We start from the raw sequence: 72,089 nt of genomic DNA, 5'->3' as shown, positions 1-72,089 counted from the left end.
TTTTTTTCTTGAGACTTTTGTAACTTTCATTAACATATGCTTTTGTGCTATTTCAACTCACCATTCCCGTAGGTCAGAATGGAAGTGTTTTTCATATGTGGAAACACATGAAGCAGAAAATGACTGGTTGGCAACATGAACCAAAGGCAAATCCAAGTTCACATGCATTTGCCATACTGAGTGTGATTTGTACTTGCAACACTATTATCCTACCTATCTAAGTCCAATTTTACCTGCAGTTCTCAATAATTATAGTCATGAGCTGAAGCCCATGTTGAGAGGCACCTCTGCTCCTGATAACCTAATGCCAGATGAAGGCTTACTTGTCACTTGAGAAGGTCCAGCAGGTCTTCCTCAGAAAATCCAGAATGAGTCTCTTGTAAGATCCATGCCAACAATATATGAACCTGCCTCTGGTTACTGCCCTATTCATGCAAATTTCAGATCCCCTGTAGAGAACACTGCTGAAATGAATTTCTGATGTTGCTACAATGTCTTCATATTTAGTATTGCCTGGAAGATATAAGTTTGGATTGTGGAAAATTCATTGTTTAGAGAACAAATGTATTGTTCTTTTCAATGTATTCCAAGTATAAGTTATTGCTTAGTTAGAAAATTGTGAACATTCAAATTGGGAGTCATTGTGATGACAAGATAAACATAATAGGAAATGGTTCCATTCATTAACAGGGATATGCTGTATAGATATCTGAATATGACCTACATCATTCTTTATTATAGAACAAGTTAGTGATACTGAGAATGTGCTCCATCATTCCTGAGAGCTTTTAGGAACCATGCTCGCTTCTGGCATTTCACATTATTACACACAAATAACACCATTTCCATTTCCTATGGTGTGTTTTCCACTATCATGCTGATTGTTGGATGAATTCTGAATATTTTATTCCAGCAGAACATGTCTTCCAATTTTTAGGAAGAATTTGATTCCTGAGAGTGTTGGTTGAACAGTATAATTACTCCCTTTTGTCTTATGTTTTTATAAGTGTACATTTTCTGATCAACTGCACTCACTGTGCAATTACTGAACAAAGGCTGGAAAGTAACAAATTGTTGAAAGCATACTTTCACCTGATACTTTAATCTAGATTTTCTTATAAGGTGTATGTATAAACGGATTTTATAGTGTTCTGAATGGAAGGGTATGAATTTCGCCAAATTTCCAAGGACAGCTCATTGGCCTAGTCTGGAGACAGCTGCAGCCCCACAGTGGTGATTATTCCCAATGACATGACCGAGATTGAAGAAGTACTAATTCTCTGATTGACTGACCACCCCTTGAGGTGAGCCATTCTGCCTCAGAAGATGGAAAGCCTTTTCTTTTTAAATTTGTTCACAAGATGTGGGCATTGTTGGCTTTGTCATCACTTATTGCTTATTTCTGATTAACCCTGAGAAGATGGTGGTCAACTGTACTGCCTTGAACAGCTGCAGTCTTTCTATTGTAAAGACACCCCCAGTGCTGTTAGAGATGGAAACCCAGAAGTTTAGCCCTATGATATCAAACCATGAATTGCCTGAACTAACTCAAATTGTGTTCCAGGACCCACAGAGGAGTTTCTGCCCTCAACTTTCCAGCTGGTGAGGTTCTACTTGCATGTAAAATTCTGGCCATCTGTTCTAACATAAAATCCATGGTAATTACATTTGCACATTTAAGTGTAGGAGGTTGGTTCGCTCAGTTGGATGAATGGCTGGTTTGCAATGCAGGCTGATGACAAAGCAGCTCTACACTAATCTGGAACTGTAGTGAATTGACCTTCACCTTTTAAGTTGAGGTGTGTTGGCACAGTTCATTCACTGCTGACTGCAAAATATACCAATACAGTGTTGTCAATTGAGTATCAGAATCGAGGGGCGTTTTTGTACAATTATCATTTTGTAGCACAGCTAGTAGTCTTCCAAAACTTCCACAAATCTTTGCAATGCTGTTAGACTGAATCTGACTGTGTCCAACATTTCCTGACATTAACCAAAATCACATTGGTCAATTTGTTGAAATCTAACACTCACTTAAGCTAGCATGAATTGCTTATTACCAAACATGGCATAAAGAAATATCTTTGCATAAGTTTTAATATAATGGCAAAAGCTATTTCCACTACAGAAATATAACATTCACAAGTCTCTTATCAGGTTGTGTGCAATAATCATGTGATTATATTGGTTAACTTCATACTATCATTTGGACAAGCTTGAACTCAGATTAAAATATTTGGCTTCTCTTATTTTATCAGTCACATTACTGAACAATCAACATTTCCAACTGCAAACCTTCATCAGGAACCTTCATCAGCTTATTCCCGAAACGTCGATTCTCCCGCTCCAGGAATGCTGACTGACCTGCTGTGCTTTTCCAGCATTACACTCTCGACTCTGATCTTCAGCATCAGCAGTCCTCACTTTCTCCCACCCACAAACCTTGTTCATGTTGTAATGTAACAAATTAATAAATCAGTGCAAGTTCATGAAAAGAGTTAATATTTTCTAGCAATATAATGAATAAATTAATGTAACATACATTGTTAAAATACAGCTATAATAACATTTTGGAAGTTACCTGTTTCCATATTTACACAGGAATGAATGGCAGTTTGCAAAGATGTAAATGATCGCGACAAGTAGCTGAGAACAATTAAAATTACTGCCCCAACTCTGATCCACTAAATAGCATCAACATCCTGTTCTCATACTTTTTTTAGTTGCATCTGTGTCATTCACACTGAAAAGTGGGATTACAATCATTGAAGGAGGTTATGACAGAACTTTGAGAAATCCTGCAACTAGATCCAGAAAGCTCTCCCAGAATAGATGTGGTTCTGATAAAGGTATTCAAGCTAACTGATGTCTTGTAAATCATGACAGTTCCATCAAGTAGGTCACAAATGGACTTAGTCTAATGATTTCATCAATTTACCAATGAAAACAGGTAAAGGACATTACTGATGGAGGGCATGTGCCATATGGGCCTCGATTGTTGATATAATTAGCTTATTAAAGCAAAGGAAATTCACTCCATGAACATGCAACAGGGCTGTGGTAATATGAATATAATCATGCATGCTAATACTCCAGGATTTGTAGTACTATCACTCCATTTTACAGTTGTTGTCTATTTGTTTCGCCTAGTTTATGGGAGTTTACTAAGCCTCCAATTTATTTTACTCAATAATCAGTTTATTACATATTAAGCCACAATGTATAGCTTTAAAGAAGTATTTCTGATCCTGGTGAAGGTATGTTGGTTCTACCCTCAAGACTTTCTCTCACGTGATCTCTTTTATCATAGTGGGCAATGCTTTTCACATTGTCCCATATTATCCCTTCCGAAGCATTGTATTACAATGACAATCCATGTTGTTTCAAGCTGTTGGAAGATTAGTTGGATATTGCTGACAACTACTAAAGCCAAATAGAAACTGAGGGAAAAGACCTAAAGGAATTGTATTAGGTTTTATGATGGCTTCAAGGTGATAGTGTGGCATTTATTAAATAGACAAATTTGTGGACAATTAAAGTCAATATATAACTGAACCTCCAGCAGCAGGTAGTGATGCTAAGTGAGGATGTCAGGCATGTTAACTGGAACAGTTCCACTAGGACTTCCAGCAACAGGCGGTGACAGCATTGGAGGGTACAGAGTAAGTTAGCTGCACCAGTTAAATAGACCCTCTCTGCAGGAAAGTGTATTTTGAGGGAAAGAGGTCTCATGGGAGACAGACAAAGGATTTCCCCAGGCACATGCTTAATTCCATGTAAATAATGTATCTTTCATGTTTAATTTTTCTTCATGCTTGTAATCATCTAATGCTGGTGGAATAAAGGATCTTTGCTTCATGATCTTTGTGTCATCAATGTGTTCAAATTTCACATTAGAAATAGAGACCATTAAAGGCTTCAAAAATGACTTTTCCAAGTTAAATCCAGGATGGAAAGTACCAAGGTCAGATGTACCACCCCACCACCAAATGAAGCTCTTAAGTGGGGAATTTATAACCATGTAACAGCCTCCTCCCACTGCCCGATGAGGGCTGTCAACCTGCAGCATATACAACAGTTAAAACTGTCCAACCTACTTCTGCATTCCTGATGTTACACGAGGAATGAAAAAGCAGAGTATTACTTAAACAAAAACAACTGCAGAATTCATCAGTGCAGAAGGCTTTAAGTCTTCTACAACATTAGTCACAAAAGGTTGATGCAGGTTCAGCATATAATCAAGAAGGCAATTAGAATGCTATCCCTTATTACAATAGGGAGTGAAGACAAAGGAATGTTATACTACAGTAATATAGGGCACTGATGATAACACATCTCAAATATTATGTATAATTTTGGTCTTCTTATTTAAGCAAAGATCTAAATGATTTCAATATGGTTCAGAAGAGGTTTACTGGACTAATACTTGAATACCAGCTGGGGCTTGTTCCCACTGGAGTTTACAAGAGTGAGGGATGACTTGATTGAAATGTTTAAGATCTTGAATGGTCTCAGAATGTTGAGTGGCTTTGGAACTTGTTGCCTCAGAAGACAGTGGAGGTGAGGTCATTGAATATTTAAGATAAAGCAGATAAGTTCTTGTTAGGGAGGGGAATCCAGGGTTATCAGGGCATAAATGTAAATGTGGAATTCAAAACACAAACAGATCAACCATGGTCTTATCTTTTTGTGGAGCAGACTCAAATGGTGCATTTGAGCTCCTATTTTGTACGCTTTGTTTATATGTTCTCCACAGAAGCAGATATGGAATTCTTTACAAGGCTCAAATTGAAAAAAACATTCAGGTGCTTATCTTCTACACTGACTTCACAGCCCTGTCTCAATTGTCTGCTTCTCTCATCCTTTTTCATATGCTTCCATTTTAGCATCTTTGATGAAGGGTAGCTTTGTTTCAATCTCAGCTGGAATCCAATCACCAAGCCAAAGATTGGATATCACAAATAGTTTAGTTAAATGGTATGCATTCTATTAGCACTTTCCATGTGTAAATTAATAAATACTAGAAATTAAAAGTGTAAACATATTGAAGAATGTATTGAACTGCCCAAAATAACCAATGCACATAATAAGCAATAAGCAATAAGCAATGCGGCTATAATTAACTCTTTTGGTACAAATACTTCACTGCATTTAGTCAATATTCTTGACAAACCATTGTAAATGGTGACTATACTTGGGCAAAATTAAAAGATAATATAACCCAATAATGTAACAATGGTACCCCTTTTGATTTGAATGAGATACCATGAGCAGTATTTATGAAGGAGACTAGGGTCTTGCTCACATGCAGAAGAGCCAGTCAGAGCCATGTGTTGTCTCCTTAGGTGCAGTTATGAAGTGCCAATTATGGAGTGCCACTGGGAGACTAGTGGTTGCTGCCAGTATTACATGCACCAGAATTCCAGGGTCATCAAAAGACCTAAGCATAGAAGGAGGAATGGAGGCGATGGAGTGGGCTTAATGGGAGAAAGATATTGGAGGAAAAGGCAGGCAGGTGGCAGTCAGTTCAGTTATCTCTTGTGTATTCAGGCTCCCTTGAGCTGGCAATAGTCTAGCAATGCTGGACCACACCCCCAACCCTGAGAACACTTGAGTTCTCCACAATGATGGTTTCCCTTCCTGCTGTTGGTTGAATATAACTAGTGACATAAAAGACCCTCACTAACTGCCTACTTAAGGGGCTCAATTGATGGCAAGATGGAAGGCCATTCACAAGTTTCCCCCAATAGACCTGGTCAGGGCAGAGGCATGACAGTGGCAAGACCACATCCTGACACCCTCCCCTCTGATTAAATGCTCTGCCTATCTCCAAACTCACATCAGGGCAGAGGCAATAAATTCCACTCCACATCTTAAACAAGTTTCCTCAACAACATGGGTACATCTGCAATGTTTCCAAAGATAGATTGAAGACTTTAATGCAATGAGGCCAAATAAGAATGATCATTCTACTTAATTTTATAGACCATCAGTGAATGTACAACGCAAAAATTATATCCAAATCTCACTTAGACACAATTAACCACGGAATTCTCCTGAAGAACATAGAAACATTATTTAGAAATAATATCATTCTAATAGTTTGCAAATTTAATGTTTTCCTGGCCTGCTGTTAGAATTGGGCAGTTTTATGCTTGACTTCACTGCCTGAAGCCAGTGGAATTTTTAATAATCTGTTAACCTTTTCAGTGAAAGGTCACTCGACATGAAACTCTGTGTCTCACTCCAAAGATGCTCTGTTGAGTTTTTCTAACATAATAATAGTTGCTGCTGATTTTGAGCACCAGCTGCATTTTGATTTTGTGTACAAGGAAAACTGTGGGGATTGGGAATAGAGAGTGTCGGCAGGGGAATTTAATGTTCTCCCTGGTGATGAGTGTGGAGGCAGGCAAAAAAATGAATCAGAGCAGAGGGTAACTGATGGCAGATCTGCTGGCTTCATGTCCCTATCCCTAATGAAGTTAGTGATAAGAAGGTTTCAAGACAATCTTCCCACCTCACCATGAATTGAGGCCTTTAAGTGATCCGTTTGAGAACCCAAATAAAACCAAAATATTGCAGATGCTGCAAATCTAAAATAAACACAGAGAATGCTGGAGAAACTCAACAGATCTGTCAGTATCTGTGGACAGAGGCACCCAGTTAACATTTTGAGTTTGGTATACCCTTTGTCAAATCTTCGGACTTGAACCATTAATTCTGTTTTTCTCTCTCCATGCTCCACCACTCCACTAATTGTGACAAAATTAGACTTAGGGTATGAAGATGACCAATTTTTCTGACTGACTACTCTTTAATAAATAAAGTTTAAGCATTTACAGGAAATAATGTGATTCATTGTAACACACTTTAACAAATGGTAGACAAAGTAAAGGCTTTGTAATCTATGACTTCGCAATTTAAACTGTGCCCCCTTTAAAACCTCAAACATATGCTTCATGAGTAACGCAGACAAAAGAAACATGATTTGACATGCGTTATGAGGGGAGAAAACAAAATTCTGAAGATCAATAATCCTGATCATAAGGGTGGGTTAAATTGTCTCAGAGTTCCATTTGATTTTGGCATTGTTGACATGCTGTTGCCTATGAAGTGGAAAGTTTATCCAGTGGAATTAGGTTTGTGCTGTCAGATATTCTTTTCTTTTCAGCTTTCTTGGTTTTCTGGTCTTTTCATTTCCACAGGAAGAGGGACAAAGTTAGCCGCTTTCTCTTTGCTGGCTCTGAATGTCTCTCACTGCTTTGCTCTTGCAGCTTTGTAACAAACTGCAGCTTAACCAATCTGAGGGCTGTCATCAAGCAGACTTTCTTTAACTCAAGGATTCTTGGTGTCACTGTCTCAAGGTATTCTCATTATTTCAAAGAACAACATTGTCTTGCACATGTAAAAATATGCACCACTTGAGTTTTCCAAGTTGCAAAACTTACCTGGTATTTCAGCTGTATATCAGTCTAAAATCCATTTCGGTTTATAATCCAAAAAGAAAAACTATGGGATCTTTTATGCAATCATTTGGCACTCTCTCAGCAAAATCTGAATGTGAGAGGCCTTTGGTGCAACAGTATTTATGAAGCCCTACTTCATATCTAACCAGCACGAGTTTAACTACTTCCTGTTGATGTGAAACAGCAAACTATCACTGAATGCTCCACTAATAATATTTTGATGGTCACTATTGATCAAAATCTTGACTGTTCTACCAAATAACTACTTTGGCAGCAATTATAGGTATTCTTTAATCAGTGTCTTTCCTGATTCCTAAAAGCCTTTTCTTCATTTACAAGACACAAGTCAGTTGTGTGATTAAATATTATCCATTTTTCTGCATGAGAGCTATTCCAACAACATTCAAGAAACTCAACACAATCTAGAACAAAATATGATTTGGAGATGCCGGTGTTGGACTGGGGTGTACAAAGTTAAAAAAATCACACAACACCAGGTTATAGTCCAACAGGTTTAATTGGAAGCATACTAACTTTCGGAGCGACGCTCCTTCATCAGGTGATAGGGGAGGGCTCAATCCTAGGTGTTAGGATTGAGCCCTCCACTATCACCTGATGAAGGAGCATCGCTTCGAAAGCTAGTGCTTCCAATTAAACCTGTTGGACTATAACCTGGTGTTGTGTGATTTTTAACTTAGAACAAAATAGGCCACTTGATCAGCATTGGACCCACCAGATTAAATGTTGACTCCCCCCATCACTGTGGCAATACTGTGTGCAATGTACAAGATGCACAACAGTAACTCACCAAGGCTTCCTCAGTGGAATCCCCAAAGGTGTGACCTATATCATCTAACAATGGCAGCAGATACACGTCAACATCACCAATACAGATATACAATCAAACATATCTTCAAGTCACATTTCATAATGATTTACAAATATCTTCTTATTCCTTCATTATTGATGAATCCAAGACCTGGAATGTATCTTCTCCCCTTGCCAATAGCACCCCTCACACCCTCAACAGCACCTCCATAAACCAACCCCCCCCCTCCCCTGCCCCCCAAATGCACAGTAGGCACATTTTCATCACATGAACTGCAGTAAATAAAAGAAGGACCCTATCATTTTAGGAAGAGCAATTATAGGTGGGTAATAAATACTGCCTTCCAAGTGATATCCATATTGTATGAATGAATGCACAGAAAAAGATTATACATGACTGGGGACCCACTGGACCAAACTGGATGAACTCATACCTGTTTTACATAGTCTTTTTCAGTAAGCAGTTAGAAGATGGAACACTATCAAAATACTTGTTTATTAACAGTGTTGGGAAAGTAACAGTGTTACATGTACCTGCATCTGAACTCTTTGTGCTTCTTGTACAAGAATGCTGAACTCTATCTGGACACCAATAATTACAAATGTCATGTATTTTACAAAGAGTTCTGTTTTCAACTCTTACAATCAAAATGAGTTGCCTACACCTGCAACACTACACACCATCTGCCTCCTTAGTACTCACTCACTTCATCAATTATAGAGTTGGAATGGAGGGACAAAGTGATTGAACAATGCAAAATTGAAAATTAACAATTGGTCCACTATTGGTTCCAAACATATTTCATTCTTAATGTGCAGAAATATTTGCTAATTTACTCCCTGAAACATTTGATTTTCATTTACAAATTATGTGAACTAATCCTAGGCGCTTCAACCAGTATGAATTCACTCATTCCAGTTGAAAACAGGCCAGAATAGGGCTGAAAGGGGCAGGATGGACAGGCAGTGGGTGCCCAACATCCACGAGGAAAAGATACTGGCAGTGGCTGGGAGAGGACTGGAAATGTGATGAGGTGTCCTGAGTGAGTGAGGTGGCAAGCAGAGGGTATGAGGGGTTTGTAGGATGAGGGGGGTTGGAATGGGGAGGAAAGAATGAGGGAAGATGTTGAAGAGATGCCTAGACATCCCCGTCCCACCAACTGAGTAAGAAGCAATGGTCATTGTGGCATATTTTTAAAGTTAAGCCCACCATAAATGCTGTTTTCACCTGATACTCCTTTTAATGCTCAGCTTTCAGTCTCAGCCGTGTGACCACAGTCTCGGCAGAAAGGATGACGGTGCCACAACATGCCCCCACACCAGAACTCTCTGAGGATCGGAGTAAGTGTGCCTCAGAAATTCCAGCAAGGCTGCCTCCTGCACCTTCCACTAGCTCACATACTGACACCTCTGGGGGTACACTAGCAAGACTTTATTCTCGAGCATGCACCGGTGAGTGCATCACTCCCGCGTCCTCACTGGTGGCCGTGGAAGAAATGGCTCAGGCCACTGTCATTTGGTGGAAGACAGCAGAGGACCAGTGATTGGCTCAGAGAGGACCCCATGTTGACTGTGATGAGGAACTTGATTGACCTGCACAAACAGACACAGGCACAGCAGGCAACAATGGCTATCACAGTGCAGCGATGTAGGGAGGATCTTGTAGCTTCAGGCATGCAATCATCTGGCTGTTTCCATAGGCAGGCTGGCATAGCCATGGAGAGCCAGATCCAACAGGCTCAGAGGCTGATGATGTATAAATGCACCTGCATTCCTCTACCCCAGCCATTGGTGCTCAGCACCAACAGCAATGTGACAGGGCATGGGAGAGCTTGAGCTCACTCCAGGAACCTCTTCTTTACAATGAGACAGGGCAGTGCCAGCAGGCACCCTGAAAGAGAGGAGAAACCACACACATCTCCCTCAGAATTCCCCTTTCAGGACACTCCAGAGGTGGCTAAACGCTCCACCACCACCCGACCTGCTACTCTTAGCCCTACTCTTAGCCCTGCTACTCTTAGCCCTGCTACTCTTAGCCCAATGGGACTCCTGTTCAAGGAGGTTGCATCAGACTCTGGGCAGGACACACCGAGGATATCTATCGGTGCCCTCCAGCCACAAATGTCCCCAGGGTCACCTCAAGGACAATGAGCTCCAGCACAGGGCAGGATTCCTCCACCCCAGCTGTGAGGTAGGGGTGAGAAAGGAAGAAAGAAAACCTTTAGGAGGCATCTTAGTGGCATGGCTGACATTTCACCTTTCATAATTATTCACATTTGTAAATACATGTGCACTGTTCAAGTCTCTATGACTCTATAATCTGATAAAGGCTCTGTATAGCCTCAACTGCAGCTGTCAGATAATGAAACCACCATCTTTATTGCTATATAATGTTCTGCAGACCAAATAGGGTAATTTGTAATGGCTGCATTGTCAGTGACTGGGATTCTGGCATCAGATCTCCAAATGCACAGCCTTTGCATCACAGGCCTCAGCTGGATTTAATCCTGATCTTGCATAAAACAGTCTGCAATGATTGGGGCAGGGAGGTACATTACACAGTAAAGGTCACAGCATAACGGTTACCAGGGATCCGGTGCCTGTCGAGTGTAATAATGCTGCCCATTGAAGGCCCTCAAACCACTGGAACCCATGGCCCTATGTTCACGTAGTTCACCCACTCTGGGTGTGGTCGCAGCCACTTTCATTTCTTGCGTATAACGAGATGATGGAGGCAATAGTGGCTGCTGCTCCAGGCATATCAGGTGAGCATGTCTGGTGCGGTTGTACACTGTCTCCCCTGGAAAGCAGGTTGCTGTTCACTATTGATGAACATTGCCCCCTCTCCTTTCCCACCCACACTCTTGTGCCTCCCCTACCTCACGTATTCAGTTACCCCTTTTCACAATTTTCATGTCCCCTGCATGTCAGGCTTCAGCCACCACTATCCAACACTAAGATCTGCAGTCTCCCACTAGCAACACCGAGCCCCTGATAAGGCCGCTAACTTGTCTGTCAGTAAATGCACCCCCTGGACTGACTGTAGCTTACCCCATTGAGCAACTCAGCTGGACAGCTTCAAACCCCTAACTGATGCCTGGAAATGTCCGTGACTCTGTTCCCACTACTCCTGAGCTCAGTGCGCTGGATCCACTGGGCTGACTGTGAACCACTCCCCAGAGTGCAGGGGTGACAATCCTCTGACCACGAGCACCTTGACTGAATACTGAATAATCCCTGGACTGATCACACAGGCTGCCCAAGCTAGGTTGGGATCACCTGACTGACTCATCCCCTCCTGGGCTTCAATAGGGATCTCACCTTAGACTTTGATTTTGGGCTGTTTCTCACATAATCTACTGGCACCTGGTGCAGATGTAAGTTTGATATAGCACTGCACTGTAGAGCAAAGTGTCCACCTTCATGACCGACCAGCAAGATAAACTGCATGCCTCTGAGTGTTATGCAATGTGGCAAGTCAAGACAGAAGTACTGTGGGCCTTGCAGCTCAGCCTGAGGGACCAATCCACTCAAAGGCATGGCATGGCAAAGTAAGACAAGGTAAGGCAGGGATGCTGTGAGCATTCAGTTTGGTGCTTGGTGAGTGAGTGTTAAGAAAGGGAGCAGTTGGATCCATTCTGCAGACTAGATGTCTGCCCCTGCACACAGTGTCCCTGCAACAATAATTCAATGGTTGATATCAGCATGTTCCATAATTGAAGGGCAGCAGCTTTGTGCAAGTGGATCAGGTACAAACAGCCTGACACATGTCAAATGCCAGTGCCATGGACATGTGGTGCATGTGGCTGGTGACCTACAGCATGTCCTGAGACCTATTCTGAGGAAGGGTCACCAGAATCAAAATATCAACTTAGATTTCTCTCCACAGATGCTGCCAGAACTGTTGAGCTTTTCCAGCTACTTCTGTTTTTGATGCCCCTGAGACGTCAGTGCTGGGTCTCCAAGATAACAGTCCAGATGAGCATCCAGCAAGCTGGTGTCACCACGTACCCTCACTCAATTTTATGTTGGGAATTCTCACCGTGCAGTTTCTATCAATTCCATGGTACAATAGGATGCTGCACATTAATGAGGCAAGATTTTGTGATTAACAGATGAGATAACAAGCAGTCATTCCTCTAGCTGCCTAGCAACAATCGCATCTCACACTCAAAAGTCCATCTGGAGACTAAAACTAGCTACTCCTAATGTCAGGACAGTCATCGCTTCGCTCACAATTCTCCCAAGTTTCTCATCAATGCCCACATCACGCAGGATCTTATAAGATTCCATAAGACATTGGAAATAAGAGCAGAATTGGGCCTTTTGGCCCATTGAGTTTACTCTGTCACTTGATCATGGCTGGTTTATTCCTCAACCCCACTCTCCTTCCACCACTCTATAACCCTTGACCCCCCTACTAAAAACATATCTATCTCGGTCTTAAGTACACTCAGTGTCTTAGTGTGCACAGCCCTCTGTGACATTGAGTTCCACAGATTAACCACCATCCAGCTGAAAAAAATTGTCCTTATCTCATTTCTAAAGGGTCGTCCCTTCACTCTGAGGCTGTGCCCTGGGGTTGTAGTCTCTTCTATTAGTGGAAACATCCAGGTCAATCAGTACTCTATAAGTTTTAAAGAGATACATCCTTCTAAACTACATCGAGTCCTCAACCATTACTCATATGACAGTCTCTTCGTCCCTGGGATCATTCTTGTAAACCTCGTCTGGACCCCCTCCAATGCCAGCATATACTTCCTTAGATAAAGGGGCCAAAATTGCTAACATCATTCCAAATTCAATATTCCACCCATAGTGTGTTACCAATGTCTGTAATATTTCTGTAATAGACATTGTTAGAAAACCTTCCCTGTTTTCTAAATTATTTTTATTTTATTCTTGTATCAGTTTTGGTTTGGAGCTAGGAACTGTGAGCTCAGGATGACTTTTGGACTGTGGGTAACAGCTTGTGTTTAAAGAAAACATGTCAAACAAGCTAGTGTTCCTTCCTGAGGCTAGGTCTGGAAGTTAATTGCAAGTTGGTCCCTGATCAAAAAAGGTCTGCAGACTCTTTGTCACTGGGGAAGAGCAGTAGGTTTAAACAGATAGAAGAGGCTGGCTATTAACAAAGTCACTCCCTGAGAACTGGTTTCAGCATGTCTAGAAAAGACCTCATGCTCAAGTTTTGAATGGTAACTGGGACCTTGTTGAGGAGACAGGCAGTGGTCAGATTTTGAATTGGGTTTTAGACAGTATTTTCTGGGAGGAAACAGTCTGGGTATGAAGGTTTGAAAGTTCCCTGCCTAACCTCCCATGAGCAGCTCTTAGAGGCTCAGGGAATAGAAAACTAAGATTTAAGAATTACTGCCTTTATCTGTGTGAACTATGAAGGTGACCCTGATCGACATCTTCAAAACATCAACCAAGAGAACATCATCCTGTGGAACAATGCCATATGAAAAGCACATAAGTAATGTGGGCACTTTTGTTATTTTCTCTTATTAATGCCTTAACTGTATTTATTTGTTTGTTGGTACTTTGTGTGAGCGGGGATGAAAACAAAGACTATTGGATTGAAAGCATAGACTAATTCGATTACTTTCCTGTTTCATTTTTGCTCTGCTGAAGTTACTATTTTGTTAGTAAATTGTGAAGTCTTTTGTTTAATACACACACCAGTGTCGAGAATTGATTATTCGCAGAGCCTGGGATTGATTATTTCAAAGTCCGCTTTGGAAATATTAGGGTCAAAGTTGAGGATCTTTGAAGCTTTTAATTTTATTGCATGATGAATACCTATCACAGGTAAGAAGGCTGATTTGGTTTGACTGTCTGTCTGCATGTCGTAACAACATAATGTCCATTCCTTTATTTTCCAGTTCCAGAGAAAGTGGTACTATGAATTCCAGGACTCACTGCCCATGCACTGTCCTGGGACTCACTGTCCACGGTCTGTTCCGGGACTCATTGCCTGCGCACTGCTCTGAGATTCACTGTCCACTCGCTGTTCTAGGACTCACAGTCCACGCACTGTTCCGGGGGTCACTGCACACATGGTGTTCCAGGACTTTCTATCCACATGGTGTTCTGGGACTCACTGCCTGTGCACTGCTCTGCGACTCACTGTCCACACACTGTTCCGCAACTCATTGCCCATGCCCTGTTAAAGAACTCACTATCCACACACTGTTCTGGGAGCCACTTTCTACACACTGTTCCAGAATGTGGTGTTCTGGAACTCACTGACCTCGCACACCGTTCCAGGTCTCAGTAACCATGCGCTGTTCCAGGACTCACTGTCTGCATGCTATTTTGGGACAGATTTTCTATATGCCACTTCTGGACCTGTGGCCCACACAGTCTTCCAGGACCCACTGTCCAAGTGCAGATCCAGGACTCACTATCCATGCGGTGTTCCAGAACCCACGGTCCAAGCACTGTTCTGGGACTCACTGTCCGTGCACTGTTCCAGGACTCACTATCCACGCGCTGAACCAGGACTCACTGTCCATGCGCTGATGCGGCACTCATCATTCCGGGACTCACTGCACACATGCTGTTCCAGGACTCACTGACTGTGCACTGTTCTGGGACTCACTGACCACATGCTGTTCCAGGACGGACTGCCCATGTGCTGTTCTGGGACTCACTGTTCGCACACTGTTCCGGATCTCAGTACACAAGGGCTGTTCTGGGACTAACTGTCCACATGCCCTTCCGTGGCTTACTGGCCGCGCACTTTTCTGGGACTCACTGTCTATGCACTGATCCAGGACTCACAATTCACACACTGTTCCGGGACTCACTGTTCCCACACTGTTCCGGGACTCACTGTTCCGGGACTCACTTTTCACACACTGTTCCGGGTCTCAGTACCCAAGTGCTGTTCTGGGACTCACTATCCACATGCTCTTCCATGGCTTCCTGGCCGCACACTGTTCCGGTACTCACTGTTCAAACACTGTTCCAGGACTCACCCTTCACACACTGTTCCGGTACTCACTGTTCACACACTGTTCCGGGTCTCCCTTATCACACACTGTTCCAGGACTCACGGTTCACACACTGTTCCGGTACTCACTGTTCACACACTGTTCCGGTACTCACTGTTCAAACACTGTTCCAGGACTCACACTTCACACACTGTTCCAGGACTCACTTTTCACACACTGTTCCGGGAGTCACTGTTCACACACTGTTCCGGGTCTCAGTACCCAAGTGCTGTTCTGGGACTCACTATCCACATGCTCTTCAGTGGCTCCCTGGCCGCGCACTGTTCCGGTACTCACTGTTCACACACTGTTCCGGGACTCACTCTTCACACACTGTTCCAGGTCTCACTTTTCACACACTGTTCCAGGACTCACTGTTCACACACTGTTCTGGGACTCACTGTTCACACACTGTTCTGGGACTCACTGTTCACACACTGTTCCGGGACTCACTGTTCAAACACTGTTCTGGGACTCACCCTTCACACACTGTTCTGGGACTCACTGTTCACACACTGTTCCGGGACTCACTCTTCACACACTGTTCCAGGACTCACGGTTCACACACTGTTCTGGGACTCACTGTTCACACACTGTTCTGGGACTCACTGTTCACACACTGTTCCGGGACTCACTCTTCACACACTGTTCCAGGACTCACTGTTCACACACTGTTCTGGGACTCACTGTTCACACACTGTTCTGGGACTCACTGTTCACACACTGTTCCGGGACTCACTCTTCACACACTGTTCCAGGTCTCACTTTTCACACACTGTTCCAGGACTCACTGTTCACACACTGTTCCGGGACTCACTGTTCACACACTGTTCTGGGACTCTCTGTTCACACACTGTTCCGGGACTCTCTGTTCACACACTGTTCTGGGACTCACTGTTCAAACACTGTTCCGGTACTCACCCTTAACACACTGTTCCGGTACTCACTGTTCACACACTGTTCCGGGACTCACTGTTCACACACTGTTCCGGGACTCACTGTTCAAACATTGTTCCAGGACTCACCCTTCACACACTGTTCCAGGACTCACTTTTCACACACTGTTCCAGGACTCACTGTTCACACACTGTTCCGGGACTCACTGTTCACACACTGTTCCGGGACTCACTCTTCACACACTGTTCTGGTACTCACTGTTCCGGGGATCACTGTTCACACACTGTTCCGGTACTCACTGTTCACACACTGTTCCGGTACTCACTGTTCACACACGGTTCCGGTACTCACTGTTCAAACACTGTTCCAGGACTCACTGTTCACACATTGTTCCGTGACTCACTGTTCATACACTGTTCCAGGACGAACTCTTCGCACATTGTTCCGGTAGTTACTGTGTATGCGCTGTTCTGGGACTCACTGCACACATGCTGATCCAGGACTCATTGTCCATGCATTGTTCCGGGACTCACTGACCACACACTGTTGCAGGACTCACTGTTCACACACTGTTCCGGTAGTCACTGTGTACGTGCTGTTCCGGGACTCACTGTTCACACACTGTTCCGGGATTTACTGTGTACGCGCTGTTCTGGGGCTCACTACACACATGCTGTTCCAGGACTCACTGTCCGTGCATTGTTCCGGGACTCAATGACCATACACTGTTAAGGACGGACTGTACATATGCTGTTCGGGGACTCACTGTTCGCACACTGTCCCGGGTCTCAGTCCCCAAGTGCTGTTCTGGGACTCACTGACGACATGCTCTTCCGTGGTACCCTGGCCACGTACTGTTCCAGTACTGACTGTTCCCATACTGTTCCGGGACTCACTCTTCACACACTGTTCCGGGGCTCACTGTTCACACACTGTTCCGGTACTCACTGTTCATACACTGTTCCAGGACTCACTCTTCGCACACTGTTCCGGTTGTGACTGTTAACACACTGGTCTGGGACTCATTGTTCACTCACAGTTCCGGTACTAACGGTTCACACACTGTTCCGGGACTCATGTTCACACACTGTTCCAGGTCTCACTTTTCACAAACTGTTCCAGGACTCACTGTTCACACACTGTTCTGGGACTCACTGTTCACACACTTGTTCCGGGACTCACTGTTCACACACTGTTCTGGGACTCACTGTTCACACACTGTTCCGGGACTCACTGTTCAAACACTGTTCTGGGACTCACCCTTCACACACTGTTCTGGGACTCACTGTTCACACACTGTTCCGGGATTCACTCTTCACACACTGTTCCAGGACTCACTGTTCACACACTGTTCTGGGACTCACTGTTCACACACTGTTCCGGGACTCACTGTTCAAACACTGTTCTGGGACTCACCCTTCACACACTGTTCTGGGACTCACTGTTCACACACTGTTCCGGGATTCACTCTTCACACACTGTTCCAGGACTCACTGTTCACACACTGTTCTGGGACTCACTGTTCACACACTGTTCCGGGACTCACTGTTCAAACACTGTTCTGGGACTCACCCTTCACACACTGTTCTGGGACTCACTGTTCACACACTGTTCCGGGACTCACTCTTCACACACTGTTCCAGGACTCACTGTTCACACACTGTTCTGGGACTCACTGTTCACACACTGTTCTGGGACTCACTGTTCACACACTGTTCCGGGACTCACTGTTCAAACACTGTTCTGGGACTCACCCTTCATACACTGTTCCAGTACTCACTGTTCATACACTGTTCCAGGACTCACTCTTCGCACACTGTTCCGGTAGTCACTGTTAACACACTGGTCTGGGACTCACTGTTCACACACTGTTCTGGGACTCACTGTTCACACACTGTTCCGGGACTCACTCTTCACACACTGTTCCAGGTCTCACTTTTCACACACTGTTCCAGGACTCACTGTTCACACACTGTTCCGGGACTCACTGTTCACACACTGTTCTGGGACTCTCTGTTCACACACTGTTCCGGGACTCTCTGTTCACACACTGTTCCGGGACTCACTGTTCACACACTGTTCCGGGACTCACTGTTCAAACACTGTTCTGGGACTCACCCTTCACACACTGTTCTGGGACTCACTGTTCACACACTGTTCCGGGACTCACTCTTCACACACTGTTCCAGGACTCACTGTTCACACACTGTTCTGGGACTCACTGTTCACACACTGTTCTGGGACTCACTGTTCACACACTGTTCCGGGACTCACTGTTCAAACACTGTTCTGGGACTCACCCTTCATACACTGTTCCAGTACTCACTGTTCATACACTGTTCCAGGACTCACTCTTCGCACACTGTTCCGGTAGTCACTGTTAACACACTGGTCTGGGACTCACTGTTCACACACTGTTCTGGGACTCACTGTTCACACACTGTTCCGGGACTCACTCTTCACACACTGTTCCAGGTCTCACTTTTCACACACTGTTCCAGGACTCACTGTTCACACACTGTTCCGGGACTCACTCTTCACACACTGTTCTGGGACTCTCTGTTCACACACTGTTCCGGGACTCTCTGTTCACACACTGTTCCGGGACTCACTGTTCACACACTGTTCCGGGACTCACTGTTCACACACTGTTCCGGAACTCACTGTTCAAACATTGTTCCAGGACTCACCCTTCACACACTGTTCAGGGACTCACTTTTCACACACTGTTCCAGGACTCACTGTTCACACACTGTTCCGGGACTCACTGTTCACACACTGTTCCGGGACTCACTCTTCACACACTGTTCTGGTACTCACTGTTCCGGGGATCACTGTTCACACACTGTTCCGGTACTCACTGTTCACACACTGTTCCGGTACTCACTGTTCACACACGGTTCCGGTACTCACTGTTCAAACACTGTTCCAGGACTCACGCTTCACACACTATTCCAGGACTCACTGTTCACACATTGTTCCGTGACTCACTGTTCATACACTGTTCCAGGACTAACTCTTCGCACACTGTTCCGGTAGTCACTGTGTACGCGCTGTTCTGGGACTCACTGCACACATGCTGATCCAGGACTCATTGTCCATGCATTGTTCCGGGACTCACTGACCACACACTGTTGCGGGACTCACTGTTCACACACTGTTCCGGTAGTCACTGTGTACGTGCTGTTCCGGGACTCACTGTTCACACACTGTTCCGGGATTGGCTGTGTACGCGCTGTTCTGGGGCTCACTACACACATGCTGTTCCAGGACTCACTGTCCGTGCATTGTTCCGGGACTCAATGACCATACACTGTTAAGGACGGACTGCACATATGCTGTTCGGGGACTCACTGTTCGCACACTGTCCCGGGTCTCAGTCCCCAAGTGCTGTTCTGGGACTCACTGATGACATGCTCTTCCGTGGTACCCTGGCCACGTACTGTTCCAGTACTGACTGTTCCCATACTGTTACGGGACTCACTCTTCACACACTGTTCCGGGGCTCACTGTTCACACACTGTTCCGGTACTCACTGTTCATACACTGTTCCAGGACTCACTCTTCGCACACTGTTCCGGTAGTCACTGTTAACACACTGGTCTGGGACTCATTGTTCACTCACAGTTCCGGTACTCACGGTTCACACACTGTTCCGGGACTCATGGTTCACACACTGTTCCGGGACTCACTGTTCATACACTGTTCCAGGACTCACTCTTCGCACACTGTTCCGGTAGTCACTGTTAACACACTGGTCTGGGACTCATTGTTCACTCACAGTTCCGGTACTCACGGTTCACACACTGTTCCAGGACTCATGGTTCACACACTGTTCCGGGACTCACTGTTCCGGTAATCACTGTTTGCACACTGTTCCGGTACTCACTGTTCACACATTGTTCCGGGACTCACTGCTCACACACTGTTCCGGGCCTCACTGTGTATGCGCTGTTCCGGGTTTCACTGAACACATGCTGTTCCAGGACTCACTGACCACACGCTGTTCTAGATGGACTGCACATGTGCTGTTCTGGGACTCACACGTTTCCAGAGCTCACTGTCTATGCACTGATCCAGGACTCACTGTTCACACACTGTTCCAGGACACACTGCCCATGCACTTTTCCGGGACTCACTGTTCACACACTGTTCTGGTACTCACTGTTCACACACTGTTCTGGTACTCACTGTTCACACACTGTTCTGGGAATCACTGTGAACGCACTACTCCAGGACTCCCGTTAACTCATGGTTCCGGTACTCACTGTTCACACACTTTTCCGGTAGTCACTGTGTACGTGCTGTTCCGGGACTCACTGTTCACACACTGTTCCGGGATTGGCTGTGTACGCGCTGTTCTGGGGCTCACTACACACATGCTGTACCAGGACTCACTGTCCGTGCATTGTTCCGGGACTCAATGACCATACACTGTTAAGGACGGACTGCACATATGCTGTTCGGGGACTCACTGTTCGCACACTGTCCCGGGTCTCAGTCCCCAAGTGCTGTTCTGGGACTCACTGACGACATGCTCTTCCGTGGTACCCTGGCCACGTACTGTTCCAGTACTGACTGTTCCCATACTGTTCCGGGACTCACTCTTCACACACTGTTCCGGGGCTCACTGTTCACACACTGTTCCGGTACTCACTGTTCATACACTGTTCCAGGACTCACTCTTCGCACACTGTTCCGGTAGTCACTGTTAACACACTGGTCTGGGACTCATTGTTCACTCACAGTTCCGGTACTCACGGTTCACACACTGTTCCGGGACTCATGGTTCACACACTGTTCCGGGACTCACTGTTCACACACTGTTCAGGTAATCACTGTTTGCACACTGTTCCGGTACTCACTGTTCACACACTGTTCTGGGACTCAGTGTTCATACATTGTTCCCGGACTCACTGTTCACACACTGTTCTGGGACTCACTGTGCACGCGTTGTTCCGGGACTCACTGCTCACACACTGTTCCGGGCCTCACTGTGTATACGCTGTTCCGGGTTTCACTGAACACATGCTGTTCCAGGACTCACTGACCACACGCTGTTCTAGACGGACTGCACATGTGCTGTTCTGGGACTCACTGACCACACGCTGTTCTAGACGGACTGCACATGTGCTGTTCTGGGACTCACACGTTTCCAGAGCTCACTGTCTATGCACTGATCCAGGACTCACTGTTCACACACTGTTCCAGGACACACTGCCCATGCACATTTCCGGGACTCACTGTTCACACATTGTTCTGGTACTCACTGTTCACACGCTGTTCTGGTACTCACTGTTCACACGCTGTTCTGGTACTCACTGTTCACACACTGTTCTGGGAATCACTGTGAACGCACTACTCCAGGACTCCCGTTAACTCACGGTTCCAGTACTCACTGTTCACACACTGTTCCGGGGGTCACTGTTCACACAATGTTCCGGGACTCAATGTTCACACAATGATCAGGGACTCACTGTTCACACACTGTTCCGGGACTCACTTTTCACACACTGTTCTGGTACTCACTGTTCACACACTGTTCCAGGAATCTGTGTTCCGGTACTCACTATTTGCACACTGTTCCAGTACTCACTCTTCACACACTGTTCCGGGACTCACTGTTCACACACTGTTCCGGGACTCACTGTTCATACACTGTTCCGGTACTCACTGTTTACACACAGTTCCGGGGCTCACTGTTCACACACTGTTCCAGGACTCATTCTTCACACACTGTTCCGGTACTCACTGTCCACATACTGTTTCAGGACTCACTTTCCACCCACTGTTCCGGGACTCACTGTCGACGTGCTATGCCAGGACTCACTGTCCACACACTGTGCTGGGACTCGCTGTCCAGAGTCTCACTGCAAACGCACTGTTCTGAGACTTATTGAACACGTACTGTTCCAGGGCTCACTGTTTGTGCACTGTTCTGGGATTCACTGTCCATGTGCTGTTCCAGGACTCACTGTCTATGCGCTATTCCAGAACTCACTGTCCACGTACTGTTCTGGGACTCACTACATACGTGCTCTTCCAGGATTCACTGTCCATGCACTATTCCAGGACTCACTGTCCATGCACTATTCCAGGACTCACTGTCCACTCACAGTTCCGGGACTCACTGTTCACACACTGTTCTGGTAGTCACTGTTAACACACTGGTCTGGGACTCACTGTTAACTCACAGTTCCGGTACTCACGGTTCACACACTGTTCCGGGACTCATGGTTCAACACACTGTTCCGGGACTCACTGTTCACACACTGTTCCGGTAATCACTGTTTGCACACTGTTCTGGTACTCACTGTTCACACACTGTTCCGGGACTCACTGTTCACACACTGTTCCGGTACTCACTGTTTGCACACTGTTCCGGTACTCACTCTTCACACACTGTTCCGGGACTCACTGTTCACATACTGTTCCGGTAAACACTGTTCACACACTGTTCCAGTACTCACTGTTCACACAATGTTCTGGGACTCACTCTTCACACACTCTTCCGGGCCTCACTGTTCACACACTGTTCCGGTACTCACTGTTCACACACTGTTCCGGGACTCACTGTTCATACACTGTTCCAGGACTCACTCTTCGCATACTGTTCTGGTAGTCACTGTTAACACACTGGTCTGGGACTCACTGTTCACTCACAGTTCTGGTACTCACTGTTCACACACTGTTCCGGGACTCACTGTTCACACACTGTTCCGGTACTCACTGTTTGCACACTGTTCCGGTACTCACTCTTCACACACTGCTCCGGGACTCACTGTTCACATACTGTTCCGGTAAACACTGTTCATACACTGTTCCGGTACTCACTGTTTACACACAGTTCCGGGGCTCACTGTTCACACAATGTTCTGGGACTCACTGTTCACACACTGTTCCGGAACTCACTGTTCACACACTCTTCCGGGCCTCACTGTTCACACACTGTTCCGGTACTCACTGTTCACACACTGTTCCGGGACTCACTGTTCATACACTGTTCCGGTACTCACTGTTTACACACAGTTCCGGGGCTCACTGTTCACACAATGTTCTGGGACTCACTGTTCACACACTGTTCCAGGACTCATTCTTCACACACTGTTCCGGTACTCACTGTCCACATACTGTTTCAGGACTCACTTTCCACCCACTGTTCCGGGACTCACTGTCGACGTGCTATGCCAGGACTCACTGTCCACACACTGTGCTGGGACTCGCTGTCCAGAGTCTCACTGCAAACGCACTGTTCTGGGACTTATTGAACACGTACTGTTCCAGGGCTCACTGTTTGTGCACTGTTCTGGGATTCACTGTCCATGTACTGTTCCAGGACTCACTGTCTATGCACTATTCCAGAACTCACTGTCCACGTACTGTTCTGGGACTCACTACATACGTGCTCTTCCAGGATTCACTGTCCATGCACTATTCCAGGACTCACTGTCCATGCACTATTCCAGGACTCACTGTCCACTCACAGTTCCGGGACTCACTGTTCACACACTGTTCTGGTAGTCACTGTTAACACACTGGTCTGGGACTCACTGTTAACTCACAGTTCCGGTACTCACGGTTCACACACTGTTCCGGGACTCATGGTTCAACACACTGTTCCGGGACTCACTGTTCACACACTGTTCCGGTAATCACTGTTTGCACACTGTTCTGGTACTCACTGTTCACACACTGTTCCGGGACTCACTGTTCACACACTGTTCCGGTACTCACTGTTTGCACACTGTTCCGGTACTCACTCTTCACACACTGTTCCGGGACTCACTGTTCACATCCTGTTCCGGTAAACACTGTTCACACACTGTTCCAGTACTCACTGTTCACACAATGTTCTGGGACTCACTCTTCACACACTCTTCCGGGCCTCACTGTTCACACACTGTTCCGGTACTCACTGTTCACACACTGTTCCAGGACTCACTGTTCATACACTGTTCCGGTACTCACTGTTTACACACAGTTCCGGGGCTCACTGTTCACACAATGTTCTGGGACTCACTGTTCACACACTGTTCCAGGACTCATTCTTCACACACTGTTCCGGTACTCACTGTCCACATACTGTTTCAGGACTCACTTTCCACCCACTGTTCCGGGACTCACTGTCGACGTGCTATGCCAGGACTCACTGTCCACACACTGTGCTGGGACTCGCTGTCCAGAGTCTCACTGCAAACGCACTGTTCTGGGACTTATTGAACACGTACTGTTCCAGGGCTCACTGTTTGTGCACTGTTCTGGGATTCACTGTCCATGTGCTGTTCCAGGACTCACTGTCTATGCACTATTCCAGAACTCACTGTCCACGTACTGTTCTGGGACTCACTACATACGTGCTCTTCCAGGATTCACTGTCCATGCACTATTCCAGGACTCACTGTCCATGCACTATTCCAGGACTCACTGTCCACTCACAGTTCCGGGACTCACTGTTCACACACTGTTCTGGTAGTCACTGTTAACACACTGGTCTGGGACTCACTGTTAACTCACAGTTCCGGTACTCACGGTTCACACACTGTTCCGGGACTCATGGTTCAACACACTGTTCCGGGACTCACTGTTCACACACTGTTCCGGTAATCACTGTTTGCACACTGTTCTGGTACTCACTGTTCACATACTGTTCCGGTACTCACTGTTTGCACACTGTTCCGGTACTCACTCTTCACACACTGTTCCGGGACTCACTGTTCACATCCTGTTCCAGTAAACACTGTTCACACACTGTTCCAGTACTCACTGTTCACACAATGTTCTGGGACCCACTCTTCACACACTCTTCCGGGCCTCACTGTTCACACACTGTTCCGGTACTCACTGTTCACACACTGTTCCAGGACTCACTGTTCATACACTGTTCCGGTACTCACTGTTTACACACAGTTCCGGGGCTCACTGTTCACACAATGTTCTGGGACTCACTGTTCACACACTGTTCCAGGACTCATTCTTCACACACTGTTCCGGTACTCACTGTCCACATACTGTTTCAGGACTCACTTTCCACCCACTGTTCCGGGACTCACTGTCGACGTGCTATGCCAGGACTCACTGTCCACACACTGTGCTGGGACTCGCTGTCCAGAGTCTCACTGCAAACGCACTGTTCTGGGACTTATTTAACACGTACTGTTCTAGGGCTCACTGTTTGTGCACTGTTCTGGGACTCACTGTCCATGTGCTGTTCCAGGACTCACTGTCTATGCTCTATTCCAGAACTCACTGTCCACGTACTGTTCTGGGACTCACTACATACGTGCTCTTCCGGGATTCACTGTCCATGCACTATTCCAGGACTCACTGTCCACTCACAGTTCCGGGACTCACTGTTCACACACTGTTCTGCGACTCAGTGTTCATACATTGTTCCGGGACTCACTGTTCATACACTGTTCCAGGACTCACTCTTCGCACACTGTTCTGGTAGTCACTGTTAACACACTGGTCTGGGACTCACTGTTCACTCACAGTTCTGGTACTCACTGTTCACACACTGTTCCGGTACTCACTGTTTACACACAGTTCCGGGGCTCACCGTTCACACAATGTTCTGGGACTCACTGTTCACACACTGTTCCGGGACTCACTGTTCACACACTCTTCCGGGCCTCACTGTTCACACACTGTTCCGGTACTCACTGTTCACACACTGTTCCGGGACTCACTGTTCATACACTGTTCCGGTACTCACTGTTTACACACAGTTCCGGGGCTCACTGTTCACACAATGTTCTGGGACTCACTGTTCACACACTGTTCCAGGACTCATTCTTCACACACTGTTCCGGTACTCACTGTCCACATACTGTTTCAGGACTCACTTTCCACCCACTGTTCCGGGACTCACTGTCGACGTGCTATGCCAGGACTCACTGTCCACACACTGTGCTGGGACTCGCTGTCCAGAGTCTCACTGCAAACGCACTGTTCTGGGACTTATTGAACACGTACTGTTCCAGGGCTCACTGTTTGCGCACTGTTCTGGGACTCACTGTCCATGTGCTGTTCCAGGACTCACTGTCTATGCACTAATCCAGAACTCACTGTCCACGTACTGTTCTGGGACTCACTACATACGTGCTCTTCCGGGATTCACTGTCCATGCACTATTCCAGGACTCACTGTCCATGCACTATTCCAGGACTCACTGTCCACTCACAGTTCCGGGAGTCACTGTTCACACACTGTTCTGCGACTCAGTGTTCATACATTGTTCCGGGACTCACTGTTCACACACTGTTCTGGGATTCACTGTGCACGCGTTGTTCCGGGACTCACTGCTCACACACTGTTCCGGGGCTCACTGTGTATGCGCTGTTCCGGGTTTCACTGAACACATGCTGTTCCAGGACTCACTGACCACACGCTGTTCTAGACGGACTGCACATGTGCTGTTCTGGGACTCACTGTTTACACACTGGTCCAGGTCTCAGTACGCAAGCATTGTTCTGGGACTCACTGTACACATGCTCTTCCATGGCTCCCTGGCCGCACACGTTTCCGGGGCTCACTGTCTATGCACTGTTCCAAGACACACTGCCCATGCACTGTTCCGGGACTCACTGTTCACACACTGTTCTGGTACTCACTGTTCACACACTGTTCTGGGACTCACCGTGAACGCACTATCCCAGGGCTCCCGTTTAACTCACTGTTCCGGCACTCACTGTTCACACACTTTTCCAGGACTCACACCTCGCACACTGTTCCAGTACTCACTGCTCACACACAGTTCCGGGGCTCACTGTTCACTCACTGTTCCGGGACTCACTGTTCACACACTGTTCTGGTATTCACTGTTCACACACTGTTCCGGGACTCACTCTTCACACACTGTTCTGGTACTCACTGTTCACACACTGTTCCGGGACTCACTCTTCACACACTGTTCTGGTACTCACTGTTCACACACTGTTCCGGGACTCACTCTTCACTCACTGTTCTGGTACTCACTGTTCACACACTGTTCCGGGACTCACTCTTCACACACTGTTCTGGTACTCGCTGTCCAGAGTCTCACTGCAAATGCACTGTTCCGGGGCTCACTGAACATGTACTGTTTCAGGACACACTGTCTATGCACTGTTCTGGAACTCACTGTCCATGCATTATTCCAGAACTCACGGTCCACGTATTGTTCCGGGACTCACTACACATGTGCTGTTCTGGGACTCACTGTCCATGCACTATTGCAGGACTCACTGTTCTGACACTGTCCCAGGACTCACTGTGTACGTGTTGTTCAGGGACTCACTGACCACACGCTGTTCCGGGCCTCACTGTTCACACACTGTTCCGGGACTCACTGTGTATGCGCTGTTCCGGGACTCACTGCACACATGCTGTTCTGGGACTCACTGTTCGCACACTGTCCCGGGTCTCAGTACCCAAGCGTTGTTCTGGGACTGACTGTACACATGCTGTTCTAGGACTCACTGTTCGCACACTGTCCCGGGTCTCAGTACCCAAGCGTTGTTCTGGGACTCACTGTACATGCTCTTCCATGGCTCCCTGGCCGCACACGTTTCTGGGGCTCACTGTCTATGCACTGATCCAGGACTCACTGTTCACGCGCTATTCAAGTACTCACACTGTTCTGGGACACACTGTCCATGCGCTGTCCAGAGTCTCACTGCCCACGCACTGTTCTAGGACTCACTGTCCACGTGCTGTTCTGGGACTCACTGTCTACACACTATTTCGGGAGTCACTGTCCATGCACTATTCCATAACTGCCTGTTCACTCACTGTTCCGGGACTCACTGTTCACACACTATTCCAGGAGTCATTGCCCATGCACTATTCCGGGACTCACTGTACACACACTGTTCTGGGGCTCACTGTTCACACATGCTGTTCCGGGACTCACTGTGCACATGCTGTTCCGGGACTCACTAAACACATGCTGTTCCAGGAATCATTGTCTGTGCATTGTTCCGGGACTCACTGACCATACGCTGTTACGGACGGACTACATATGTGCTGTTCAGGGGCTCACTGTTCGCACACTGTTCCGGGTCACAGTAGCCAAGCGCTGTTCTGGGACTCACTGTCGACTTGCTCTTCCGTGGTACCCTGGCCACGCACTGTTCCGGTACTGACTGTTCACACACTGTTCTAGGACTCAATCTTCACACACTGTTCCGGGGGGTCACTGTTCACATACTGTTCCGGTACTCACTGTTCATACACTGTTCCAGGACTCACTGTTCGCACACTGTCCCGGGACTCACTTTTAACACACTGTTCTGGTACTCACTGTTCACACACTGATCGGTATGCATTGTTCACTCACTGTTCCGGGACTCACTGTTCCAGTACTCACTGTTTGCACACTGTTCTGGTACTCACTGTTCACACACTGTTCCGGGACTCACTGTTCACACACTGTTCCGGTACTCACTGTTCACACACTATTCCAGTGCTGACTGTTCACACACTGTTCCGGGCCTCACTATTCACACGCTGTTCCGGTACTGACTGTTCACACACTGTTCCAGGACTCACTGTTCACACACTGTTCCGGGACTCACTGTTCATGCATTGTTCCAGTACTGACTGTTCAATCACTGTTCAGGACTCACTCTTCACACACTGTTCCGGTACTGACTGTTCACACACTGTTCCAGGACTCACTGTTCACACACTGTTCCGGGACTCACTCTTCACACACTGTTCTGGTACTCACTGTTCACACACTGTTCCGGGACTCACTGTTCACCCACTGTTCCGGGACTCACTCTTAACACACTGTTCCAGGGGTCACTGTTCACACAGTGTTCTGGGACTTACTGTTCACACAGTGTTCTGGGACTCACTGTTCACACACTGTTCCGATACTCACTGTGTACAAAATGTTCCGGGTCTCACTGTTCACACACTGTTCCGGGACTCACTGTACATACACTGTTCCAGGACTCACTCTTCACACACTGTTCTGGTACTCACTGCTCACACACGGTTCCGGGGCTCACTGTTCACCCACTGTTCCGGGACTCACTCTTTACACACTGTTCCGGTACTCACTGTCCACATATTGTTCCAGGACTCACTTTCCACCCACTGTTCCGGGGCTCACTGTCGACGTGCTACGCCAGGACTCACTTTCCACATACTGTGCGGGGACTCGCCGTCCAGAGTCTCACTGCAAACGCACTGTTCCGGGACTCACTGAACACATACTGTTCCAGCACTCACTGTCTATGCACTATTCCAGGACTCACTGTCCACGTACTGTTCTGGGCCTCACTGTCTATGCACTATTCCAGGACTCACTGTCCATGCATTATTCCAGAACTCACTGTCCACACACTGCTCCGGGACACACTGTTCACGTACTCTTCTGGGACTCACTGTACACTCACTGTTCCGGGACTCACTGTTCACACACTGTTCCGGTACTCACTGTTCAAACAATGTTCTGGGACTCACTGTGTACGCGTTGTTCCGGGACTCACTATTCACACACTGTTCCGGGACTCACTGTTCACACACTGTTCCGGGACTCCCAGTGTATGCGCTGTTCCGGGACTCACTGAACACATGCTGTTCCAGGACTCCCTGTCCGTGCACTGTTCCGGGACTCACTGACCACACGCTGTTCCGGACGGACTGCACATGTGCTGTTCTGGGACTCACTGTTCGCACTCTGTCCCGGGTCTCAGTACCCAAGTGTTGTTCTGGGACTCACTGTACACATGCTCTTCCATGGCTCCCTGGCCGCACACGTTTCCGGAGCTCACTGTCTATGCACTGATCCAGGACTCACTGTTCACACACTGTTCCAGGACACACTGCCCATGCACTTTTCCGGGATTCACTGTTCACACACTGTTCTGGTACTCACTGTTCACACGCTGTTCTGGTACTCACTGTTCACACACTGTTCTGGGAATCACTGTGAACGCACTACTCCAGGACTCCCGTTAACTCATGGTTCCGGTACTCACTGTTCACACACTGTTCCGGGGGTCACTGTTCACACAATGTTCCGGGACTCACTGTTCACACATTGATCAGGGACTCACTGTTCACACACTGTTCCGGGACTCACTTTTCACACACTGTTCTGGTACTCACTGTTCACACACTGTTCCAGGAATCTCTGTTCCGGTACTCACTATTTGCACACTGTTCCGGGAGTCACTCTTCACACACTGTTCCGGGACTCACTGTTCACACATTGTTCCGGTACTCACTGTTCACACACTGTTCCAGGACTCACTGTTCACACACTGTTCCGGTACTCACTGTTCAAACACTGTTCCGATACTCACTGTTCACACACTGTTCCGGGACTCGCTGTTCACCCACTGTTCCGGGACTCACTCTTCACACACTGTTCCGGTACTCACTGTTCACACACTGTTCCGGGACTCGCTGTTCACCCACTGTTCCGGGACTCGCTGTTCACCCACTGTTCCGGAACTCACTCTTCACACACTGTTCTGGTACTCACTGTCCACATATTGTTCCGGGACTCACTTTCCACCCACTGTTCTGGGATGCACTCTCGACGTGCTATGCCAGGACTCACTTTCCACATACTGTGCCGGGACTCACTGTACACGTACTGTTCCAGGACACATTGTCTGTGCACTGTTCTGGGACTCACTGTCCATGTGCTGTTCCAGGACTCACTGTCTATGCACTATTCCAGGACTCACTTACCACACACTGCTCCGGGACACACTGTTCACACACTGTTCTGGGACTCACTGTGTACGCGTTGTTCAGGGACTCACTATTCACACACTGTTCCAGGACTCACTGTACACTCACTGTTCCGGGACTCACTGTTCACACACTGTTCCGGAACTCACTGTGTGCGCGCTGTTCCGGGACTCACTGCACACATGCTGTTCCAGGACTCACTGTCCGTGCACTGTTCCGGGACTCACTGACCACACACTGTTCCGGTCGGACTGCACATGTACTGTTCTGGGATTCACTGTTCGCACACTGTCCCGGGTCTCAGTACCGAAGCGTTGTTCTGGGACTCACTGTACACATGCTCTTCCATGGCACCCTGGCCGCGCACGTTTCCGGGGCTCACTGTCCATGCACTGATCCAGGACTCACTGTTCACACACTGTTCCAGGACACACTGCCCATGCACTGTTCCGGGACTCACTGTTCACACACTGTTCCGGGACTCACTGTTCACACACTGTTCTGGTACTCACTGTTCACACACTGTTCTGGGACTCACTGTGAACGCACTACTCCAGGGCTCCCGTTAACTCACTGTTCCGGTACTCACTGTTCACACACTGTTCCGGGGGTCACTGTTCACACAATGTTCCGGGACTCACTGTTCACACATTGATCAGGGACTCACTGTTCACACACTGTTCCGGGACTCACTTTTCACACACTGTTCTGGTACTCACTGTTCACACACTGTTCCAGGAATCTCTGTTCCGGTACTCACTATTTGCACACTGTTCCGGGAGTCACTCTTCACACACTGTTCCGGGACTCACTTTTCACACACTGTTCTGGTACTCACTGTTCACACACTGTTCCAGGAATCTCTGTTCCGGTACTCACTATTTGCACACTGTTCCGGGAGTCACTCTTCACACACTGTTCCGGGACTCACTGTTCACACATTGTTCCGGTACTCACTGTTCACACACTGTTCCAGGACTCACTGTTCACACACTGTTCCGGTACTCACTGTTCAAACACTGTTCCGATACTCACTGTTCACACACTGTTCCGGGACTCGCTGTTCACCCACTGTTCCGGGACTCACTCTTCACACACTGTTCCGGTACTCACTGTTCACACACTGTTCCGGGACTCGCTGTTCACCCACTGTTCCGGGACTCGCTGTTCACCCACTGTTCCGGAACTCACTCTTCACACACTGTTCTGGTACTCACTGTCCACATATTGTTCCGGGACTCACTTTCCACCCACTGTTCTGGGATGCACTCTCGACGTGCTATGCCAGGACTCACTTTCCACATACTGTGCCGGGACTCACTGTACACGTACTGTTCCAGGACACATTGTCTGTGCACTGTTCTGGGACTCACTGTCCATGTGCTGTTCCAGGACTCACTGTCTATGCACTATTCCAGGACTCACTTACCACACACTGCTCCGGGACACACTGTTCACACACTGTTCTGGGACTCACTGTGTACGCGTTGTTCAGGGACTCACTATTCACACACTGTTCCAGGACTCACTGTACACACACTGTTCCAGGACTCACTGTTCACACACTGTTCCGGAACTCACTGTGTGCGCGCTGTTCCGGGACTCACTGCACACATGCTGTTCCAGGACTCACTGTCTGTGCACTGTTCCGGGACTCACTGACCACACACTGTTCCGGTCGGACTGCACATGTACTGTTCTGGGATTCACTGTTCGCACACTGTCCCGGGTCTCAGTACCCAAGCGTTGTTCTGGGACTCACTGTACACATGCTCTTCCATGGCACCCTGGCCGCGCACGTTTCCGGGGCTCACTGTCTATGCACTGATCCAGGACTCACTGTTCACACACTGTTCCAGGACACACTGCCCATGCACTGTTCCGGGACTCACTGTTCACACACTGTTCCGGGACTCACTGTTCACACACTGTTCTGGTACTCACTGTTCACACACTGTTCTGGGACTCACTGTGAACGCACTACTCCAGGGCTCCCGTTAACTCACTGTTCCGGTACTCACTGTTCACACAAAGTTCCAGGACTCACTGTTTACACAGTGATCAGGGACTCACTGTTCATACACTATTCCAGGACTCACACTTCGCACACTGTTCCGGTACTCACTGCTCATGCATGGTTCCGGGTCTCACTGTTCACACAAGGTTCCGGGACTCACTGTTCACACATTGATCAGGGACTCACTCTTCACACACTGTTCCAGGACTCACTGTTCACACATTGTTCCGGTACTCATTGTTCACACACTGTTCTGGGACTCACTGTTCACACACTGTTCTGGGACTCACTGCCCACGCACTGTTCCATGCTCAATATTCACACACTGTTCCGGTACTCACTGTTCACACACTGCTCCGGTACACACTCTTAACACTCTGTTCCGGTACTCACTGTTCACTCACTGTTCTGGTACCCACTGTGCATGCGCTGTTCCGGGACTCACTGCCCACGCACGGTTCCGCGGCTCACTGTTCACACACTGTTCCAGGGGTCACTGTTCACTCACTGTTCCAGGGCTCACTGTTCACGCACTGTACCGGTACTCACTGTGCATGCGCTGTTCCGGGACTCACTGTTCACGCACGGTTCCCCGGCTCACTGTTCACACACTGTTCCAGGGCTCACTGTTCACGCACTGTTCCGGTAACCACTGTGCATGCGCTATTCCATGAGTCACTGCCCACGCACTCTTCTGGGACTCACTGTTCTCACACTGCTCGGGACTAACCCTTCACACATTGTTCCGGTACTCACTGTTCACACACTGTTCCGGGCTCACTGATCACACACTGTTCCGGGTCTCACTGTGCACGTGCTGTTCCGGGACTCACTGTCTACACACTATTTCCGGATTCACTGTACATGCGCTATTCCAGCACTCGCTGTTCACTCACTGTTCACACACTGTTCTGGAATTCAGTGCCCAGGCACTGTTCCGTACTCACTCTTCACACACTGTTCCGGGACTCACTGTTCACACAGTGTTCCGGTACTCACTCTTCACACACTGTTCCGGGACTCACTGTTCACACACTGTTCCGGGACTGACTGTGCACGCGCTATTCCAGGATTCCCGTTCACTCACTGTTCCGGTACTCACTGTTCACACACTGTTCTGGGACTCACTGTTCACCCACTGTTCCTGGACTCACTGTTCACACACTGCTCCGGTACACACTGTTAACACACTACTCCAGTACTCACTGTTCACACACTATTCCGGGACTCACTATTCACAAACTGTTCCGGTACTCACTATCCACACACTGTTCCGGGACTCACTGTTCACAAACTGTTCTGGAATTCAGTGCCCACGCACTGTTCCGTACTCACTCTTCACACACTGTTCCCAGACTCAAAGTTCACACACTGTTCCGGGACTCACTGTGCTTGCGCTATTCCAGGACTCCCATTCACTCACTCTTCCGGTACTCCCTGTTCACACTCTGTTCCGAGACTCACTCTTCACTCACTGTTCCGGGACTCACTGTTCACACATTGTTCTGGTACTCACTGTTCACACACTGTTCCGGGACTCACTGTTCAGACATTGTTCCAGTAAACACTGTTCCGGTACTCACTGTTCACACACTGTTCCGGTACTCACTGTTCACACACTGTTCCGGGACTCACTGTTCACACACTGTTCCGGGACTCACTGTTCACACATTGTTCCGGTACTCATTGTTCACACACTGTTCCTGGGCTCACTGTTCACACACTGTTCCAGTACTCACTGTTAACACACTGTTTCGGGACTCACTCTTCACACACTGTTCCCGGACTAACTGTTCACACACTGTTCCAGGTCTCACTATTCACACACTGTTCCGGTACTCACTGTTCACACGCTATTTTGGGACTCACTGTTCACACACTGTTTCGGGACTCACTCTTCACACAGTCTACCGAGGTTCACTGTTCACACACTGTTCTGGTACTCACTGTTCACACACTGTTCTGGGACTCACCGTGAACGCACTATCCCAGGGCTCCCGTTTAACTCACTGTTCCGGCACTCACTGTTCACACACTTTTCCAGGACTCACACCTCGCACACTGTTCCAGTACTCACTGCTCACACACAGTTCCGGGGCTCACTGTTCACTCACTGTTCCGGGACTCACTGTTCACACACTGTTCTGGTATTCACTGTTCACACACTGTTCCGGGACTCACTCTTCACACACTGTTCCGGGGCTCACTGTTCACACACTGTTCCGGGACTCACTCTTCACACACTGTTCTGGTACTCACTGTTCACACACTGTTCCGGGACTCACTCTTCACACACTGTTCTGGTACTCACTGTTCACACACTGTTCCGGGACTCACTCTTCACACACTGTTCTGGTACTCACTGTTCACACACTGTTCCGGGACTCACTCTTCACACACTGTTCTGGTACTCGCTGTCCAGAGTCTCACTGCAAATGCACTGTTCCGGGGCTCACTGAACATGTACTGTTTCAGGACACACTGTCTATGCACTGTTCTGGAACTCACTGTCCATGCATTATTCCAGAACTCACTGTCCACGTATTGTTCCGGGACTCACTACACATGTGCTGTTCTGGGACTCACTGTCCATGCACTATTGCAGGACTCACTGTTCTGACACTGTCCCAGGACTCACTGTGTACGTGTTGTTCAGGGACTCACTGACCACACGCTGTTCCGGGCCTCACTGTTCACACACTGTTCCGGGACTCACTGTGTATGCGCTGTTCCGGGACTCACTGCACACATGCTGTTCTGGGACTCACTGTTCGCACACTGTCCCGGGTCTCAGTACCCAAGCGTTGTTCTGGGACTGACTGTACACATGCTGTTCTAGGACTCACTGTTCGCACACTGTCCCGGGTCTCAGTACCCAAGCGTTGTTCTGGGACTCACTGTACATGCTCTTCCATGGCTCCCTGGCCGCACACGTTTCTGGAGCTCACTGTCTATGCACTGATCCAGGACTCACTGTTCACGCGCTATTCAAGTACTCACACTGTTCTGGGACACACTGTCCATGCGCTGTCCAGAGTCTCACTGCCCACGCACTGTTCTAGGACTCACTGTCCACGTGCTGTTCTGGGACTCACTGTCTACACACTATTTCGGGAGTCACTGTCCATGCACTATTCCATAACTGCCTGTTCACTCACTGTTCCGGGACTCACTGTTCACACACTATTCCAGGAGTCATTGCCCATGCACTGTTCCGGGACTCACTGTACACACACTGTTCTGGGGCTCACTGTTCACACATGCTGTTCCGGGACTCACTGTGCACATGCTGTTCCGGGACTCACTAAACACATGCTGTTCCAGGAATCATTGTCTGTGCATTGTTCCGGGACTCACTGACCATACGCTGTTACGGACGGACTACATATGTGCTGTTCAGGGGCTCACTGTTCGCACACTGTTCCGGGTCACAGTAGCCAAGCGCTGTTCTGGGACTCACTGTCGACATGCTCTTCCGTGGTACCCTGGCCACGCACTGTTCCGGTACTGACTGTTCACACACTGTTCTAGGACTCAATCTTCACACACTGTTCCGGGGGTCACTGTTCACATACTGTTCCGGTACTCACTGTTCATACACTGTTCCAGGACTCACTGTTCGCACACTGTTCCGGGACTCACTTTTAACACACTGTTCTGGTACTCACTGTTCACACACTGATCGGTATGCATTGTTCACTCACTGTTCCGGGACTCACTGTTCCAGTACTCACTGTTTGCACACTGTTCTGGTACTCACTGTTCACACACTGTTCCGGGACTCACTGTTCACACACTGTTCCGGTACTCACTGTTCACACACTATTCCAGTGCTGACTGTTCACACACTGTTCCGGGCCTCACTATTCACACGCTGTTCCGGTACTGACTGTTCACACACTGTTCCAGGACTCACTGTTCACACACTGTTCCGGGACTCACTGTTCATGCATTGTTCCAGTACTGACTGTTCAATCACTGTTCAGGACTCACTCTTCACACACTGTTCCGGTACTGACTGTTCACACACTGTTCCAGGACTCACTGTTCGCACACTGTTCCGGGACTCACTCTTCACACACTGTTCTGGTACTCACTGTTCACACACTGTTCCGGGACTCACTGTTCACCCACTGTTCCGGGACTCACTCTTAACACACTGTTCCAGGGGTCACTGTTCACACAGTGTTCTGGGACTTACTGTTCACACAGTGTTCTGGGACTCACTGTTCACACACTGTTCCGATACTCACTGTGTACAAAATGTTCCGGGTCTCACTGTTCACACACTGTTCCGGGACTCACTGTACATACACTGTTCCAGGACTCACTCTTCACACACTGTTCTGGTACTCACTGCTCACACACGGTTCCGGGGCTCACTGTTCACCCACTGTTCCGGGACTCACTCTTTACACACTGTTCCGGTACTCACTGTCCACATATTGTTCCAGGACTCACTTTCCACCCACTGTTCCGGGGCTCACTGTCGACGTGCTACGCCAGGACTCACTTTCCACATACTGTGCGGGGACTCGCCGTCCAGAGTCTCACTGCAAACGCACTGTTCCGGGACTCACTGAACACATACTGTTCCAGCACTCACTGTCTATGCACTATTCCAGGACTCACTGTCCACGTACTGTTCTGGGCCTCACTGTCTATGCACTATTCCAGGACTCACTGTCCATGCATTATTCCAGAACTCACTGTCCACACACTGCTCCGGGACACACTGTTCACGTACTCTTCTGGGACTCACTGTACACTCACTGTTCCGGGACTCACTGTTCACACACTGTTCCGGTACTCACTGTTCAAACAATGTTCTGGGACTCACTGTGTACGCGTTGTTCCGGGACTCACTATTCACACACTGTTCCGGGACTCACTGTTCACACACTGTTCCGGGACTCCCAGTGTATGCGCTGTTCCGGGACTCACTGAACACATGCTGTTCCAGGACTCCCTGTCCGTGCACTGTTCCGGGACTCACTGACCACACGCTGTTCCGGACGGACTGCACATGTGCTGTTCTGGGACTCACTGTTCGCACTCTGTCCCGGGTCTCAGTACCCAAGTGTTGTTCTGGGACTCACTGTACACATGCTCTTCCATGGCTCCCTGGCCGCACACGTTTCCGGAGCTCACTGTCTATGCACTGATCCAGGACTCACTGTTCACACACTGTTCCAGGACACACTGCCCATGCACTTTTCCGGGATTCACTGTTCACACACTGTTCTGGTACTCACTGTTCACACGCTGTTCTGGTACTCACTGTTCACACACTGTTCTGGGAATCACTGTGAACGCACTACTCCAGGACTCCCGTTAACTCATGGTTCCGGTACTCACTGTTCACACACTGTTCCGGGGGTCACTGTTCACACAATGTTCCGGGACTCACTGTTCACACATTGATCAGGGACTCACTGTTCACACACTGTTCCGGGACTCACTTTTCACACACTGTTCTGGTACTCACTGTTCACACACTGTTCCAGGAATCTCTGTTCCGGTACTCACTATTTGCACACTGTTCCGGGAGTCACTCTTCACACACTGTTCCGGGACTCACTGTTCACACATTGTTCCGGTACTCACTGTTCACACACTGTTCCAGGACTCACTGTTCACACACTGTTCCGGTACTCACTGTTCAAACACTGTTCCGATACTCACTGTTCACACACTGTTCCGGGACTCGCTGTTCACCCACTGTTCCGGGACTCACTCTTCACACACTGTTCCGGTACTCACTGTTCACACACTGTTCCGGGACTCGCTGTTCACCCACTGTTCCGGGACTCGCTGTTCACCCACTGTTCCGGAACTCACTCTTCACACACTGTTCTGGTACTCACTGTCCACATATTGTTCCGGGACTCACTTTCCACCCACTGTTCTGGGATGCACTCTCGACGTGCTATGCCAGGACTCACTTTCCACATACTGTGCCGGGACTCACTGTACACGTACTGTTCCAGGACACATTGTCTGTGCACTGTTCTGGGACTCACTGTCCATGTGCTGTTCCAGGACTCACTGTCTATGCACTATTCCAGGACTCACTTACCACACACTGCTCCGGGACACACTGTTCACACACTGTTCTGGGACTCACTGTGTACGCGTTGTTCAGGGACTCACTATTCACACACTGTTCCAGGACTCACTGTACACTCACTGTTCCGGGACTCACTGTTCACACACTGTTCCGGAACTCACTGTGTGCGCGCTGTTCCGGGACTCACTGCACACATGCTGTTCCAGGACTCACTGTCCGTGCACTGTTCCGGGACTCACTGACCACACACTGTTCCGGTCGGACTGCACATGTACTGTTCTGGGATTCACTGTTCGCACACTGTCCCGGGTCTCAGTACCGAAGCGTTGTTCTGGGACTCACTGTACACATGCTCTTCCATGGCACCCTGGCCGCGCACGTTTCCGGGGCTCACTGTCCATGCACTGATCCAGGACTCACTGTTCACACACTGTTCCAGGACACACTGCCCATGCACTGTTCCGGGACTCACTGTTCACACACTGTTCCGGGACTCACTGTTCACACACTGTTCTGGTACTCACTGTTCACACACTGTTCTGGGACTCACTGTGAACGCACTACTCCAGGGCTCCCGTTAACTCACTGTTCCGGTACTCACTGTTCACACACTGTTCCGGGGGTCACTGTTCACACAATGTTCCGGGACTCACTGTTCACACATTGATCAGGGACTCACTGTTCACACACTGTTCCGGGACTCACTTTTCACACACTGTTCTGGTACTCACTGTTCACACACTGTTCCAGGAATCTCTGTTCCGGTACTCACTATTTGCACACTGTTCCGGGAGTCACTCTTCACACACTGTTCCGGGACTCACTTTTCACACACTGTTCTGGTACTCACTGTTCACACACTGTTCCAGGAATCTCTGTTCCGGTACTCACTATTTGCACACTGTTCCGGGAGTCACTCTTCACACACTGTTCCGGGACTCACTGTTCACACATTGTTCCGGTACTCACTGTTCACACACTGTTCCAGGACTCACTGTTCACACACTGTTCCGGTACTCACTGTTCAAACACTGTTCCGATACTCACTGTTCACACACTGTTCCGGGACTCGCTGTTCACCCACTGTTCCGGGACTCACTCTTCACACACTGTTCCGGTACTCACTGTTCACACACTGTTCCGGGACTCGCTGTTCACCCACTGTTCCGGGACTCGCTGTTCACCCACTGTTCCGGAACTCACTCTTCACACACTGTTCTGGTACTCACTGTCCACATATTGTTCCGGGACTCACTTTCCACCCACTGTTCTGGGATGCACTCTCGACGTGCTATGCCAGGACTCACTTTCCACATACTGTGCCGGGACTCACTGTACACGTACTGTTCCAGGACACATTGTCTGTGCACTGTTCTGGGACTCACTGTCCATGTGCTGTTCCAGGACTCACTGTCTATGCACTATTCCAGGACTCACTTACCACACACTGCTCCGGGACACACTGTTCACACACTGTTCTGGGACTCACTGTGTACGCGTTGTTCAGGGACTCACTATTCACACACTGTTCCAGGACTCACTGTACACACACTGTTCCAGGACTCACTGTTCACACACTGTTCCGGAACTCACTGTGAGCGCGCTGTTCCGGGACTCACTGCACACATGCTGTTCCAGGACTCACTGTCTGTGCACTGTTCCGGGACTCACTGACCACACACTGTTCCGGTCGGACTGCACATGTACTGTTCTGGGATTCACTGTTCGCACACTGTCCCGGGTCTCAGTACCCAAGCGTTGTTCTGGGACTCACTGTACACATGCTCTTCCATGGCACCCTGGCCGCGCACGTTTCCGGGGCTCACTGTCTATGCACTGATCCAGGACTCACTGTTCACACACTGTTCCAGGACACACTGCCCATGCACTGTTCCGGGACTCACTGTTCACACACTGTTCCGGGACTCACTGTTCACACACTGTTCTGGTACTCACTGTTCACACACTGTTCTGGGACTCACTGTGAACGCACTACTCCAGGGCTCCCGTTAACTCACTGTTCCGGTACTCACTGTTCACACAAAGTTCCAGGACTCACTGTTTACACAGTGATCAGGGACTCACTGTTCATACACTATTCCAGGACTCACACTTCGCACACTGTTCCGGTACTCACTGCTCATGCATGGTTCCGGGTCTCACTGTTCACACAAGGTTCCGGGACTCACTGTTCACACATTGATCAGGGACTCACTCTTCACACACTGTTCCAGGACTCACTGTTCACACATTGTTCCGGTACTCATTGTTCACACACTGTTCTGGGACTCACTGTTCACACACTGTTCTGGGACTCACTGCCCACGCACTGTTCCATGCTCAATATTCACACACTGTTCCGGTACTCACTGTTCACACACTGCTCCGGTACACACTCTTAACACTCTGTTCCGGTACTCACTGTTCACTCACTGTTCTGGTACCCACTGTGCATGCGCTGTTCCGGGACTCACTGCCCACGCACGGTTCCGCGGCTCACTGTTCACACACTGTTCCAGGGGTCACTGTTCACTCACTGTTCCAGGGCTCACTGTTCACGCACTGTACCGGTACTCACTGTGCATGCGCTGTTCCGGGACTCACTGTTCACGCACGGTTCCCCGGCTCACTGTTCACACACTGTTCCAGGGCTCACTGTTCACGCACTGTTCCGGTAACCACTGTGCATGCGCTATTCCATGAGTCACTGCCCACGCACTCTTCTGGGACTCACTGTTCTCACACTGCTCGGGACTAACCCTTCACACATTGTTCCGGTACTCACTGTTCACACACTGTTCCGGGCTCACTGATCACACACTGTTCCGGGTCTCACTGTGCACGTGCTGTTCCGGGACTCACTGTCTACACACTATTTCCGGATTCACTGTACATGCGCTATTCCAGCACTCGCTGTTCACTCACTGTTCACACACTGTTCTGGAATTCAGTGCCCAGGCACTGTTCCGTACTCACTCTTCACACACTGTTCCGGGACTCACTGTTCACACAGTGTTCCGGTACTCACTCTTCACACACTGTTCCGGGACTCACTGTTCACACACTGTTCCGGGACTGACTGTGCACGCGCTATTCCAGGATTCCCGTTCACTCACTGTTCCGGTACTCACTGTTCACACACTGTTCTGGGACTCACTGTTCACCCACTGTTCCTGGACTCACTGTTCACACACTGCTCCGGTACACACTGTTAACACACTACTCCAGTACTCACTGTTCACACACTATTCCGGGACTCACTATTCACAAACTGTTCCGGTACTCACTATCCACACACTGTTCCGGGACTCACTGTTCACAAACTGTTCTGGAATTCAGTGCCCACGCACTGTTCCGTACTCACTCTTCACACACTGTTCCCAGACTCAAAGTTCACACACTGTTCCGGGACTCACTGTGCTTGCGCTATTCCAGGACTCCCATTCACTCACTCTTCCGGTACTCCCTGTTCACACTCTGTTCCGAGACTCACTCTTCACTCACTGTTCCGGGACTCACTGTTCACACATTGTTCTGGTACTCACTGTTCACACACTGTTCCGGGACTCACTGTTCAGACATTGTTCCAGTAAACACTGTTCCGGTACTCACTGTTCACACACTGTTCCGGTACTCACTGTTCACACACTGTTCCGGGACTCACTGTTCACACACTGTTCCGGGACTCACTGTTCACACATTGTTCCGGTACTCATTGTTCACACACTGTTCCTGGGCTCACTGTTCACACACTGTTCCAGTACTCACTGTTAACACACTGTTTCGGGACTCACTCTTCACACACTGTTCCCGGACTAACTGTTCACACACTGTTCCAGGTCTCACTATTCACACACTGTTCCGGTACTCACTGTTCACACGCTATTTTGGGACTCACTGTTCACACACTGTTTCGGGACTCACTCTTCACACAGTCTACCGAGGTTCACTGTTCACACACTGTTCTGGTACTCACTGTTCACACACTGTTCTGGGACTCACCGTGAACGCACTATCCCAGGGCTCCCGTTTAACTCACTGTTCCGGCACTCACTGTTCACACACTTTTCCAGGACTCACACCTCGCACACTGTTCCAGTACTCACTGCTCACACACAGTTCCGGGGCTCACTGTTCACTCACTGTTCCGGGACTCACTGTTCACACACTGTTCTGGTATTCACTGTTCACACACTGTTCCGGGACTCACTCTTCACACACTGTTCCGGGGCTCACTGTTCACACACTGTTCCGGGACTCACTCTTCACACACTGTTCTGGTACTCACTGTTCACACACTGTTCCGGGACTCACTCTTCACACACTGTTCTGGTACTCACTGTTCACACACTGTTCCGGGACTCACTCTTCACACACTGTTCTGGTACTCACTGTTCACACACTGTTCCGGGACTCACTCTTCACACACTGTTCTGGTACTCGCTGTCCAGAGTCTCACTGCAAATGCACTGTTCCGGGGCTCACTGAACATGTACTGTTTCAGGACACACTGTCTATGCACTGTTCTGGAACTCACTGTCCATGCATTATTCCAGAACTCACTGTCCACGTATTGTTCCGGGACTCACTACACATGTGCTGTTCTGGGACTCACTGTCCATGCACTATTGCAGGACTCACTGTTCTGACACTGTCCCAGGACTCACTGTGTACGTGTTGTTCAGGGACTCACTGACCACACGCTGTTCCGGGCCTCACTGTTCACACACTGTTCCGGGACTCACTGTGTATGCGCTGTTCCGGGACTCACTGCACACATGCTGTTCTGGGACTCACTGTTCGCACACTGTCCCGGGTCTCAGTACCCAAGCGTTGTTCTGGGACTGACTGTACACATGCTGTTCTAGGACTCACTGTTCGCACACTGTCCCGGGTCTCAGTACCCAAGCGTTGTTCTGGGACTCACTGTACATGCTCTTCCATGGCTCCCTGGCCGCACACGTTTCTGGAGCTCACTGTCTATGCACTGATCCAGGACTCACTGTTCACGCGCTATTCAAGTACTCACACTGTTCTGGGACACACTGTCCATGCGCTGTCCAGAGTCTCACTGCCCACGCACTGTTCTAGGACTCACTGTCCACGTGCTGTTCTGGGACTCACTGTCTACACACTATTTCGGGAGTCACTGTCCATGCACTATTCCATAACTGCCTGTTCACTCACTGTTCCGGGACTCACTGTTCACACACTATTCCAGGAGTCATTGCCCATGCACTGTTCCGGGACTCACTGTACACACACTGTTCTGGGGCTCACTGTTCACACATGCTGTTCCGGGACTCACTGTGCACATGCTGTTCCGGGACTCACTAAACACATGCTGTTCCAGGAATCATTGTCTGTGCATTGTTCCGGGACTCACTGACCATACGCTGTTACGGACGGACTACATATGTGCTGTTCAGGGGCTCACTGTTCGCACACTGTTCCGGGTCACAGTAGCCAAGCGCTGTTCTGGGACTCACTGTCGACATGCTCTTCCGTGGTACCCTGGCCACGCACTGTTCCGGTACTGACTGTTCACACACTGTTCTAGGACTCAATCTTCACACACTGTTCCGGGGGTCACTGTTCACATACTGTTCCGGTACTCACTGTTCATACACTGTTCCAGGACTCACTGTTCGCACACTGTTCCGGGACTCACTTTTAACACACTGTTCTGGTACTCACTGTTCACACACTGATCGGTATGCATTGTTCACTCACTGTTCCGGGACTCACTGTTCCAGTACTCACTGTTTGCACACTGTTCTGGTACTCACTGTTCACACACTGTTCCGGGACTCACTGTTCACACACTGTTCCGGTACTCACTGTTCACACACTATTCCAGTGCTGACTGTTCACACACTGTTCCGGGCCTCACTATTCACACGCTGTTCCGGTACTGACTGTTCACACACTGTTCCAGGACTCACTGTTCACACACTGTTCCGGGACTCACTGTTCATGCATTGTTCCAGTACTGACTGTTCAATCACTGTTCAGGACTCACTCTTCACACACTGTTCCGGTACTGACTGTTCACACACTGTTCCAGGACTCACTGTTCGCACACTGTTCCGGGACTCACTCTTCACACACTGTTCTGGTACTCACTGTTCACACACTGTTCCGGGACTCACTGTTCACTCACTGTTCCGGGACTCACTCTTAACACACTGTTCCAGGGGTCACTGTTCACACAGTGTTCTGGGACTTACTGTTCACACAGTGTTCTGGGACTCACTGTTCACACACTGTTCCGATACTCACTGTGTACAAAATGTTCCGGGTCTCACTGTTCACACACTGTTCCGGGACTCACTGTACATACACTGTTCCAGGACTCACTCTTCACACACTGTTCTGGTACTCACTGCTCACACACGGTTCCGGGGCTCACTGTTCACCCACTGTTCCGGGACTCACTCTTTACACACTGTTCCGGTACTCACTGTCCACATATTGTTCCAGGACTCACTTTCCACCCACTGTTCCGGGGCTCACTGTCGACGTGCTACGCCAGGACTCACTTTCCACATACTGTGCGGGGACTCGCCGTCCAGAGTCTCACTGCAAACGCACTGTTCCGGGACTCACTGAACACATACTGTTCCAGCACTCACTGTCTATGCACTATTCCAGGACTCACTGTCCACGTACTGTTCTGGGCCTCACTGTCTATGCACTATTCCAGGACTCACTGTCCATGCATTATTCCAGAACTCACTGTCCACACACTGCTCCGGGACACACTGTTCACGTACTCTTCTGGGACTCACTGTACACTCACTGTTCCGGGACTCACTGTTCACACACTGTTCCGGTACTCACTGTTCAAACAATGTTCTGGGACTCACTGTGTACGCGTTGTTCCGGGACTCACTATTCACACACTGTTCCGGGACTCACTGTTCACACACTGTTCCGGGACTCCCAGTGTATGCGCTGTTCCGGGACTCACTGAACACATGCTGTTCCAGGACTCCCTGTCCGTGCACTGTTCCGGGACTCACTGACCACACGCTGTTCCGGACGGACTGCACATGTGCTGTTCTGGGACTCACTGTTCGCACTCTGTCCCGGGTCTCAGTACCCAAGTGTTGTTCTGGGACTCACTGTACACATGCTCTTCCATGGCTCCCTGGCCGCACACGTTTCCGGAGCTCACTGTCTATGCACTGATCCAGGACTCACTGTTCACACACTGTTCCAGGACACACTGCCCATGCACTGTTCCGGGACTCACTGTTCACACACTGTTCTGGTACTCACTGTTCACACGCTGTTCTGGTACTCACTGTTCACACACTGTTCTGGGAATCACTGTGAACGCACTACTCCAGGACTCCCGTTAACTCATGGTTCCGGTACTCACTGTTCACACACTGTTCCGGGGGTCACTGTTCACACAATGTTCCGGGACTCACTGTTCACACATTGATCAGGGACTCACTGTTCACACACTGTTCCGGGACTCACTTTTCACACACTGTTCTGGTACTCACTGTTCACACACTGTTCCAGGAATCTCTGTTCCGGTACTCACTATTTGCACACTGTTCCGGGAGTCACTCTTCACACACTGTTCCGGGACTCACTGTTCACACATTGTTCCGGTACTCACTGTTCACACACTGTTCCAGGACTCACTGTTCACACACTGTTCCGGTACTCACTGTTCAAACACTGTTCCGATACTCACTGTTCACACACTGTTCCGGGACTCGCTGTTCACCCACTGTTCCGGGACTCACTCTTCACACACTGTTCCGGTACTCACTGTTCACACACTGTTCCGGGACTCGCTGTTCACCCACTGTTCCGGGACTCGCTGTTCACCCACTGTTCCGGAACTCACTCTTCACACACTGTTCTGGTACTCACTGTCCACATATTGTTCCGGGACTCACTTTCCACCCACTGTTCTGGGATGCACTCTCGACGTGCTATGCCAGGACTCACTTTCCACATACTGTGCCGGGACTCACTGTACACGTACTGTTCCAGGACACATTGTCTGTGCACTGTTCTGGGACTCACTGTCCATGTGCTCTTCCAGGACTCACTGTCTATGCACTATTCCAGGACTCACTTACCACACACTGCTCCAGGACACACTGTTCACACACTGTTCTGGGACTCACTGTGTACGCGTTGTTCAGGGACTCACTATTCACACACTGTTCCAGGACTCACTGTACACTCACTGTTCCGGGACTCACTGTTCACACACTGTTCCGGAACTCACTGTGTGCGCGCTGTTCCGGGACTCACTGCACACATGCTTTTCCAGGACTCACTGTCTGTGCACTGTTCCGGGACTCACTGACCACACACTGTTCCGGTCGGACTGCACATGTACTGTTCTGGGATTCACTGTTCGCACACTGTCCCGGGTCTCAGTACCCAAGCGTTGTTCTGGGACTCACTGTACACATGCTCTTCCATGGCACCCTGGCCGCGCACGTTTCCGGGGCTCACTGTCTATGCACTGATCCAGGACTCACTGTTCACACACTGTTCCAGGACACACTGCCCATGCACTGTTCCGGGACTCACTGTTCACACACTGTTCCGGGACTCACTGTTCACACACTGTTCTGGTACTCACTGTTCACACACTGTTCTGGGACTCACTGTGAACGCACTACTCCAGGGCTCCCGTTAACTCACTGTTCCGGTACTCACTGTTCACACAAAGTTCCAGGACTCACTGTTTACACAGTGATCAGGGACTCACTGTTCATACACTATTCCAGGACTCACACTTCGCACACTGTTCCGGTACTCACTGCTCATGCATGGTTCCGGGTCTCACTGTTCACACAATGTTCCGGGACTCACTGTTCACACACTGATCAGGGACTCACTGTTCATACACTATTCCAGGACTCACACTTCGCACACTGTTCCGGTACTCACTGCTCATGCATGGTTCCGGGTCTCACTGTTCACACAAAGTTCCAGGACTCACTGTTTACACAGTGATCAGGGACTCACTGTTCATACACTATTCCAGGACTCACACTTCGCACACTGTTCCGGTACTCACTGCTCATGCATGGTTCCGGGTCTCACTGTTCACACATTGATCAGGGACTCACTCTTCACACACTGTTCCAGGACTCACTGTTCACACATTGTTCCGGTACTCATTGTTCACACACTGTTCTGGGACTCACTGTTCACACACTGTTCTGGGACTCACTGCCCACGCACTGTTCCATACTCAATATTCACACACTGTTCCGGTACTCACTGTTCACACACTGCTCCGGTACACACTCTTAACACTCTGTTCCGGGACTCACTCTTCACACACTGTTCCAGGACTCACTGTTCACACATTGTTCCGGTACTCACTGTTCACTCACTGTTCTGGTACCCACTGTGCATGCGCTGTTCCGGGACTCACTGTTCACAAACTGTTCTGGAATTCAGTGCCCACGCACTGTTCCGTACTCACTCTTCACACACTGTTCCCAGACTCAAAGTTCACACACTGTTCCGGGACTCACTGTGCTTGCGCTATTCCAGGACTCCCATTCACTCACTCTTCCGGTACTCCCTGTTCACACTCTGTTCCGAGACTCACTCTTCACTCACTGTTCCGGGACTCACTGTTCACACATTGTTCCGGTACTCATTGTTCACACACTGTTCCTGGGCTCACTGTTCACACACTGTTCCGGGGCTCACTGTTCACACAATGTTCTGGGACTCACTGTTCACACATTGTTCTGGTACTCACTGTTCACACACTGTTCCGGGACTCACTGTTCAGACATTGTTCCAGTAAACACTGTTCCGGTACTCACTGTTCACACAATGTTCTGGGACTCACTCTTCACACACTCTTCCGGGCCTCACTGTTCACACACTGTTCCGGTACTCACTGTTCACACACTGTTCCGGGACTCACTGTTCATACACTGTTCCGGTACTCACTGTTTACACACAGTTCCGGGGCTCACTGTTCACACAATGTTCTGGGACTCACTGTTCACACACTGTTCCGGGACTCATTCTTCACACACTGTTCCGGTACTCACTGTCCACATACTGTTTCAGGACTCACTTTCCACCCACTGTTCCAGAACTCACTGTTCACACACTATTCTGGAACTCACTGTTTACACACTGCTCCGGTACACATTCTTAACACACTGCTCCGGTAATCACTGCTCACACACTGTTCCAGGACTCACTGTTCACACACTGGTCCGGTACTCACTGTTCACACGCTATTTTGGGACTCACTGTTCACACACTGTTTCGGGACTCACTCTTCACACAGTCTACCGAGGTTCACTGTTCACACACTGTTCCAGTACTCACTATTCACACACTGTTTCGGGACTTCCTGTTCACACACTGTTCCGGGACTCACTGTTCACACACTGTTCTGGTACTCACTGTTCACACACTGTTCTGGGACTCACCGTGAACGCACTATCCCAGGGCTCCCGTTTAACTCACTGTTCCGGCACTCACTGTTCACACACTTTTCCAGGACTCACACCTCGCACACTGTTCCAGTACTCACTGCTCACACACAGTTCCGGGGCTCACTGTTCACTCACTGTTCCGGGACTCACTGTTCACACACTGTTCTGGTATTCACTGTTCACACACTGTTCCGGGACTCACTCTTCACACACTGTTCCGGGGCTCACTGTTCACACACTGTTCCGGGACTCACTCTTCACACACTGTTCTGGTACTCACTGTTCACACACTGTTCCGGGACTCACTCTTCACACACTGTTCTGGTACTCACTGTTCACACACTGTTCCGGGACTCACTCTTCACACACTGTTCTGGTACTCACTGTTCACACACTGTTCCGGGACTCACTCTTCACACACTGTTCTGGTACTCGCTGTCCAGAGTCTCACTGCAAATGCACTGTTCCGGGGCTCACTGAACATGTACTGTTTCAGGACACACTGTCTATGCACTGTTCTGGAACTCACTGTCCATGCATTATTCCAGAACTCACTGTCCACGTATTGTTCCGGGACTCACTACACATGTGCTGTTCTGGGACTCACTGTCCATGCACTATTGCAGGACTCACTGTTCTGACACTGTCCCAGGACTCACTGTGTACGTGTTGTTCAGGGACTCACTGACCACACGCTGTTCCGGGCCTCACTGTTCACACACTGTTCCGGGACTCACTGTGTATGCGCTGTTCCGGGACTCACTGCACACATGCTGTTCTGGGACTCACTGTTCGCACACTGTCCCGGGTCTCAGTACCCAAGCGTTGTTCTGGGACTGACTGTACACATGCTGTTCTAGGACTCACTGTTCGCACACTGTCCCGGGTCTCAGTACCCAAGCGTTGTTCTGGGACTCACTGTACATGCTCTTCCATGGCTCCCTGGCCGCACACGTTTCTGGGGCTCACTGTCTATGCACTGATCCAGGACTCACTGTTCACGCGCTATTCAAGTACTCACACTGTTCTGGGACACACTGTCCATGCGCTGTCCAGAGTCTCACTGCCCACGCACTGTTCTAGGACTCACTGTCCACGTGCTGTTCTGGGACTCACTGTCTACACACTATTTCGGGAGTCACTGTCCATGCACTATTCCATAACTGCCTGTTCACTCACTGTTCCGGGACTCACTGTTCACACACTATTCCAGGAGTCATTGCCCATGCACTGTTCCGGGACTCACTGTACACACACTGTTCTGGGGCTCACTGTTCACACATGCTGTTCCGGGACTCACTGTGCACATGCTGTTCCGGGACTCACTGCACACATGCTGTTCCAGGAATCATTGTCTGTGCATTGTTCCGGGACTCACTGACCATACGCTGTTACGGACGGACTACATATGTGCTGTTCAGGGGCTCACTGTTCGCACACTGTTCCGGGTCACAGTAGCCAAGCGCTGTTCTGGGACTCACTGTCGACATGCTCTTCCGTGGTACCCTGGCCACGCACTGTTCCGGTACTGACTGTTCACACACTGTTCTAGGACTCAATCTTCACACACTGTTCCGGGGGTCACTGTTCACATACTGTTCCGGTACTCACTGTTCATACACTGTTCCAGGACTCACTGTTCGCACACTGTTCCGGGACTCACTTTTAACACACTGTTCTGGTACTCACTGTTCACACACTGATCGGTATGCATTGTTCACTCACTGTTCCGGGACTCACTGTTCCAGTACTCACTGTTTGCACACTGTTCTGGTACTCACTGTTCACACACTGTTCCGGGACTCACTTTTAACACACTGTTCTGGTACTCACTGTTCACACACTGATCGGTATGCATTGTTCACTCACTGTTCCGGGACTCACTGTTCCAGTACTCACTGTTTGCACACTGTTCTGGTACTCACTGTTCACACACTGTTCCGGGACTCACTGTTCACACACTGTTCCGGTACTCACTGTTCACACACTATTCCAGTACTGACTGTTCACACACTGTTCCGGGCCTCACTATTCACACGCTGTTCTGGTACTGACTGTTCACACACTGTTCCAGGACTCACTGTTCACACACTGTTCCGGGACTCACTGTTCATGCATTGTTCCAGTACTGACTGTTCAATCACTGTTCAGGACTCACTCTTCACACACTGTTCCGGTACTGACTGTTCACACATTGTTCCAGGACTCACTGTTCACACACTGTTCCGGGACTCACTCTTCACACACTGTTCTGGTACTCACTGTTCACACACTGTTCCGGGACTCACTGTTCACCCACTGTTCCGGGACTCACTCTTAACACACTGTTCCAGGGGTCACTGTTCACACAGTGTTCTGGGACTTACTGTTCACACAGTGTTCTGGGACTCACTGTTCACACACTGTTCCGATACTCACTGTGTACAAAATGTTCTGGGTCTCACTGTTCACACACTGTTCCGGGACTCACTGTACATACACTGTTCCAGGACTCACTCTTCACACACTGTTCTGGTACTCACTGCTCACACACGGTTCCGGGGCTCACTGTTCACCCACTGTTCCGGGACTCACTCTTTACACACTGTTCCGGTACTCACTGTCCACATATTGTTCCAGGACTCACTTTCCACCCACTGTTCCGGGGCTCACTGTCGACGTGCTACGCCAGGACTCACTTTCCACATACTGTGCGGGGACTCGCCGTCCAGAGTCTCACTGCAAACGCACTGTTCCGGGACTCACTGAACACATACTGTTCCAGCACTCACTGTCTATGCACTATTCCAGGACTCACTGTCCACGTACTGTTCTGGGCCTCACTGTCTATGCACTATTCCAGGACTCACTGTCCATGCATTATTCCAGAACTCACTGTCCACACACTGCTCCGGGACACACTGTTCACGTACTCTTCTGGGACTCACTGTACACTCACTGTTCCGGGACTCACTGTTCACACACTGTTCCGGTACTCACTGTTCAAACAATGTTCTGGGACTCACAGTGTACGCGTTGTTCTGGGACTCACTATTCACACACTGTTCCGGGACTCACTGTTCACACACTGTTCCGGGACTCCCAGTGTATGCGCTGTTCCGGGACTCACTGAACACATGCTGTTCCAGGACTCCCTGTCCGTGCACTGTTCCGGGACTCACTGACCACACGCTGTCCCGGACGGACTGCACATGTGCTGTTCTGGGACTCACTGTTCGCACTCTGTCCCGGGTCTCAGTACCCAAGTGTTGTTCTGGGACTCACTGTACACATGCTCTTCCATGGCTCCCTGGCCGCACACGTTTCCGGAGCTCACTGTCTATGCACTGATCCAGGACTCACTGTTCACACACTGTTCCAGGACACACTGCCCATGCACTTTTCCGGGACTCACTGTTCACACACTGTTCTGGTACTCACTGTTCACACGCTGTTCTGGTACTCACTGTTCACACACTGTTCTGGGAATCACTGTGAACGCACTATTCCAGGACTCCCGTTAACTCATGGTTCCGGTACTCACTGTTCACACACTGTTCCGGGGGTCACTGTTCACACAATGTTCCGGGACTCACTGTTCACACATTGATCAGGGACTCACTGTTCACACACTGTTCCGGGACTCACTTTTCACACACTGTTCTGGTACTCACTGTTCACACACTGTTCCAGGAATCTCTGTTCCGGTACTCACTATTTGCACACTGTTCCGGGAGTCACTCTTCACACACTGTTCCGGGACTCACTGTTCACACATTGTTCCGGTACTCACTGTTCACACACTGTTCCAGGACTCACTGTTCACACACTGTTCCGGTACTCACTGTTCAAACACTGTTCCGATACTCACTGTTCACACACTGTTCCGGGACTCGCTGTTCACCCACTGTTCCGGGACTCACTCTTCACACACTGTTCCGGTACTCACTGTTCACACACTGTTCCGGGACTCGCTGTTCACCCACTGTTCCGGGACTCGCTGTTCACCCACTGTTCCGGAACTCACTCTTCACACACTGTTCTGGTACTCACTGTCCACATATTGTTCCGGGACTCACTTTCCACCCACTGTTCTGGGATGCACTCTCGACGTGCTATGCCAGGACTCACTTTCCACATACTGTGCCGGGACTCACTGTACACGTACTGTTCCAGGACACATTGTCTGTGCACTGTTCTGGGACTCACTGTCCATGTGCTCTTCCAGGACTCACTGTCTATGCACTATTCCAGGACTCACTTACCACACACTGCTCCGGGACACACTGTTCACACACTGTTCTGGGACTCACTGTGTACGCGTTGTTCAGGGACTCACTATTCACACACTGTTCCAGGACTCACTGTACACTCACTGTTCCGGGACTCACTGTTCACACACTGTTCCGGAACTCACTGTGTGCGCGCTGTTCCGGGACTCACTGCACACATGCTGTTCCAGGACTCACTGTCTGTGCACTGTTCCGGGACTCACTGACCACACACTGTTCCGGTCGGACTGCACATGTACTGTTCTGGGATTCACTGTTCGCACACTGTCCCGGGTCTCAGTACCCAAGCGTTGTTCTGGGACTCACTGTACACATGCTCTTCCATGGCACCCTGGCCGCGCACGTTTCCGGGGCTCACTGTCTATGCACTGATCCAGGACTCACTGTTCACACACTGTTCCAGGACACACTGCCCATGCACTGTTCCGGGACTCACTGTTCACACACTGTTCCGGGACTCACTGTTCACACACTGTTCTGGTACTCACTGTTCACACACTGTTCTGGGACTCACTGTGAACGCACTACTCCAGGGCTCCCGTTAACTCACTGTTCCGGTACTCACTGTTCACACAAAGTTCCAGGACTCACTGTTTACACAGTGATCAGGAACTCACTGTTCATACACTATTCCAGGACTCACACTTCGCACACTGTTCCGGTACTCACTGCTCATGCATGGTTCCGGGTCTCACTGTTCACACAATGTTCCGGGACTCACTGTTCACACATTGATCAGGGACTCACTCTTCACACACTGTTCCAGGACTCACTGTTCACACATTGTTCCGGTACTCATTGTTCACACACTGTTCTGGGACTCACTGTTCACACACTGTTCTGGGACTCACTGCCCACGCACTGTTCCATGCTCAATATTCACACACTGTTCCGGTACTCACTGTTCACACACTGCTCCGGTACACACTCTTAACACTCTGTTCCGGTACTCACTGTTCACTCACTGTTCTGGTACCCACTGTGCATGCGCTGTTCCGGGACTCACTGCCCACGCACGGTTCCGCGGCTCACTGTTCACACACTGTTCCAGGGGTCACTGTTCACTCACTGTTCCAGGGCTCACTGTTCACGCACTGTACCGGTACTCACTGTGCATGCGCTGTTCCGGGACTCACTGTTCACGCACGGTTCCACGGCTCACTGTTCACACACTGTTCCAGGGCTCACTGTTCACGCACTGTTCCGGTAACCACTGTGCATGCGCTATTCCATGAGTCACTGCCCACGCACTCTTCTGGGACTCACTGTTCTCACACTGCTCGGGACTAACCCTTCACACATTGTTCCGGTACTCACTGTTCACACACTGTTCCGGGCTCACGGATCACACACTGTTCCGGGTCTTACTGTGCACGTGCTGTTCCGGGACTCACTGTCTACACACTATTTCCGGATTCACTGTACATGCGCTATTCCAGCACTCGCTGTTCACTCACTGTTCACACACTGTTCTGGAATTCAGTGCCCAGGCACTGTTCCGTACTCACTCTTCACACACTGTTCCGGGACTCACTGTTCACACAGTGTTCCGGTACTCACTCTTCACACACTGTTCCAGGACTCACTGTTCACACACTGTTCCGGGACTGACTGTGCACGCGCTATTCCAGGATTCCCGTTCACTCACTGTTCCGGTACTCACTGTTCACACACTGTTCTGGGACTCACTGTTCACACACTGCTCCGGTACACACTGTTAACACACTACTCCAGTACTCACTGTTCTCACACTATTCCGGGACTCACTCTTCACAAACTGTTCCGGTACTCACTATCCACACACTGTTCCGGGACTCACTGTTCACAAACTGTTCTGGAATTCAGTGCCCACGCACTGTTCCGTACTCACTCTTCACACACTGTTCCCAGACTCAAAGTTCACACACTGTTCCGGGACTCACTGTGCTTGCGCTATTCCAGGACTCCCATTCACTCACTCTTCCGGTACTCCCTGTTCACACTCTGTTCCGAGACTCACTCTTCACTCACTGTTCCGGGAGTCACTCTTCACACACTGTTCCGGGACTCACTGTTCACACATTGTTCTGGTACTCACTGTTCACACACTGTTCCGGGACTCACTGTTCAGACATTGTTCCGGTAAACACTGTTCCGGTACTCACTGTTCACACAATGTTCTGGGACTCACTCTTCACACACTCTTCCGGGCCTCACTGTTCACACACTGTTCCGGTACTCACTGTTCACACACTGTTCCGGGACTCACTGTTCATACACTGTTCCGGTACTCACTGTTTACACACAGTTCCGGGGCTCACTGTTCACACAATGTTCTGGGACTCACTGTTCACACACTGTTCCGGGACTCATTCTTCACACACTGTTCCGGTACTCACTGTCCACATACTGTTTCAGGACTCACTTTCCACCCACTGTTCCAGAACTCACTGTTCACACACTATTCTGGAACTCACTGTTTACACACTGCTCCGGTACACATTCTTAACACACTGCTCCGGTAGTCACTGCTCACACACTGTTCCAGGACTCACTGTTCACACACTGGTCCGGTACTCACTGTTCACACATTGTTCCGGTACTCATTGTTCACACACTGTTCCTGGGCTCACTGTTCACACACTGTTCCAGTACTCACTGTTAACACACTGTTTCGGGACTCACTCTTCACACACTGTTCCCGGACTAACTGTTCACACACTGTTCCAGGTCTCACTATTCACACACTGTTCCGGTACTCACTGTTCACACGCTATTTTGGGACTCACAGTTCACACACTGTTTCGGGACTCACTCTTCACACAGTCTACCGAGGTTCACTGTTCACACACTGTTCCAGTACTCACTATTCACACACTGTTTCAGGACTTCCTGTTCACACACTGTTCCAGGACTCACTCTTCACACACTGTTCCGGTACTCAGTGTTCACACACTGTTTTGGGACTCACTGTTCACACACTGTTCCGGTACTCACTGTTCACACACTCTTCCGGGGCTCACTGTTCACACACTGTTCCGGAACTCACTCTTCACAAACTGTTCCGGTACTCACTGTTCACACACTGTTCCGGGACTCAGTCTTCACACACTGTTCTGGGACTCACTGTGCATGCTCTGTTCCTGGACTCATTGTTCACAGTATTCCAGTACTCACTGTTCACACACTCTTCTGGTACTCACTTTTCACGAACTGTCCCGTGCTCACTGTTCACACACTGTTCGGTGACTCATTGCCCATGCACTGTTCTGTGCTCACTCTTCACTCACTGTTCCGGGACTCACTGTGCTCATGCTATTCCAGGACTCCCGTTCACTCACTTTTCCGGTACTCACTGTTCACATACTGATCTGTGCTCACTATTCACACATTGTTCCGGGACTCACTGCTCACACACTGTTCCAGGACTCACTGTTCACACATTGTTATGCTACTCACTGTTCACACACTGGTCGGGGACTCACTGTTCACACACTGTTACGCTACTCACTGTTTACACACTGTTCCGGTACTCACTGTTCACACACTGTTCCGGGCTCACTGTTCACAAACTGTTCCGGGTCTCACTGTTCACACACTGTTCCGGGCTCACTGATCACACACTGTTCCAGGCTCACTGATCACACACTGTTCTGGGTCTCACTGTTCACACATTGTTACGCTACTCACTGTTCACACACTGTTCCGGTACTCACTGTTCACACACTGTTCCAGGTCTCACTGTTCACGCACTCTTCCAGGACTCACTGTCTACACACTATTTCTGGAGTCACTGTCCATGCGCTATTCCAACACTCCCTGTTCACTCACTGTTCTGGGACTCACTGTTCACACACTGTTCCGGTACTCAGAGTTTACACACTCTTCTGGGACTCACTGTTCTCACACTGTTCAGGACTAACTCTTCACACACTGTTCCAGGCTCACAGATCACACACTGTTCCAGGTCTCACTGTGCACTCGCTGTTCCGGGCCTCACTGTTCACACACTGTCATGCTACTCACTGTTCACACACGATTCCTGGACTCACTGTTCACGCGCTGTTCCAGGACTCACTGCCCATGCACGGTTCCGGGGCTCACTGTTCACACACATTTCCAGGACTCACTGTTCGCACGCTGTTCCGGGACTCACTGTTCACACACTGTTCCGGCACTAACTGTTCACACACTGTTAAGCTACTCACTGTTCACGCACGGTTCTGAGACTCATGGTGCAAGTGCTATTCCAGGACTCCCATTCACTCACTGTTCTGGTACTCACTGTGCACACGCTGTTCCGGGACTCACTGCCCTCACACGGTTCCGGGGCTCACTGTTCACACACTGTTACGGGACACCCTGTTCACACGCTGTTCCGGGACTCACTGCCCTCACACGGTTCCGGGGCTCACTGTTCACACACTGTTACGGGACACCCTGTTCACACACTGTTCCGGGACTCACTGCCCATGCAGTGTTCCGTGCTCAGTATTCACACACTTTTCCAGTAGTCACTGTTCACACACTGATCCTGGGCTCACTCTTCACACACTTTTCCGGAACTCTCTGTTCACACACTAGTCGGGTACTCACTGTTCACACACTGTTCCGGGACTCATTCTTCACACACTTTTCCGGTACTCACTGTTCACACACTGTTCCGGGACTCACTCTTCACACACTTTTCCGGTACTCAGTGTTCACACACTGTTCTGGTACTCACTGTTCACACACTCTTCTGGGACTCACCGTTCTCACACTGTTCAGGACTAACTCTTCACACATTGTTCCGGTACTCACTGTTCACACACTGTTCCGGGCTCACTGATCACACAGTGTTCCGGGTCTCACTGTGCACACGCTGTTCCGGGACTCACTGTCTACACACTATTTCCGGAGTCACTGTCCATGCGCTATTCCAGCACTCCCTGTTCACTCACTGTTCCGGGACTCACTGTTCACACACTGTTCCGGTACTCACTGTTCACACACTGTTCCGGGACTCACTTTTCACACACTGTTCCGGTACTCACTGTTCCAGGACTCACAGTTCACACACAGTTCTGGGACTCACTGTTCACACACTCTTCTGGGACTCACTGTTCTCACACTGTTCAGGACTAACTCTTCACACACTGTTACGGGACACCCTGTTCACACACTCTTCTGGGACTCACTGTTCACACACTGTTCCGCGCTCACAGATCACACACTGTTCTGGGCTCACTGATCACACACTGTTCCAGGTCTCACTGTGCATGCGCTGTTCTGGGACTCACTGTCTACACACTATTTCTGGAGTCACTGTCCATGCGCTATTCCAGCACTCCCTGTTCTCACACTGTTCCGGTACTCACTGCCTACACACTACTCCAGGACTCACTGTTCACACACTGTTCCAGTACTCACTGTCCACACACTGTGCCGGGACTCACTGTTCACATACTGTGCCGGGACTCACTGTTCCAACACTGTTAAGCTACTCATTGTTCACACACGGTTCCAAGACTCATGGTGCAAGCGCTATTCCCGGACTCCCGTTCACACACTGTTCTGGTACTCACTGTGCACGCGCTGTTCCGGGACTCACTGTTCACACACTAGTCGGGTACTCACTGTTCACACACTGTTCCGGTACTCACTGTTCACACACTCTTCTGGGACTCACTGTTCTCACAATGTTCGGGACTAAATCTTCACACACTGTTCTGGTACTCACTGTGCACACACTGTTCCGGGCTCACAGATCACACATTGTTCCGGGCTCACTGATCATACACTGTTCCGGTACTCACTATTCACACACTGTTCCGGGATCACAGATCACACACTGTTCTGGGTCTCACTGTGCACTCGCTGTTCCGGGCCTCACTGTTCACACACTGTCAGGCTGCTCACTGTTCCCACACGATTCCTGGACTCACTGTTCACGCGCTGTTCCGGGGCTCACTGTTCACACACTGTTCTGGTACTCACTGTTCACACACTCTTCTGGGACTCACTGTTCTCACACTGTTCGGGACTAACACTTCACACATTGTTCCGTTACTCACTGTTCACACACTCTTCCAGGGCTCACTGTTCACACACTGTTCCAGGACTCACTATTCACACACTGTTCCCGTACTCACTGTTCACACACTGTTCCAGGACTCACTGTTCACACAGTCTTCCGAGGCTCACTATTCACACACTGTTCCAGGACTCACTATTCACACACTGTTCCCGTACTCACTGTTCACACACTGTTCCAGGACTCACTGTTCACACAGTCTTCCGAGGCTCACTGATCACACACTGTTCCGGGTCTCACTGTGCACTCGCTGTTCCGGGCCTCACTGTTCACACACGGTCATGCTACTCACTGTTCACACACGATTCCTGTACTCACTATTCACGCGCTGTTCCAGGACTCACTGCCCACGCACGGTTCCGGGGCTCACTGTTCACACACTGTTCCAGGGCTCACTGTTCACACACTCTTCTGGGACTCACTGTTCTCACACTGTTTGGGACTAACTCTTCACACACTGCTCCGGTACACACTGTTCACACACTCTTCCAGGGCTCACTGTTCACACACTGTTCCGCTAATCACTGTTCACACACTGTTATGCTACGCACTGTTCCCACACTGTTCCGTTACTCACTGTTCACACACTCTTCCAGGGCTCACTGTTCACACACTGTTCCAGGACTCACTATTCACACACTGTTCCCGTACTCACTGTTCACACACTGTTCCAGGACTCACTGTTCACACAGTCTTCCGAGGCTCACTATTCACACACTGTTCCAGGACTCACTATTCACACACTGTTCCCGTACTCACTGTTCACACACTGTTCCAGGACTCACTGTTCACACAGTCTTCCGAGGCTCACTGATCACACACTGTTCCGGGTCTCACTGTGCACTCGCTGTTCCGGGCCTCACTGTTCACACACGGTCATGCTACTCACTGTTCACACACGATTCCTGTACTCACTATTCACGCGCTGTTCCAGGACTCACTGCCCACGCACGGTTCCGGGGCTCACTGTTCACACACTGTTCCAGGGCTCACTGTTCACACACTCTTCTGGGACTCACTGTTCTCACACTGTTTGGGACTAACTCTTCACACACTGCTCCGGTACACACTGTTCACACACTCTTCCAGGGCTCACTGTTCACACACTGTTCCGCTAATCACTGTTCACACACTGTTATGCTACGCACTGTTCCCACACTGTTCCAGTACTCACTGTTCACACACTCTTCTGGGACTCACTGTTCTCACACTGTTCGGGACTAACTCTTCACACACTGTTCTGGTACTCACTGTTCACACACTGTTCCGGGACTCACGGCCCACGCACGGTTCCGGGGTTCACTGTTCACACACTGTTCTGGGACTCCCGTTCACACACTGTTACGCTACTCACTGTTCACACACTGCTCCGGTACTCACTGTTCACAAACCGTTCCGGTATTCACTGTGCACGCGGTTTTCCAGGACTCCCGTTCACACACTGTTCCGGTACTCTCTATTCACACAATGTTCCAGGACTCACTGCTCACACACTGTTCCGGTATTCACTGTTCACTCACTGTTCACTCACTATTCATGCACTGTACCGGGGCCCGCTGTTCACAAACTGTTGGGGACTCTCTGTGCACGCGCTGTTCCGGGAGAACTCACTCTTCACACACTGTTCTGGGACTCACTGTTCTCACACTGTTCCAGGACTCACTCTTCGCACTGTTCTGGTAATCATTGTTCACACACTGTTACACTACTCACTGTTCACACACTGTTCTGGGACTCACTTTTAACACACTGTTCCGGTACTCACTGTTCCGGGACTCACAGTTCACACACAGATCTGGGACTCACTGTTCACACACTATTCCACTACTCACTTTTCACTCACTGTTATGCTACTCACTGTTCACCCACTGTTCCAGTACTCATTGTCCACACACTGTTCTGGGACTCACTGTTCACACACTGCTCCGGTAAACACTGTTAACACACTGCTCCATGACTCACGGTTCACACACTGTTCCAGTACTCACTGTTCACACACTATTCCAGGACTCACTGTTCACAAACTGTTCCGGTACTTACTGTTCACACACTGTTCTGGGACTCACTGTTCACACACTGTTCCGGAATTCACTGCCCACGCACTGTTCTGTGCTCACTATTCACACAATTTTCCAGGACTCACAGCTCACACACTGTTCCGGGACTCACTATTCATGCACTGTTCCGGGGCCCACTGATCACAAACTGTTTGGGACTCTCTGTGCATGCGCTGTTCCGGGAGGACTCACTGTTCACACACTCTTCCGGGATTCACTGTTCACACACTGTTCCGTTACTCGCTGTTCTCACACTGTTCCGGGACTCACTCTTCACACACTGTTCCGGGACTCACTGTTCACACACTGTTCCGGTACTCACTGTTCACAACCTGTTCTGGGACTCACTGTTCACACACTGTTCCGGGACTCACTGCCCACGCACTGTTCCGTGCTCACTATTCACACACTATTCTGGTACTCACTGTTCACTCAATTTTCCAGTACGCACTGTGCATGTGCTGTTCCGGGACTCACTGCCCACGCACGGTTCCGGGGCTCACTGTTCACACACTGTTCCAGGGGTCACTCTTCACACGCTGTTCCGGTACTAACTGTGCACACACTGTTCTGGGCCTCACAGTTCACACACTGTTATGCTACTCACTGTTCACACACTGTTCCAGGAGTCACTGCACACCTACTGTTCCAGGCTCAGTATTCACACACTGTTCCGGTACTCATTGCTCACACACTGTTCCTGGGCTCACTCTTCACACTCTGTTCTGGAACTCTGTGTTCACACACTAGTCGGGTACTCACTGTTCACACACTGTTACGCTACGCACTGTTCACACACTGTTCCGGTACTCACTGTTCACACACTGTTCCGGTACTCACTGTTCACACACTCTTCTGGGACTCACGGTTCTCACAGTGTTCAGGACTTACTCTTCACACACTGTTCCGGTACTCACTGTTCACACACTGTTCCGGGATCGCTGATCACACACTGTTCTGGGTCTCATTGTGCAGGCGCTGTTCCGGGACTCACTGTCTACACACTATTTCCGGAGTCACTGTTCATGCGCTATTCTAGCACTCCCTGTTCTCTCACTGTTCCGGGACTCACTCTTCACACACTGTTCCGGGACCCAATGCCCACACACTGTTCTGTGCTCACTCTTCACTCACGGTTTCGGGACTCACTGTGCACGTGCTGTTCCAGGACTCCCGTTCACTCACTTTTCCAGTACTCACTGTTCACATACTGTTCCGTGCTCACTACTCACACACTACTCTGGGACTCGCTGCTCATACAATGTTCCGGGACTCACTCTTCACACACTGTTACGCTACTCACTGTTCACGCACTGGTCGGGTACTCACTGTTCACACACTGTTACGCTACTCACTGTTCACACACTGTTCCGTGCTCACTATTCACACACTGATCTGGTACACACTGTTCACACACTGTTCCGGGACTCACTTTTCACACACTGTTCCGGGACTCACTGTTCACACACTGTTCCGTGACTCACTGTTCACACACTGTTCCGGGACACATTCTTCACACACTGCTCCGGTACTCACTGTTCACACACTGTTCCGGGACTCATTCCTCACACACTGCTCTGGTACTCACTGTTCACACACTGTTCCGGGACTCATTCTTCACACACTGTTCCGAGACTCACTGTTCGCACACTGTTCCGGGACTCATTCTTCACACACTGCTCTGGTACTCACTGTTCACACACTGTTCGGGACTCATTCTTCACACACTGCTCCGGTACTCACTGTTCACACACTGTTCCTGGACTCATTCTTCACACACTGCTCTGGTACTCACTGTTCACACACTGTTCGGGACAAACTCTTCACACACTGTTCCAGGTCTCACTTTGCACGCGCTGTTCCAGGACTCACTGTCTACACACTATTTCCGGAGTCACTGTCCATGCGCTATTCCAGCACTCCCTGTTCACTCACTGTTCCGGGATTCACTCTTCACACACTGTTCTGGGACTCACTGCCCACACACTGTTCCGTGCTCACTATTCACACACTGTTCCGGTACACACTCTTAACACACTGTTCCGGTACTCACTGTTCACTCACTGTTCTGGGACTCACTATTCACACACTTTTCTGGATCTCACTGTTCACACACTGCTCCAGTAGACACTCTTAACACACTGTTCCGGTACTCACTGTTCACTCACTGTTCTGGTACCGACTGTGCATGCACTGTTCCGGGATTCACTGCCCACGCACGGTTCCGGGGCTCACTGTTCACACACTGTTCCAGAGGTCACTGTTCACTCACTGTTCCGGGACTCACTGTTCACACACTGTTCTGGGACTCACTGTTCACACACTGTTCCAGGACTCACTGTTCACATACTGTTCCGGGACTCACTGTTCACATACTGTTATGCTACTCACTGTTCACACGCTATTCCGGGGCTCACTGTTCACTCACTGTTCCGGGACTCACTGTCCACACACTGTTCCGAGACTCACTGTTCACACACTGTTCCGGGACTCACTGTTCACATACTGTTATGCTACTCACTGTTCACACACTGTTCCGGGGCTCACTGTACACACACTGTTCTGGGACTCACTGTCCACACACTGTTCTGGGACTCACTGTTGGCACACTGCTCCCGTAAACACTGTTAACACACTGCTCCAGTACTCTCTGTTTACAAACTGTTCTGGTACTCACCGTTCACACACTGTTCCGGGACTCACTGTGCCCGCACTATTCCAGGACTCCCGTTCAGTCACTCTTCCGGTATTCACTATTCACACAATGTACCAGGACTCACTGCTCACACACGGTTCCGGGACTCACTATTCGTGCACTGTTCCGGGGCCCACTGTTCACAAACTGTTTGGGACTCTCTGTGCACGCACTGTTCTAGGAGGACTCACTGTTCACACACAGTTCCGGTACTCACTGTTCACACCCTATTCCGGGACTCACTCTTCGCACTGCTCTGGTACTCATTGTTCACACACTGTTCCGGAACTCACTCTTCACACACTGTTCTGGGACTCACTGTTCTCACACTGTTCCGGGACTCACTCTTCGCACTGTTCTAGTACTCATTGTTCACACACGGTTCCGGAACTCACTCTTCACACACTGTTCTGGGACTCACTCTTCGCACTGCTCTGGTACTCATTGTTCACACACTGTTCCGGAACTCACTCTTCACACACTGTTCTGGGACTCACTGTTCTCACACTGTTCCGGGACTCACTCTTTGCATTGTTCTGGTACTCATTGTTCACACACGGTTCCGGAACTCACTCTTCACACACTGTTCTGTGACTCACTGTTCACACACTGGCCCGGGACTCTCTGTTCACACACTGTTCCGGTACTCACAGTTCACACACTGTTCCGGAACTCACTCTTCACACACTGTTCTGGGACTCACTGTTCACACACTGCTCCGGTAAACACTGTTAACACACTTCTCCAGTACTCACTGTTCACACACTGTTCCGGGACTCACTGTTCACACACTGTTCCGGGACTCACTGTTCACACACTGTTCCGGGGCCCACTGTTCACAAACTGTTTGGGACTCTCTGTGCATGCGCTGTTCCAGGAGAACTCACTGTTCACACACTGTTCCAGGACTCACTGTTCACACACTCTTCCGGGATTCACTGTTCACACACTGTTCCGTTACTCACTGTTCTCACACTGTTCCGGGACTCACTGTTCACACACTGTTCCGGTACTCAATGTTCACACACTGCTCCGGTACTCACTGTTCACACACTGTTCCGGGACTCATTCTTCACACACTGCTCCGGTACTCACTGTTCACGCACTGTTCCGGGACTCATTCTTCACACACTGCTCCGGTACTCACTGTTCACACACTGTTCCGGGACTCATTCTTCACACACTGCTCCGGTACTCACTGTTCACACACTGTTCCGGGACTCATTATTCACACACTGCTCCGGTACTCACTGTTCACACACTGTTCCGGGACTCATTCTTCACACACTGCTCCGGTACTCACTGTTCACACACTGTTCCGGGACTCACTGTCCACACACTGTTCCGAGACTCACTGTTCACACACTGTTCCGGGACTCACTGTTCACACACTGTTCCAGGGGTCACTGTTCACTCACTGTTCCGGGACTCACTGTCCACACACTGTTCCGAGACTCACTGTTCACACACTGTTCCGGGGCTCACTGTTCACACACTGTTCTGGGACTCACTGTCCACACACTGTTCTGGGACTCACTGTTGACAAAGTGCTCCCGTAAACACTGTTAACACACTGCTCCAGTACTCACTGTTCACAAACTGTTCTGGTACTCACCGTTCACACACTGTTCCAGGACTCACTGTGCCCGCACTTTTCCAGGACTCCCGTTCAGTCACTCTTCCGGTATTCACTATTCACACAATGTACCAGGACTCACTGCTCACACACTGTTCCGGGACTCACCAGTCATGCACTGTTCCGGGGCCCACTGTTCACAAACTGTTTGGGACTCTTTGTGCACGCACTGTTCCAGGAGGACTCACTGTTCACACATTGTTCCGGTACTCACTGTTCACACCCTGTTCCGGGACTCACTCTTCGCACTGTTCTGGTACTCATTGTTCACACACAGTTCCGGAACTCACTCTTCACACACTGTTCTGGGACTCACTGTTCTCACACTGTTCCGGGACTCACTCTTCGCACTGTTCTGGTACTCATTGTTCACACACTGTACCGGAACTCACTCTTCACACACTGTTCTGGGACTCACTGTTCTCACACTGTTCCGGGACTCACTCTTCACACACTGATACTCTTCTCACTGTTCACACACTGGTCCGGTACTCACTGTTCACACACTGTTCCGGTACTCACTCTTCACACACTGTTCTGGGACTCACTGTTCACACACTGTTCCGGGACTCACTCTTCGCACTGCTCTGGTACTCATTGTTCACACACTGTTCCGGAACTCACTCTTCACACACTGTTCTGGGACTCACTGTTCACACACTGTTCCGGGACTCACTCTTTGCACTGTTCTGGTACTCATTGTTCACACACGGTTCCGGAACTCACTCTTCACACACTGTTCTGTGACTCACTGTTCACACACTGGCCCGGGACTCACTGTTCACACACTGCTCCGGTAAACACTGTTAACACACTTCTCCAGTACTCACTGTTCACACACTGTTCCGGGACTCACTGTTCACACACTGCTCCGGTAAACACTGTTAACACACTTCTCCAGTACTCACTGTTCACACACTGTTCCGGGACTCACTGTTCACACACTGTTCCGGGACTCACTGTTTACACACTGTTCTGGGGCCCACTGTTCACAAACTGTTTGGGACTCTCTGTGCATGCGCTGTTCCAGGAGAACTCACTGTTCACACACTGTTCCAGGACTCACTGTTCACACACTCTTCCGGGATTCACTGTTCACACACTGTTCCGTTACTCACTGTTCTCACACTGTTCCAGGACTCACTGTCCACACACTGTTCTGGTACTCAATGTTCACACACTGCTCCGGTACTCACTGTTCACACACTGTTCCGGTACTCACTGTTCACACGCTGCTCCGGTACTCACTGTTCACACACTGTTCCGGGACTCATTCTTCACACACTGCTCTGGTACTCACTGTTCACGCACTGTTCCGGGACTCATTCTTCACACACTGCTCCGGTACTCACTGTTCACACACTGTTCCGGGACTCATTCTTCACACACTGCTCCGGTACTCACTGTTCACACACTGTTCCGGGACTCATTCTTCACACACTGCTCCGGTACTCACTGTTCACACACTGTTCCGGGACTCATTCTTCACACACTGCTCCGGTACTCACTGTTCACACACTGTTCCGGGACTCACTGTCCACACACTGTTCCGAGACTCACTGTTCACACACTGTTCCGGGACTCACTGTTCACACACTGTTCCAGGGGTCACTGTTCACTCACTGTTCCGGGACTCACTGTTCACACACTGTTCCGAGACTCACTGTTCACACACTGTTCCGGGACTCACTGTTCACACACTGTTCCGGGGCTCACTGTTCACACACTGTTCTGGGACTCACTGTCCACACACTGTTCTGGGACTCACTGTTGACACACTGCTCCCGTAAACACTGTTAACACACTGCTCCAGTACTCACTGTTCACAAACTGTTCTGGTACTCACCGTTCACACACTGTTCCAGGACTCACTGTGCCCGCACTTTTCCAGGACTCCCGTTCAGTCACTCTTCCGGTATTCACTATTCACACAATGTACCAGGACTCACTGCTCACACACTGTTCCGGGACTCACTATTCATGCACTGTTCCGGGGCCCACTGTTCACAAACTGTTTGGGACTCTCTGTGCACGCACTGTTTCAGGAGGACTCACTGTTTACACATTGTTCCGGTACTCACTGTTCACACCCTGTTCCGGGACTCACTCTTCGCACTGTTCTGGTACTCATTGTTCACACACAGTTCCGGAACTCACTCTTCACACACTGTTCTGGGACTCACTGTTCTCACACTGTTCCGGGACTCACTCTTCGCACTGTTCTGGTACTCATTGTTCACACTGTACCGGAACTCACTCTTCACACACTGTTCTGGGACTCACTGTTCTCACACTGTTCCGGGACTCACTTTTCACACACTGATACTCTTCTCACTGTTCACACACTGGTCCGGTACTCACTGTTCACACACTGGTCCGGTCTCACTGATCACACACTGTTCCGGAACTCACTCATCACACACTGTTCTGGGACTCACTGTTCTCACACTGTTCCGGAACTAACTCTTCACACACTGTTCCGGTACTCACTGTTCACACACTGTTCCGGAACTCACTCTTCAGACACTGTTCTGGGACTCACTGTTCTCACACTGTTCCGGGACTCACTGTTCACATACTGTTATGCTACTCACTGTTCGCACACTGTTCTGGGGCTCACTGTTCACACACTTTTCTGCGACTCACTGTCCACACACTGTTCCGGGACTCACTGTTCACACACTGTTATGCTACTCACTGTCCACACACTGTTCCGGGACTCACTTTTCACACACTGTTCTGGGACTCACTGTTCTCACACTGTTCCGGAACTCACTCTTCACACACTGTTCCGGTACTCACTGTTCACACACTGTTCCGGAACTCACTCTTCACACACTGTTCTGGGACTCACTGTTCTCACACTGTTCCGGGACTCACTGTTCACATACTGTTATGCTACTCACTGTTCACACACTGTTCTGGGGCTCACTGTTCACACACTTTTCTGCGACTCACTGTTCACACACTGTACCAGGACTCACTGTTCACACACTGTTCCGGGACTCACTGTTCACACACGGTTCCGGGACCCACTGTTCAGAAACTGTTGGGGACTCTCTGTGCACGCGCTGTTCCAGGAGAACTCACTGTTCACACACTGTTCCAGGACTCACTGTTCACACACTCTTCCGGGATTCACTTTCCATGTGTGGTTCTGGGACACGCTGACCATTATCTGTTCCAGGATTCACTGTCCACACACTGTTCCGAGAGTCACTGTCCACGCACTGTTCCGGGGACTCACTGTCCACGCACTGTTCCAGGGACTCACTGTCCGCGCACTGTTCCAAGGACTCACTGTCCATGCACTGTTCCCGGACTCATTGTCCATGCACTTTTATGGACCTCACTGTGCACGCACTGTTCCAGGGACTCACTGTCCACGCACTGTTCCAGGACTCACTGTCCACGCACTGTTCCCGGACTCATTGTCCATGCACTTTTATGGACCTCACTGTGCACGCACTGTTCCAGGGACTCACTGTCCGTGCACTGTCCCAGGGACTCACTGTCCACATACTGTTCCAGGGACTCACTGTCCGTGCACTGTTCCAGGGACTCACTGTCCACATACTGTTCCAGGGACTCACTGTCCACGCACTGTTCCAGGGACTCACTGTCCGCGCACTGTTCCAGGGACTCACTGTCCACATACTGTTCCAGGGACTCACTGTCCACGCACTGTTCCAGGGACTCACTGTCCACACGCTGTTCCATGGCTCACTGTCCACACGCTGTTCCGGTGTCTCACTGTCAGCGCACTGTTCTAGGGATTCACTGTCCGTGCACTGTTCCAGGGACACACTGTCCACGCACTGTTCCATGACTCACTGTCCACGCACTGTTCCAGGGACTCACTGTCCGCGCACTGTTCCAGGGACTCACAGTCCACGCACTGTTCCGGGGACTCACTGTCCACAAACTGTTCCGGGGTCTCACTGTCAGCGCACTGTTCCAGGGACTCACTGTCCACACGCTGTTCCATGGCTCACTGTCCACACGCTGTTCCGGTGTCTCACTGTCAGCGCACTGTTCTAGGGATTCACTGTCCGTGCACTGTTCCAGGGACACACTGTCCACGCACTGTTCCATGACTCACTGTCCGCGCACTGTTCCAGGGACTCACAGTCCACGCACTGTTCCGGGGACTCACTGTCCACAAACTGTTCCGGGGTCTCACTGTCAGCGCACTGTTCCAGGGACTCACTGTCCACGCACTGTTCCAGGACTCACTGTCCACACACTGTTCCCGGACTCATTGTCCATGCACTTTTATGGACCTCACTGTGCACACACTGTTCCGGGACTCACTGTCCGCGCACGGTTCCAGGGAGTCACTGTCCGCGCACTGTTCCAAGGACTCACTGTCCACGCACTGTTCCAGGGACTCACTGTCAGCGCACTCTTCCAGGGACTCACTGTCCACATACTGTTCCAGGGACTCACTGTCCACGCACTGTTCCGGGGTCTCACTGTCCACGCACTGTTCGGGGGACTCACTATCCACGCACTGTTCCGGGGACTCACTGTCCGCGCACTGTTCCAGGGACTGACTGTCCACGCACTGTTCCGGGGACTCACTCTCCACGCACTGTTCCAGGGACTGACTGTCCACACACTGTTCCGGGGACTGACTGTCCACGCACTGTTCCGGGGACTGACTGTCCATGCACTGTTCCGGGGACTCACTGTCCACGCACTGTTCCAGGGACTGACTGTCCACGCACTGTTCCGGGGACTCACTGTCCACACACTGTTCGGGGGCTCACTGTCCGTGCACTGTTCCAGGGACTCACTGTCCACACACTGTTCCGGAGACTCACTGTCCACGCACTGTTCCAGGGACTCACTGTCCACGCACTGTTCCGAGAGTCACTGTCCACACACTGTTCCGGGGACTCACTGTCAGCGTACTGTTCCAGGGACTCACTGTCCACGCACTGTTCCAGGGACACACTGTCCACGCACTGTTCCAGGGACTCACTGTCCACGCACTGTTCCAGGACTCATTGTCCATGCACTGTTTTGGACCTCACTGTGCACACGCTGTTTCGGGGCTCACTGTCCACACGCTGTTCCGGGACTCATTGTCGACGCGCTGTTACGGACCTCACTGTCCATGCTCAGTTCCGGGACTCACTGTCCATGGACTGTTCCAGGTCTAACTGTCTAACCACTATTGCAGGGCTCACTGCCCGCACATTATTCCAGGAGTCACTCTCCACCCACTGTTCCAGGGACTAACTGTCCACGCACTGTTCCGGGGACTCACTGCCCATGCACTGTTCCAGGGACTCACTGTCCACCCACTGTTCTCGGGACTCACTGTCCATGCACTGTTCCGGGGACTCACTGTCCACGCACTGTTCCGGGGACTCACAGTCCGTGCACTTTTCCAGGGACTCACTGTCCACGCATTGTTGCAGGAGTCACTGTCCGTGCACTGTTCCAGAACTCATTGTCCATATGCTGTTCCAGGATTCACTGTCCAGAGGCTCTTCCGAGACTCAGTGCACACACACTGTTCCGGGACTCACTGTCCATTTGCTATTCCACGACTTACGGTCTATGCGCTGTTCCAGGACTCAGTGCCCACACGCTGTTCCAGGATTCACTGCACACACACAGTTCAGGGACTCACAGTTCATATGCTGTTCCAGGACTCACTGTCTATGTGCTGTTCCAGGATTCACTGCCCACATGCTGTTCCAAAACTTACTGTTTATGGACAGTTCCGGGACTCAATTACAACGTGTTGTTGCTGGACTCACTCTCCATGCGTTGTTCTGCAACTAATTGTCCACACGCTGTTCCAGGATTCACTGTCCATGCACTGTTCCGGGATTCACTGTCCACACACTGTTCCAGGGACTCACTGTCCACACACTGTTCTGGGACTCACTGTCTGCGCACTGTTCCAGGGACTCACTGTCCACGTACTG

The sequence above is a fragment of the Chiloscyllium punctatum genome, chromosome 26 (genome assembly GCF_047496795.1).
Source record: "Chiloscyllium punctatum isolate Juve2018m chromosome 26, sChiPun1.3, whole genome shotgun sequence".
NCBI classification, from domain to species: Eukaryota; Metazoa; Chordata; class Chondrichthyes; order Orectolobiformes; family Hemiscylliidae; genus Chiloscyllium; species Chiloscyllium punctatum.
The sequence above is the reverse complement of the archived record's forward strand: the minus strand, read 5'-3'. Positions refer to the sequence as shown.